The sequence below is a fragment of the Mesoplodon densirostris genome, chromosome 2, assembly GCF_025265405.1.
Source record: "Mesoplodon densirostris isolate mMesDen1 chromosome 2, mMesDen1 primary haplotype, whole genome shotgun sequence".
Taxonomy (NCBI): Eukaryota; Metazoa; Chordata; class Mammalia; order Artiodactyla; family Ziphiidae; genus Mesoplodon; species Mesoplodon densirostris.
The window spans coordinates 124845176-124917264 of record NC_082662.1 but is presented as its reverse complement, the minus strand read 5'-3'; the positions used below and the strand labels follow the sequence as shown (position 1 = coordinate 124917264).

At 39.3% G+C, this 72089-nt stretch overlaps 1 protein-coding gene across 1 annotated transcript; it reads left to right on the top strand.

Moving 5' to 3' along the window:
• The first annotated feature begins 28565 nt into the window (after positions 1–28565).
• Positions 28566–67476, top strand: SCCPDH (saccharopine dehydrogenase (putative)). The gene is given in 13 exon segments (XM_060090870.1): positions 28566–29022; positions 29024–29246; positions 31166–31278; positions 37085–37165; positions 39294–39423; positions 41516–41565; positions 47712–47842; positions 48500–48617; positions 50634–50753; positions 50843–50899; positions 64320–64431; positions 65697–65778; positions 66844–67476. Coding segments are annotated over 13 exon segments (1632 nt in total). The 5' UTR covers positions 28566–28713; the 3' UTR covers positions 66950–67476.
• The last annotated feature ends 4613 nt before the right edge of the window (positions 67477–72089 follow it).

Genomic DNA, 72089 nt, shown 5'->3' with positions numbered 1-72089 from the left:
TCATGTGTGCCTGAATAATGTGCCCTTTGAAGGCAAGGCTTAGCTAGAGAGATGAACTGGCTGTTACAGAAGAAACAGTATGAAGGATTAGTCACTATAAGACTTGATGGTGGACTGGTTGATTTTGTCAATATGCAATAGCCTGTGAGTGGGAAATTACTAGTTTGGGACTTTAAATTTTCAGCCCAAATGTGATTAAAAAAGGCTTTTATGTGTTTTTCAGATCACTCTTAAGTGTTTTTTTTAATTTTTTTATAGTAGCAGAACATAGCTGTCTCTAAAAACCAGACCCATCTAATACTTTTGGCTCCAGAATTAAGAGGTGAGTGAATTAAGAGCACAGCTAAGTCTTACATGAAATTTAGAGCATTAATTAGGAAAAAGTGTCACCTTTAAATTTCAGCTGAATATATATGGAAGCATTTAGATTGATCTGAGCATTGAGACTGCATACTGGATAGTTTGGGCTTCATGGCTCTGAAACCAGCAGGCAATGGTGTGGGTTATTACCCTGGTGGGAGTGATTGATCCTGCTACATAATGGTTATAAAGGGATGTGTATCTGGAATCCAGAAGATTTCCAAGGGATACTTCATTGTACTTCCTTGTCTAATTAGTTAAGACCCCTGAATCTAATGTAGTTGCAGCTACCAAGAGATTTCCACCAAGTAAATAATCATAAATAACTAAAATGATTTGAGGACAAGAAAGAGATGGACTAGGTAGTGGAAAAATGAAATTAAAGGCACCAACATCTCATGACTAGTTTTAAGCATTTAGAAATAGTTAGGCACACTCTTCCCTTTCATTTTAAGTGGCATATATTAGCCACTATTTCCTTTCTTCCTAAATATTACATGTAAGATGTGTTGGTGCACCTTTACCTTATAATTTTTTCTCTGATTATCATAGAACAGTATATTTTCATTAGAAAAAAAAAACATAACCATCACCCAGAGATGGATATAGTGATTGATTCAACTGTGGATCTCTACCTTGAAAAGAGAGTTTCAGGACATCTTCATGTAAATGAGGAATGGGTTGTGTTATTATAGATCAACGCATGCTATTGTTGATTTTGCCATTGTTCAAAAGTTAAAATATAAGTCATTGGGTTGAACTGTGGGAAATAATGGAATTTTGGCAATGACATCAGTTCCAAAATCCTTCTGTGCTCTCCCTTCTGGTGGAAGGACTGTAAGCCTGGGAATTACATATCTCAATTCCCTTGCCTCCAGATTTCTGGATGGGATTTTAAGTTCTACCAATGAGATAAACTTGCATGACGAACAGAAGGTAGAAAAGAAGTGGATGTCCTATTAATCTTCCTGTACTAGTGGTGATCAGAAGTGCATGTTTTTGTTTGTTTGTTTTACAGTCCAGGTCTTTTATTTTCTTTACACCAGCCATGCCATGAATTCACGGGGAATGGATTCCAACAGCTCAGGCTCCTTTCTGTTGGTTCTCACGAAGTGTGCCTCTCTGGGTGGAGCAGGCCGGTGCTTCAGGTGAACCCCGAATCTTTCTCTTTTGCTTCCTCCTTTTTCTGATCACTTTCTTTCACATGTTTCAGGAAGGTATCTCGGCTCTCAGAGTGCTTAATATGCTTTATCACACATTAATTCTCTTGGCAAGAATCTTGCCCTTAACTTGTTTGTTTTTCAACAATGGCAACAGCATTCCAGGTAACATCGTAGACTCTTCCAGATTTGCCATGGTGACATTTGTGGGGCATTGCTTTTTGAACAGTGCCTATTTCCTTGATGTCTACAATATCACCTTTCTTGTAGATTTGCAAGTATGTGGCCAAAGGAACAAATCCATGTTTTCTAAAGGCCTAGAGAACATATAACAGGTGCCTCTCCTCTTTCCCTTTGTTTTGGTCATTCTGGTGAATTACTGGAAGATGGCAGTTCCCACCAAAAGACCAGAAGTGTATGCTTTTCTAAAAGTGAGGTTTTGGGGTTTTTTTCCCCAGCGACTTTAGGTCATTTTTCATGCACTTGCCTTGGCTCTGCAAGCCAGGAGTAGTAACGGTGACAGTGTCTTGATGAAGCAGGGAAATGAGAAGCAGCATCTTACCGATTCTCTGGCTAAAAACTCATGAGTAAAACTGAAACTTACAAATTCTCCCTTTGGCTTTTATTTCCTTAGTACCTAAACAATTTTATAAATGCCTGATTCCCTGTATTTGATACCTGTTGCTGAAAAACTGTTAATATGTCTTTTTTCTACAGTAAATACTGACTGATTCAGGTAGCCAATCTACCGGTAACTCAGCCAGTGTCTCCTTCACTACAGATTGATACAGTTTTGAAATTTGGAATATTGGATGGTATTTCTAAAATCTATACCACTCTCATGAATATATTACTGAATTACATAGGAAAATACAACATATCTCTATCTGAATATTTAATGTTACCAATTATTTTTGTTCCATGGGAAAAAATTTAGTTTCTAGAAAATATACATTAACATAATCTTTAAAATATCAAATGAGGATTTATTCTAGCTTACAATCTTTCTGTGAGCATTGATCTCAATGGAACAGTTAGCTTTGCATCTGCCAAGTTAAGTTTTTTAATTGGCCAATTCCTGATTAATTTGCATCAGACAAACAAAATAAATAAGAGGTTTCATTAGACATAGCAATATAAAATGAATAATCAAGTAAAACAATTGAATTAAAAATTAAAATAAAACAGGTTTACAGGTAGGCAAGTAAATGCATAGCTACATGGATATATAGATCTTTGTATAGATTTATATACTAAATAACTTCTTAACATCTCCATGTGGCTCTCTGAGAAACTTCTCAAACTTAACATGTCTAAAACTGAACTTCTGACCTCTTTCTCTCACTTCAACCTAAAATCAGCTATGACTTTCCCCATGCCTATCTTTTTGGTTGCTCAGGACAAAAAACTTTGTTTCGTCCTGAGGTAGGAGGTAGATGGGTCCCTCGGTTGAAAAGCTGGAGTTTGTCAAGTGGAGTGAATTGGAGCTTTGTTTGCCCTGACACAAAGGAGCTCTGTCCTTTTCAAGGACAAAGTTAGTGGCAGAAGCTGAGCTCTGCTGGAGTAAAGAGATAAGGTGACCACATCTATCACTCCTGAGGTCAGGGAGACCTCCCTCACTGCACATGCACAGAAAGACTCCTCAGTGGTCAAAAAGGGAGAGGACGGGGCTTCCCTGGTGGCGCAATGGTTGAGAGTCCGCCTGCCGATGCAGGGGACACGGGTTTGTGCCCCGGTCCGGGAAGATACCACATGCCACGGAGCGGCTGGGCCCGTGAGCCATGGCCGCTGAGCCTGCGCGTCTGGATCCTGTGCTCCACAACGGGAGAGGCCACAACGGTGAGAGGCCCGCGTACCGCAAAAAAAAAAAAAAAAAGTGAGAGGCCCGCGTACCGCAAAAAAAAAAAAAAAAAAAAAAGGGAGAGGGCCTTACTCCATAGTAGGTGCTATCAATCTCCCATAGGCCCTCGAGCTGGAATCCATCTTGGCTAAAAGATGTGCACACGTGTCGGGCAGGGCACTGGGACAGGTCATATGTGGGAAAAGAAGCGAGGTAATTGGCCAGAGGAAAACAAAGACTGGGAAGAACCACCCTATATAAGTGATTTAAATCACTTCTCTGGCACTCTCCTCATTAGGTAAGATGCCCATACTCTTCTCTGGGTGTGTATTTCTGCTTTGCTTCTGCTCTAAATTAACTGAATCTTTGTTCTATTTGCACTCACTGTGCTTCCAATAAACTCTGTGCCTGCTATACCGTGTTTCTTTGTGGAATTCTTTCTTCAAAGAGGACAAGGGCCAAGGTCCTCTCACCTGCCAATGTCAGTCCTTGATGATTTATTCAAATACACACATCAATCCTCCAATAAATCCTCTCAGCTACCATCATTGATTGCCTGGAATATGCAAAAACTTCCTTATAGATTTCACCTGATTTTGTCCTTGTCCTTATAAATCTGCCCTTTAAAAATTCCACCCAGGGTTGATCTGGTTAAATAGAATCAAATTATATCAGCTCCCTGCTCAAGAAGTCAGCTTCCCCCTGGCTCACAGTAAATGCAATAGCTGATAATATAGCTTTATGGAGAATCTAACACCTATGCCTCCCTAACAATATCTTCCCAGTAGCCTCTGTGTATTGGGAATCCTTCAGACTGCCCTATTGTTTCTCAAACACTAGAGCATTTGCACTGGCTGCTTCCTCTGTTTAGACACTTTCCCCTGAACTATTTGTATGGTTAGTAACCTCATCTACTTTACATCTATTTTTTTTTTTTTGCCTGAGTTGGGTCTTTGTTGTTGCGCGTGGGCTTTCTCTAGTTGTGGCGAGTGGGGGCTACTCTTCGTTGTGATGCACAGGCTTCTCATTGCGGTGGCTTCTCTTGTTGTGGAGCATGGGCTCTAGGCACGCAGGCTTCAGTAGTTGTGGCATGCAGGCTCAGTAGTTGTGGCTCATGGGGCTCAGTAGTTGTGGCTCATGGGCTCTAGAGCACAGGCTCAGTAGTTGTGGTGCACGGGCTTAGTTGCTCCACGGCATGTGGAATCTTCCCAGACCAGGGCTTGAACCAGTGTCCCCTGCATTGGCAGGTGGATTCTTAAGCACTGCGCCACCAGCGAAGCCCTACATCTATTTTTAAATGTGATGTTTTTACTGATTCAACCCAGACTTTACTTTTTAATGTCTCAATTTTCTAGTAATAATGAATTCAATTTCCCTATTTATTCTTCACTATCACACTTATTCCTCACTAATGTAGTTTGCTTTATTTACTTATTAGCCATCTACTTCCTCTCTACTCCCATTAGAATGTAAATACCAGGAAGACAGGAATTCCTGTTTATTTTTTACTTTTCTCTTTGTGTCTTGAGGCAGTGACTGTTCCACAGTAAACACTCAGGGATGTGAATGAGTGCTTCCATCACAGGCTTGGGGCTACACCAAGGGCATCCCAGTGCTCTTCTCAGACCACCGTTCTCATCTTACATGGGTCTTGGCCGTCTCCGTCCTTCAACTCAAGCTGTCACATAAAGTTCTACTTCTGGGAACACATTCTTGCCAGATTACTGTGCCACTTGGACTCAGGGAACATGGTCTGCTAAGTGGAAAGAAAACAGACCTTAAAAAAATAATAATAATCAAGAAAGAAACTTCACCTAACCCAGAATTCACTTAAGAATTCTTGCTAAATCTTACAGGATGAGGTTACTCTAGTGGTGCCCACCAGCCATGAAATCAGGAGTCTTAAGGAAGCAATGCAAAAGAAGAAGAGAGTCCAAGGCCAAAGTGAGTTTAACACTTTGCAAGGTCTTGACATTTACTCATCTCAGCGTCACCAAAGTGCCAACCCTCCTATGGGGCTGCACAGTTTCTCTGCCCTTAAATAAAACACAATGAAATAAAATTATACAAAAAGAGTAAATACTTATTCTAAAAGCCACCTTAAAATTTTAACATAGGAGATGAATTCTCTATTTGACCATGAAAAAAGTGAAAGCCAGTTCATCCCTAAGAAAAATATTTGCTTGTTTTTTGTAATATTAATCATAAGATAGAAGAGTGATCACAGACAGCATTATCATTTTATAACAGTAACCTAATTGTTGATGGCATAGTTATTTTATTAAAAAATTTCTATTAGAAGACAAGTAACTTTTGTTCTACATTTTAAATTTCATTTTATTTTATATTTGGGTAATAATATTTTGTCATAGCTTCAAATTTTACAAGGAAATAAAATTTAAAAATCAGTATTTAGAAAAATGTGTTACAGCCATTTCAGTATCATATCTAATTACTGATGTGATAATCTTATGTTGTCAGTTAATGCTTAAATTTTAATAAATAATTATGAACATAAAATGTTAGTAACTGTGTGATTGTACTTGTATAACAACCAAAACAATATAAATAATGGTAAGAATTTCTTAATGCATGTCTACTAAATTAAAGAAATATTGAGCCAATATGACTAAAAAAATCTTATTTTAGTTCCAGCTATAAATGTGTGTTAACAATTACATCAAATGCATTGAGTAACATTAGTATATTTTCGGAATTGGAACATTATTTTCAGCCACAGAACTAGAAGTCTGTTTCCTTAAATTTTCCTACAATAAAATTATAGTAGTTTTTGCAGCAAAAAAAACCCCATTAATTCACGGTATCATTTTAAAAATCTGTTTATTTCAGTAGAATTAAATAAAAAATCAGCAAATACTGTGAAAGGATTAGATGTAAGTGGATGTTGGGCAAAGTATAGATGATTTTTAAAAAATTAATTAGATCCCAACTGGATAGGACATGGCCTAGAAGTTACCCCTTGCTCCTGGGAGACCCTGGTGGGGTCCAAATGCTGGGTGAGCCCAGCATGTCCTCTGTAGGTTCCCTAGGACCGAGACCCAGGCCTGGAGATAGCATGAGAGGTGCCACCCACAGCATCGCCATCTGGGAGAATGGGAAGGGAGAGAAGCCTCTAACAGTCTGTCATTACCCCAAAGAGGCCTCGCTTAGCCAGAAGTTACTATTCTACCCTGGAATAGTGTCTTACAACCGGAAGAAAAGGAGTAACGTTAATGGACTGTTTTACTTCCCAATTCTACTGAGAGTGTTCTCAACTGGGGTGATCTTTGCCTCCACAGCCACCCCAAAATATCTGGAAATATTTTTGGTTGTTGGAACCTGGGGGCTGCAATTTGCATCTAGTGGATAGAGGCCAAGGATGCTGCTAAACACCTTACAATGCACAGGATATGCTTCCACAACAAAAGAATTCTCTGGCCCTACATGTCAATAGTGTCAAGATTGAGAAACCCTGATATAGACTGAAAGGAATAATAAAAGCCCAATAAACAAACTAAATTTACTTCCCTGAATGATGTCCTTTTCATCTCTCTTTCCTGCTAAAGAGCTGGAGCCCAGCATCCTTAATTATTTTACTGGCATATACATCTCTTTATCCAAATCCATTATATCAACATGTGCCCATTTAAGGGTTACTTTGAATTTAAGTAAATTTTGGTGTTTTTCCAGATTCCCAAATGAACAGGAATAAAATCTCTCTGTACCTACTATTTGGAGCAACAGGCACATGAAGAGGCAGTAGAAGGGGAGAGGTAAAAAACAAAAAATGAATTCCACGTGTGTTAAGCAGAAGACAAGCACATGCTTGTGATCAGAACCCTGAGACATCGCTCTTGCTTTATCATGTCGCTTGGCTTAAGCCATGATCCTGTTTGACTCCAACTCTCTGCTTACTCAGTACCTCACCTGTGCAGCTGAACGTGGCTGAGTAAACAGCCACAGCTGATCAGTCTCTCTTTAAATTTATGATCTCAGGAGGGTGGCCACATTGTCAGTCCCTGGACCATTATTAGCTCTCCCATCCTTCCAGACGATCCATTCATTCTTGATTCTATTTCCTCAAGTCTCACTCTTGTATGGAGACTTGGTTTCCTACTTCTCTGCAAAAAGTCAAGTAATCAGAAGGGAATTTGCACAAGCTCTCACCATTACACCTGCCCATCTACCTGCATTTATGCCCCAATACTATAATTCCTCCCCTAATATCACTAACACACTATCTGGGATTCCTGTGTGCACTAGGTTCCATCCTGTCTTTTATTCAAGGACATCCCTCCAGCCCTTTTCCATTTTTTCTCCTGTATCATCAGTTTTTCTTGCTCTACTGGGTCATTTGCATCATTGACAAACAAGCAAACCAAAAAATCTCTCTTGATCCCCTTTCTTCCTCTGGCTATTATCCTTTATCTCTTTTTTCCTGTTTACAATAAAACTGCTTGAATTCACCCTGTAAGATGTTCACTCCCTTCATTCTCCAGAAACTGCCCTTGTCAAGATCCCGCCACGCTGCTAAGCTAGTGGGCATTTGCTCAGTCCTCAGCATCATTTGGCTCAGTGAACCAGTGTCTTCTCCTAGGAATGGTTTTCTCAGTTGGCTTCCAAGATGCCACACTCTCCCGGTTGAATCCGTACGGTTCTAGTTCTTTCTCATTCTCCTTTGCTGATTACTTTTCACCTTCCTCCCCTCTAAATCAACACTGTCCATTTGAACTTTCTGCAATTACGGAAACGTCCTCTATCTGGACTTGCAAATATGGTAGACACGTGTGGCTATTTACGACTTAAAATGTGGCTGGGGGTGTTCCCTGGTGGCCTAGTGGTTAGGATTTGGTGCTTTCACTGTGGAGGCCAGGGTTCAATCGCTTGTCAGGGAACCATCCCACATCCTGCATGCTGCTGCAGGAATCTCAGCTTCTGTACGGTGTCAAATATAAATACAGAGACAGAATTTAGAAGGAAAGAGAAAAATGTGGCTTTATTTCTTTGCTAAGCATAGTGGAGCCACAGTGGGCTAGCGCCTCCCAAAACTGCGCACCCTACCCTGGGGAATCGGAGAAGATTTTACATGTGGGGCTGGAAGTCTGGGGTATATGATAAGGATCAAAGTAGTGAAGGTCTGGCATTCTTTTTCTCCTTGCATTATTTCAAAACAGTCATAGCTGGCTTCAGGCAGCCGGGTAATTGGGGCCCGCAGCCTGCAAATTGGATCTATTTGTCCCTGGTTTATCCGCCTGCAACCTTCTTTCTGAAATGCAAAAGCTACAGGGAGTGATTTGTTACAAGGGAGCATGGGGAATTTACATGAAGTTAGGGAGTGACAGGGGCAGGATGTAACTCATCCAGAGTTAGGGGTGACAGGTGCAGGATGTAATTTACATAGTGTCAAAGAATGATAGGTTAGCTTTGTGAAGTACAAATCTAATTACAGACATTAACTATTAGTAACAGTTAAAATAAAACAAGGTGTGATTAACTCCTTCAGGCCAGGTTATGTTTCTTCTCTAGCCTGTTGACTGTCCCCCTTACTTTCCTTGTTCTCAGGAGAGGAAAAGCTTCATTTCTATTTTTGCTGCAATAATGCCCTGTGGCCAAAATATATAAAAAAAAAATGTGGCTAGTGTGATGGCAGAATGGAATTTTAGATTTAATTTAAAATTTAACTGTAATAGCCACAAGTGGGTAGAGATTATTGTATTGAACAGGACAGCTCTAGAGAATGGAGTGTCCCAGGGCTCAGTTCTTAGACCCTTTCCTTTTCCTTTTTCTGCCTATACTCACACTGTAGGTAATATTATCCAGTCACATAGCTTTACATACCATCCATATACCAATAACCCCAAACATATATCTCCAGGCAGATCCTACCCCTGAGCTCCAACAGAGAATATCAAATTGCCTACTTGACAACCCTCACCTGGATGTTGTATAGACATCCCAAACTTAACATACCAAAACTGATTCCCTAATGTCCACCACTACCCCACGCCAACACATACATTGAGCCCTTTTCAGTCCTTCTCATTTTAGCTCATGGTAACTCCAAACTCGCAGCTGCTCAGGCCAAATATCTTAGTCATCTTCAATCTCTCTATCAGTGCTCCCCTTCTGCATCCAATCCATCAGAAAATCCCATTTACTCTACCTGCATTTTGACCACTTCTCAGGAATTTCACTGTCAATATCCTAATCCAAACCACCATCACCTCTCACCTAGATTATTGCAAAAACCTTGTAGCAGTTCCCTAAGTCTGTACTTAGTGGATTCCCAACAAAGTAGAATAATTGGTTAAAGACAGGCATAGAATACCTCTTCTGCTCAAAAGTGACTCTTGTCTCACTCAAAGTAAAAGTCAGATCCTTACTTTGCCCTAAAAGCCCCTACGTGATATGACCTCCTATTGTCTCTCTGACCTCAGATCCTTCTACTGTCTCCTCATCAATCTGCTCAAACTACCCAGTCTTCTCACCGTTCCTGTAATGCACCAGGCAGGTTCTCACCTTAGAGCCTCGTTGTGTTCCTTTGTCTGTAATGTTCTCCCAGATACTGCATAGCCAGCTCCCTCTTCCTCTTCAGGGTTTCCCTCAAAGCCTCCTCTGGGTGAGGCCTTCCCTGATCACTCCATCTAAAATTTCACACAGAACCCCACCCTGACTGTTCACATCTCTCTTCCCTGCTTTATTTTCCTCCTTGGTATTCATCACCAACTATCTAACATTCTGTATATTTTATTTATTATCTTATTTATGTCTTCCTTACTAGAATGTGAGTTTCATAAGGGCAGAGAATTTCATCTGGTTTTTTTTTTTCATACTGCTGTATCCCTCATGCCTAGAGCGGTGTCTGGCAGATAGTAGGCTCTCAGTGAATAAGGGTAAAGTAAATGAAGGCAGGGAGGCAGGAAGAAGGACATCCGGGGTTGGGTCAAACTAGTAGTGCTTGTGTCATCAGATGAGTTTTGGATGCTGCATCAGTAACAACGCTGTGGTTAACCATATTGGAGTCTGAAGCCAAAGCAAAAGTCAGATACACTGTCTTTATTTTAAATTTTCATATTTTGGTCATCATGGATTTATTTGCATTAATTTTTATTTAAAAAAAATAAAAATAAAAAATGGAATAAAGACCTAAATGTAAGACCGGATACTCTAAAACTCCTAGGGGAAAACATAGGCAGAACACACTTCGACATAAACTGCAGCATTATCTTTTTGGATCTGTCTTCTAGAGTAATGAAAACAAAAGCAAAAATAAACAAATGGGACCTAATTAAACTTAAAAGCTTTTGCACAGCAAAGGATACCATCAACAAAACAAAAAGACAACTTACAGAATGGGAGAAAATATTTGCAGACAATCTGACTGACAAGGGATTAATTTCCAAAATATACTAACAGCTCATACAACTCAACAACAAAAAAAACCCAAACAACCCTATCCAAAAATGGGCAGAAGACCTAAATGGAAATTTATTCAAAGAAAACATACAGATGACCAACAGGCACATGAAAAGATGCTCAACATCACTAATTAGAGATATGCAAATCAAAACTACAATGAGGTATCGTCGTCCCTCCTTTCTTTTTTTTTTTTTTTTTTTTTTTTTTTGCGGTACATGGGCCTCTCACTGTTGTGGCCTCTCCCGTTGCGGAGCACAGGCTCCGGATGCACAGCCTCAGCAGCCATGGCTCATGGGTCTAGCTGCTCCACAGCATGTGGGATCTTCCCGGCCCGGGGCATGAACCCGTGTCCCCTGAATTGGCAGGCGGACTCTCAACCACTCCGCCACCAGGGAAGCCCCCTCCTTTCTTGTTTGTAGAAAAATGTCTTTAGTCTCCTAGGCCTTGCCTGAGTTCCAAAGTAAGAGAACAGAGAAAAAAAGGAAAAGCAGTCCAGCAAGAAAAGTAATCATAGCTTAAACAATTCTTCAGGGATAAAACAAAGTCCTAGTTCTTCCTCAAGGGATATATGTATATAACAATCTGATGTATACTTTGAGTCATTCTGCAGAAATTAAGACCCTCACCCCAGTGGAGGATGGTGACTACATGCTGAACACAAGTGTGAAGACCCCATACTTCTGGTTGGAACCAGAAGCTGATGATTAAGATTTCCAATACATCACCCTGTTACTTCAACACCAACCAATCAGAAGAAAGTCCATGGCTTGCAACTCTCACCCCAAATGTTGCCTTTCAAAACCCTGCCCTGAAAGCCATTGGGGAATTTGGATCTTTTGAGCATTAGCTGCCCATTCATGCTTGGCACCCTGCAATAAACACTGTACGTTCCTTCACTAATAATACAGTGTGAATAGATGGGCTTTGCTGCACACAGGCAAGCAGACCCAAGTTCAGTTCAGTAACGATATGAGAGTTAAATGTGTAACTTGCAGAGCTGTAAATATTTGTAAAGTGTCTGGCATATAACTGGTGAATAATAGGTTGCTATTATTACTATGAGCCCACTGGAAATGCAGAATGAATATTGTGTCTAACTGCCCATCCTACCAGGAACCTGGCACTGTGATGTGTAGGGTTTCCTAAGAGGCCAGTGTTTCAAATTTTAGTCTTTGTAATACAAGGCTCAAAAGTTGATTGGAGAGCTTGTGTTCATAACAGCTTAATAAAATAAGTCTCTACCTCCTGGCAGCAATAGCAGTGTCTAAAATGGACTTGCATAGTTCCTAACATGTAGTAGGCACTCAGTTTCACACAAGGTTAATCTTGGGGAGTGTGTTTTTTTTTAAGTATCATATGCACTAAATATTACAGATAGCAGTACAAAAATATCAACACAGTACTCTTTACAGATGGTGTGCTGGTTTCCCGTGGGCCTCAGCAGGAATGTCACATTGTTTGCTGAAGATGAGAAGAGTCTGTGAGACTTCTGTGCTGGTACCTGATCTCTTGGAAGGCTCAAAGTTTTCTTTTCTTTTTTATGTCTTTATTGAATTTGTTACAATATTGCTTCTGTTTTATGTTTTGGTTTTTTGGCTGCAGGCATGTGGGATCTTAGCTCCCCGACCAGGAATTAAACCTGCACCCCCTGCATTGGAAGGTAAAGTCTTAACCAATGGACTGCTAGGGAAATCCCGGCCTCAGTGTTTTCAGTGTTCAAGGGTGGAAAGCTGTTGGACTTGTCAGTTGGCAGGTAGATATGAATAAAATGTTTCTGAAGGATTATCAAGTTTTTGTGCATATTGGAAGATTAAGATACTGTGTATTGCTCCATAGGATGTTGTCTTTACAGTCTTTGGTTTTTAATTTAGAAATAGGTAAATTGAAAAAGACTATTCATGATTCATCAAGTCATTAACTGAGGACAGCATTGCCTAACCAAATTATACCACTTATAAGATGATGCACATTCATTTCACAAGTGAAAATGATCACTGCTTAAATACATATGTGCTTTGTTACATTTTTATCAAATAGGGCCTTGTCATCAGGCCCTATTACCTTTTTAGCCAAAAGGAAACCCAGAAAACAGGGGTTAAATAATTTGCCTATAACAAAGTGAATCATTCACAGGGTCAGGAAAATTAGATTCCTCTCTCTATTAAACTGATTTTTAATTTTATCAAAGAGCTTCTTCCAGACTTCTCTTGCTTTCTACAATATTCTTGATTCTTTCTCTTATTTTTTACAATACCTCTAGTGGTATGCTGGTAAATATTAACAATCTCTAGGGGAAAAGTCCTGATTTCTAGCGTTTGCCAATTTCCATGATATGAATACTCCCACCATGGCTGATTTCAAATTACCAATATGACTTCAACTGGCTCAAAAATTTTCTGAAAATTTAAAAACTGACCTCATTGCACCACTGGCTACTTTGTTTGTTAAAAATAATAAAGCACAGATTTCTGAGGATTTGTACAAATAACTTTTCATTAACAAACATTTTTAGTTTAAATGTAGAAAAAAGGAGGAAATTATACATAAAAGGGAAAAAAGAAGAAATAGCTACTTTAATTGGCAAAAAAAAAGACTTTGTTTCTTTTGGTTTCCTATAAGATCAACCTAAACTAATTTGTTTTTACTGAGTCATGCCAGCATGATGGGCAGAGATTGGTAGAAAGACTGGGTATCAGGAGATGGGCCTGTGTGGTATCATTTTGCAGTTTTCGGTATGCTCAGACCACAATGGTTCTAATTTGGTAGCCTGTGAGGGAATTTCTGAGTTGGATTAGTTGCTTTCCTTGTTTTTTTTTCTTTTTATATTTAAAGGCATGGCATTATCCACCAGAGCTCAGCAAATAATTCTGGCAATCAAAAACACTTGTAAGTGACTCCCCACCCTTTCCCCCTTCACATTTTTTTAAAACATTTTATTGGAGTATAACTGCTTTACAATGGTGTGTTAGTTGGTGCTGTATAACAAAGTGAATCATCTATACAAATACATATATCCCCATATCTCTTCCCTGCTGCGTGTCCCTCCCACCCTCCCTATCCCACCCCTTTAGGTGGACACAAATCACCGAGCTGATCTCCCTGTGCTATGCAGCTGCTTCCGCTAGCTATCTATTTTACATTTGGTAGTGTATATATGTCCATGCCACTCTCCCACTTCATCCCAGCTTACCCTTCCCCCTCCCCGTGTCCTCAAGTCCATTCTCTATGCCTGCATCTTTATTCCTGTCCTGCCCTTAGGTTCTTCAGAAGCATTTTTTTTTTTAGATTCTATACATATGTGTTAGCATACAGTATTTGTTTTTTCCTTTCTAACTTACTTCACTCCGTATGACAGTCTCTAGATCCATCCACCTCAGTACAAATAAAGCAATTTCATTTCTTTTTATGGCTGAGTAATATTCCATTGTATATATGTGCCACATCTTCTTTAGCCATTCATCTGTTGATGGACACTTAGGTTGCTTCCATGTCCTGGCTATTGTAAATAGAGCTGCATTGAATACTGTGGTACATGACTCTTTTTGAATTATGGTTTTCTCAGGGTATATGCCCAGTAGTGGGATTGCTGGGTCATATGGTAGTTCTATTTTTAGTTTTTTAAGGAACCTCCATACTGTTCTCCATAGTGGCTGTATCAATTTACATTCCTACCAACAGTGTATGAGAGTTCACTTTTCTCCACACCTTACCTAAAATTTATTGTTTGTAGATTTTTTGATGATGGCCATTCTGACCAGTGTAAGATGATATCACATTGTAGTTTTGATTTGCATTTCTCTAATGATTAGTGACCTTGAGCATCCTTTCATGTGTTTGTTGGCAGTCTGTATATCTTCTTTGGAGAAATGTCTATTTAGTTCTTCTGCCCACTTTTGGATTGGGCTGTTTGTTTTTTTGATATTGAGCTGCATGAGCTGCTTGTATATTTTGGAGATTAATCCTTTGTCAGTTGCTTTCTTTGCAAATATATTCTCCCATTTTGAAGGTTGTCTTTTCATATTGTTTATGGTTTCCTTTGCTCTGCAAAGCTTTTAAGTTTAATTAGGTCCCATTTGTTTATTTTTATTTTTATTTCCATTTCTCTAGGAGGTGGGTCAAAAGGATCTTGCTGTGATTTATGTCATAGAGTGTTCTGCCTATGTTTTCCTCTAAGAGTTTTATAGTGTCTGGCCTTTCATTTAGGTCTTTAATCCATTTTGAGCTTATTTTTGTGTATGGTGTTAGGGAGTGTTCTAATTTCATTCTTTTACATGTAACTGTCCAGTATTCCCAGCACCACTGATTGAAGAGGTTGTCTTTTCTCCATTGTATATTCTTCCCTCCTTTATCAAAGATAAGGTGACCATATGTGCGTGGGTTTATTTCTGGGCTTTCTACCCTGTTCCATTGATCTATATTTTGGTCTTTGTGCCAGTACCATACTGGCTTGATGACTGTAGCTTTGTAGTATAGTCTGAAGTCCCAGAGTCTGATTTCTCCATCTCCATTTTCCTTTCTCAAGATTGCTTTGGCTATTCAGGGTCTTTTGTGTTTCCACACAAATTGTGAAATTTTTTCTTCTAGTTCTGTGAAAAATGCCATTGGTAATTTGATAGGGATTACATTGAATCTGTAGATTGCTTTGGGTAGTATAGTCATTTTCACAATGTTGATTTTTCCAAGCCAAGAACATGGTATATCTCTCCATCTGTTTATATTATCTTTAATTTCTTTCATCAGTGTCTATCGTTTTCTGCATACATGTCTTTTGTCTCTGTAGGTAGGTTTATTCCTAGGTATTTTATTCTTTTTGTTGCAATGGTAAATGGGAATGTTTCCTTAATTTCTCTTTCAGATTTTTCATCATTAGTGTTCAGGAATGCAAGAGAGTTATGTGCATTAATTTTGTATCCTGATACTTTACCAAATTCATTGATTAGCTCTAGTAGTTTTCTGGTAGCATCTTTAGGATTCTCTATGTATAGTATCATGTCATGTGCAAACAGTGACAGTTTTACTTCTTCTTTTCTGATTTGTATTCCTTGAATTTTTCTTCTCTGATTGCTGTGGCTAAAACTTCCAAAACTATTTTGAATAATAGTGGTGAGAGTGGGCAACCTTGTCTTGTCCCTGATCTCAGTGGAAATGGTTTCAGTTTTTCACCATTGAGAACGATGTTGGCTGTGGGTTTGTCATATACGGCCTTTATTATGTTGAGGTAAGTTCCCTCTATGCCTACTCTCTGGAGGGTTTTTGTCATAAATGGGTGTTGAATTTTGTCAAAAGCTTTCCCTGCATCTATTAAGATGATCATATGGTTTTTCTCCTTCAATTTGTTAATGTGGTTTCTCACACTGATTGATTTGCATACATTGAAGAATCCTTGCATTCCTGGAATAAACCCCACTTGATCATGGTGTATGATGATTTTAATGTGCTGTTGGATTTTGTTTGCTAGTATTTTGCTGAGGATTTTTGCATCTATGTTCATCAGTGATGTTGGCCTGTAGTTTTCTGTTTTGTGACATCCTTGTCTGGTTTTGGTATCAAGGTGATGGTGGCCTCGTAGAATGAGTTTGGGAGTGTTCCTCCCTCTGCTATATTTTGAAAGAGTTTGAGAAGGATAGGTGTTAGCTCTTCTGTAAACGTTTGATAGAATTCACCTGTGAATCCATCTGGTCCTGAGCTTTTATTTGTTAGAAGATTTTTAATCACAGTTTCAATTTCAGTGCTTGTGATTGGTCAGTTTAAATTTTCTATTTCTTCCTGGTTCAGTCTCGAAAGGTTGTGCTTTTGTAAGAACGTGTCCATTTCTCCCAGGTTGTCCATTTTATTGGCATATTGTTGTTTGTAGTAATCTCTCATGATCCTTTCTATTCTGCAGTGTCAGTTGTTACTTCTCCTTTTTCATTTCTAATTCTATTGATTTGAGTCTGCTCCCTTTTTTTCTTGATTAGTCTGGCTAATGGCTTATCTATTTTGTTTATCTTCTCAAAGAACCAGCTTTTTCTTTTACTGATCTTTGCTATTGTTTCCTTCATTTCTTTTTTATTTCTAATTTGATCTTTAAGATTTCTTCTGTTAACTTTGGGGGTTTTTTATTTTTTAAATTTTATTTATTATTATTATTATTTTCTTTGCGGTACGCGGGCCTCTCACTGTTGTGGCCTCTCCCGTTGCAGAGCACAGGCTCTGGATGCGCAGGCTCAGCAGCCATGGCTCACGGGCCCAGCCGCTCCGTGGCATGTGGGATCTTCCTGTACCGGGGCACTAACCCGTGTCCCTTGCATTAGCAGGTGGACTCTCAACCACTGCGCCACCAGGGAAGCCCTGGGGTTTTTTTTGTTCTACTTTCTCTAATTGCTTTAGGTGTAAAGTTCAGTTGTTTATTTGAGATTTTTCTTGTTTCTTGAACTAGGATTGTATTGCTGTAAACTTCCCTCTTAGAACTGTTTTTGCTGCATGCCATAGGTTTTTGGTCATTGTGTTTTCATTGTCATTTGTTTCTAGGTGTTTTTTGGTTTCCTCTTTGATTTCTTCAGTGATCTCTTGGTTATTTTGTAGTGTATTGTTTAGCCTCCATGTGTTTGTATTTTTTACAGATTTTTTCCTGTAATTGATATCTAGTCTCATAGCGTGGTGGTCAGAAAAGATACTTGATATGATTTCAATTTTCTTAAATTTACCAAGGCTTGATTTGTGACCCAAGATATGATCTCTCCTGGAGAATGTTCTGTGAGCACTTGAGAAGAATGTGTATTCTGTTGTTTTTGGATGGAATGTCCTATAAATATCAATTAAGTCTATCCTTTTTAATGTATCATTTAAGGCTTGTGTTTCTATATTTATTTTCATTTTGGACGATCTGTCCATTGGTGAAAGTAGGTTGTTAAAGTCCCCTACTATTATTGTGTTACTGTTGATTTCCCCTTTTTTGGCTGTTAGCATTTGCCTTATGTATTGAGGTGCTCCTATGTTGGGTGCATAAATATTTACAATTGTTATATCTTCTTCTTGGATTGATCCCTTGTTCACTATGTAGTGTCCTTCTTTGTCTCTTGTAATAGTCTTTATTTTAAAGTCTATTTTGTCTGATATGACAATTGCTACTCCAGCTTTCTTTGATTTCCATTTGCATGGAATATCTTTTTCCATCTCCTCCCTTTCAGTCTGTATGTGTCCCTAGGTCTGAAGTGGGTCTCTTGTAGACAGCACATATGCGGACCTGGTTTTTGTATCCATTCAGCCAGTCTGTCTTTTGGTTGGAGCATTTAATCCATATACATTTAGGGTAGTTATCGATATGTATGTTCCTATTACCATTTTCTTAATTGTTTTGGGTTTGTTATTGTAGGTCTTTTCCTTCTCTTGTGTTTCCCGCCTAGAGAAGTTCCTTTAGCATTTGTTGTAAAGTTGGTTTGGTGGTGCTGAATACTCTTAGCTTTTGCTTGTCTGTAAAGGTTTTGATTTCTCTGTTGAATCTGAATGCGATCCTTTCTGGGTAGAGTAATCTTGGTTGTAGGTTTTCCCCTTTCATCACTTTAACTATGTGTTGCCATTCCCTTCTGGCTTGCAGTTTCCACTGAAAGGTCAGCTGTTAATCTTATGGGGATTCACTTATATGTTATTTGTTGCTTTTCCCTTGTTGCTTTTAATACTTTTCCTTTGTATTTAATTTTTGATAGTTTGATTAATTTGTGTCTTGGAGTGTTTCTTCTTGGATTTATCCTGTATGGGACTCTCTGTGCTTCCTGGATTTCAATGACTATTTCCTTTCCCATATTAGGGAAGTTTTCAACTATAATCTCTTCAAATATTTTCTCAGTCTCCTTTTTTTTTTCTCTTCTTCTTCAGGGACCCCTAGAATTCAAATGTTTGTGTGTTTAATGTTTTCTCAGAGGTCTCTGAGACTGTCCTCAATTCTTTTTATTCTTTTTTCTTTATTCTTCTCTGCGGTAGTTATTTCCACCATTTTATCTTCCAGGTTACTTATCCATTTTTCTGCCTCGGTTATTCTGCTACTGATTCCATGTAGAGAATTTTAAATTTCATTTATTGTGTTGTTCATCATTGTTTTTTTGTTCTTTAGTTCTTCTAAGTCCTTGTTAAACATTTCTTGTATTTTCTCCATTCTATTTCCAAGATTTTGGATCACCTTTCTATCATTACTCTGTATTCTTTTTCAGGTAGACTCCCTATTTCCTCTTCATTTGTTTGGTTTGGTGGGTTTTTACCTTGCTCCTTCATCTGCTGCATATTTCTGTGTCTTCTCATTTTGCTTAACTTACTATGTTTGGGGTCTCCTTTTCACAGGTTGCAGGTTCATAGTTCCCTTTGTTTTTGGTGTCTGCCCCCAGTGGGTAAGGTTGGTTCAGTGGGTTGTGTAGATTTCCTTGTGGAAGGGACTGGTGCCTATGTTCTGTTGGATAAGGCGGGATCTTGTCTTTCTGGTGGGCAGGACCACATCCGGTGGTGTGTTTTGGGGTGTTTGTGAACCTAGGATGATTTTAGGTACCCTCTCTGCTAATGGGTGGGGTTGTGTTCCTGTCTTGCTAGTTGTTTGTCATAGGGTGTCTAGCACTGTAGCTTTCTGGTCGTTGAGTGGAGCTGGGTCTTAGTGTTGAGATGGAGATCTCTGGGAGAGCTTTTGCTGTTTGATATTACGTGGGGCTGGGAGGTCTTTGGTGGACACATGTCCTGAACTTGGCTCTCCCACCTCAGAGGCTCAGGCCTGACACTCGGCCGTAGCACCAAGACCCTGTCAGCCACACGGCTCAGAAGAAAAGGGGGGGAGAAAAAGAAGGAAAGAAAGAAAAATAATAAAATAAAGTTATCAAAATAAAAAAATTATTAAAAATAAAAGAGTAATAAAAAAAGAAAGAATGAAGGGAGCAAGGAAACCAAAAAACACATCCATCAATGATAACAAGTGCTAAAAACTATACTAAAAAAACATGACAAACAAACAAAAAAACGGACAGACAAAACCCTAGGACAAATGGTAAAAGCAAAGCTATACAGACAAAATCACACAAAGCAGCATACAGATACACACTCACAAAAAGAGAAAAGGGAAAAAATAATATATATTTTTAAAAAATGGAATAAAGCAACCAAATCAATAAACAAATATACCAATGATAATAAACTCTAAGTACTAAACTAAGAGAAACATAAAACTAGAAACAAATTAGATGCAGAAAGCAAACCCCAAGTCTACAGTTGCTCCCAAAGTCCACTGCCTCAATTTTGGGATGATTCATTGTCTATTCAGGTATTCCACAGATGCAGGGTACATCAAGTTGATTTTGGAGATTTAATCCACTGCTCCTGAGGCTGCACAGAGAAGTTCCCCTTTCTCTTCTTTGTTCACACAGCTCCTGGGGTTCAGCTTTGGTTTTGGGCCTGCCTCTGTGTGTACGTATCCTGAGGGTATCTTTTCCCCACCCAGACAGGATGGGGTTAAAGTAGCAGCTGATTAGGGGTTTCTGGCTCACTCAGGCCGGGGGGAGGGAGGGGTATGGAATGCAGGGCGAACCTGCAGCAGCAGAGGCCAGTATGAAATTGCAACAGCCTGAGGTGCGCCGTGTGTTCTCCCAGGGAGGTTGTCCCTGGATCACGGGACCCTGGCAGTGGTGGGCTGCACAGTCTCCCGGGAGGGGAGGTGTGGATAGTGACCTGTGCTTGCACACAGGCTTCTTGGTAGCTACTGCAGCAGCAGCCTTAGCGTTTCATGCCCATCTCTGGTGTCCATGCTGCTAGCTGTGCCGCCACAGCTCCCAACCATCTCTGGAGTTCATTTAGGTGGTGCTCTGAATCCCCTCTCCTCGTGCACCCCAAAACAATGGTCTCTTGCCTCTTAGGCAGTTCCAGACTTTTTCCTGGACTTCCTCCCAGCTTGCTGTGGTGCACTAGCCCCTTTCAGGCTGTGTTCAAGCAGCCAAACCCAGTCCTCTCCCTGGGATCTGAACTCCGAAGCCTAAGCCTCAGCTCCCATCCTCCACCCATCCCAGCGGGTGAGCAGACAAGCCTCTCCTGCTGGTGAGTGCTGGTCGGCAGCAATCCTCTGTGCGGGAATCTCTCCGCTTTGCCCTCTGCACCCCTGTTGCTGCACTCTCCTCTGTGGCTCTGAAGCTTCCCCCTGCCCACCCCCCGTCTCCACCAGTGAAGGGGCTTCCTAGTGTGTGGAAACTTTTCCTCCTTTATAGCTCCCTCCCAGAGGCACAGGTCCCATCCCTATTCTTTTGTCTCTGTTTTTTCTTTTTCTTTTGCCCTACCCAGGTACGTGGGGAGTTTCCTGCCTTTTGGGAATTCTGAGGTCTTCTGCCAGCATTCAGTAGGTGTTCTGTAGTTGTTCCACTTGTAGATGTATTTCTGTTGTGTTTGTGGGGAGGAAGGTGATCTCCATGTATTACTCCTCCGCCATCTTGAAGGTCTCTCTTCCCCCTTCATCTTTAGCCATAACTGCCACACCATGTCCTCAGGTGGGTCATGCCCACGTCTGCTTTCTGCTTGCTGGGCCCCAAAGTGCTGCAGCACAACCTGCGCAGTGAAAGTTGGTTTTCTTCTTTTTTCAGCATCAAATGGATGCTTAGAAATACTTGGATGTTTCTTTGTCTCTTTCTGGTTTACTTCATCAAAGATGAACAAAGCCAGATATGGGTTCATGTATAAGGATGGATTTTAATGAGTAATATATTATTGCAATAGTGAAAAGAGTCCAGTGTGAATTGAACTCAATAGAGTTGTCTGGATATTTTAAAGGGAGCAGGAGGGAATAGGGAGGGAGGTGAGCAGGGGCTCAGTAGAGTCAGGGAAGTGAAAAATTACAAAATGTGGTAAGCAGCTGGTCCATCTGTAACCAATCTGGGCTTGCTAATTGGTGCTTTCTGAAGTTAGGCTCCTACCCTCCCACAGAGGCTGGTAGACAGAGGTCCTATCCTCAGGTGTTGGCTGGAACAAACGGTAAATTATTTTGGCAGTCTTGATTTTTCTCATGCAGGCACTGTAAGGGAGTGTAGTGTCATCCTAGGGCTGCATCCTTGAGCTGTTATAAACTATGTTAGTGTTTGTTCAAGTCTTTATAGGCCAAGGTTGAGGCCTAGTTGTGAAGAGGGCTCAGAGGAGCTTGGCTAGTGTTTGCTCAAGAAAATCTTTGTTACCTAGCAACCACTCACAGCTGATGCTCCAGGAATTCTCCCTTCTCAATCCCCTCCCCCCACTTCCTACCCTTCACCTCTGAGCCTTTGAGGGCTGGGTCTCAGACTTTGTGAAGATGGTGGCTAGCAGCCTTGTCCACAAGTCAAACTGTCTTCTCTAGTAGAAGAGGTGTCTTCCCTTCTTCTTTGTACTAACCTTCGGGCTGAAATGAACCTCTATGCTGGTCCCTGGAAAGAAGGAATTCCTTGGAAGTCCTTCAGATGGAGGATTACTATAAGAAGAGCCTGAACCCTTCTACACTGTTGGTGGAATATAAATTGGTGCAGCCACTATGGAAAACAGCAGGGAGGTTCCTTAAAAAACTAAAAATAGAGTTGCCATATGATCCAACAATCCCACTCCTGGGCATATATCTGGACAGAACTATAATTTGAAAAGATACATGCACCACTATGTGCATAGCAGCACTATTTACAATAGCCAAGACATGGAAACAACCTAAATATCCATTGACAGATGAATGGATATGGCATATAGATACAATGGAATACTAGTCAGCCATAAAAAAGAATGAAATAATGCCATTTGCAGCAACATGGATGGACCTAGAGATTATTATGCTAAGTGAAGTAAGCCAGACAGAAAAAGATGAATACCATGATATCACTTATATGAGGGATCTCAAATAGGACACAAATGAACTTATTTACGAACAGACTTGTGGTTGCCAAGGGGGAGGGGGGTGAGGGAGGGATGGATAGGGAGTTTGGGATTAGTAGATGCAAACTATATAGAATGGATAAACAACAAGGTCCTACTACATAGCACAGGGAACTACATTCAGTATCCTGTAATAAACCATAATGGAAAGGAATATGACAAAGAATATTTATATATGTATAACTGAATTATCTTGCTGTACACCAGAAACTAACACAACACTGTAAATCAACTATAGTTCAATAAAGTAAATTTAAAAAAAAAAGAGCCTGATGTTCTGGGACTGCTCAACACAAGAGTAAATCCTTCCAAGACTCCTGTCACCATAGATTGGTTTTGCCTGGTTTGGAAATTCACATAAATAGAATCATACAGATGTGCTCTTTCTTTGCCTGACTTTCTTTGCTCAAGTTAATGTTTGTGAGATTCATTCGTATTATTGTGTGTTACATTGGACCAAAAAACCTGCCCTGGTAGCAACAGGAACCTGCCCTGGTAGCAACAGGAACCGGCCCTGGTGGCAACAGGAACCTGGCCTCAGTGGCAGGACTGAAAATGATCAGGGGTGATCCCCACAGCTGCTCCTCAACCCCTTCTGCAAAGCCAGCTCCTGCTCCTTTTTTTTTTTTTTTTAAACAACTGATGCCTGGCGTGGCATACTTTTTAAAAAATAATTAATTTATTTATTTATTTTTGGCTGCGTTGGGTCCTCGTTGCTGTGTGTGGGCTTTCTCTAGTTGTGGCGAGCGGGGGCTACTCTTTGTTGTGGTGTGCGGACTTCTCACTGAAGTTGCAGAGCATGGGTTCTAGGCGCGTGGGTTTCAGAGGTTGTGGCACATGGGCTCAGTAGTTGTGGCTCACAGGCCCTAGAGTGCAGGCTCAGTAGTTGTGGTGCATGGGCTTAGTTGCTCTAAGGCATGTGGGATCTTCCCGGACCAGGGCTCGAACCCGTGTCCTCTGCATTGGCAGGCAGATTCTTAACCACTGTGCCACCAGGGAAGTCCCTCCTGCTCCTTTTTAAAAAGTATGATCATAAAAGTAATATATACTTGCTGTTAAAAAACAAAAGTTTATACAGTATAAAAAGGTTAAAAAGTGGAAAGTATAAGTCCCTTTCCTCTTCTGTAATTCATACAAACCTACTTCTCAGTAATTATCACTATTACTATTAACAATAGCTAACAATTATTGACTAATATGTGTACGGTATGTTTTTAAGCATTTTACAGTTTTTTTTAACGTAAGGTTTTCTTTTATCATTCACAAAATACCGTATCCATAGATTTACTTTCTGTCATATAGCTGAATGTGTTGTGTTTGGAATTCCATCCTTACATTTAAAAGTCAACTGGATTGCCCAGAAGTTTAGATGATTTGTTTTGTTCTTAATCTTTCCCACAATGAAGATGTAAGTAGGTCATCTGAAAGCATCAGGTTTGATTACAACCACATAACGCATGTCTTTCTTAAGGTAAGTATTGGTGTTACACAAATGGTTCTTATTCAGAAGCAAAGATGACAGGTGGAAGGAAGGAAAGGAGGGAGAGTTCTGTAAATTGCTGAGACCTGGTGACAAAGAGAAAATAAGAGACGCCAAGGATGGCAGCTAGTGAGGAGCTGACCTTCTAAGCACACTGCATAGGCCAGCCTGCCCCCAGCCCTCCAGTCATGCTGGTGAGGGTCTGTCTTTTCTGGGGCTCTAGCTGACCCCAAACTGCTCCCAAGGGGATGAAGTGTGACTCGGGTGCTAAAGAATTTGTTCACACATAGGTGTTCAAGCTCAAAAGCTACTGCTTAGCTGCCTAGCCTGGGTGAGCGCTGAACACTGTATGTGGGAGTGAACGTCCTAAAGCTGAGACCTAGTGACCTCAAGCCACCTACCAGTTATCTGACAGCTCTGCATAGTCAAATTCTCAATTCATCAAGTGAAAGAGAGTGAAGTGCCAGATTCTAGGCCCATTTTTTCATTCTAATATTAAGGGATGGTGGGACGCACAGTATCTCATTATTACTTGTATAAGGGAACAGATAAACACAGGGAGTGATGCAGAACACGCGGACAACAGGGATTTGAGAGGAAGCACGGGCCGCACTAGGAAGTGAGCCCAGCACTGCGCTACCACCTGCAGTGCCCAAAGCACCTCTGCATCCAGCAGAAAGGAAACTAGACAGCAGTTTGCTACATCCAGCCACAGAGGAGCCTCTAAAATGGCCGGTGAAAGAAGGGAACCGGTTTGGACACAGTGTTGAAAAAGCAATAATAAAGCATGTGAACACAGCAGTGTATTCAGTTTATCTCCTATGTGCACACCCCACCAACAGTTCACATTATTCTTTTAGGTTTTGTTACAGCTATTTTTTTAAATTAAGATTTGTCATATATTCTTCCAACATTTTGTATGCATACTGCCAACTAAAAATTGTCATTCACCATCTGGTTCTACAAGAATGAAGTCACTAGCCTCAGTAGTCACTGATCTTCAACACACTCTGAAAGAATTTCAGGGCAGAGATCAGGAATGAGACACTGCTCTGGGAAAACCTGGCATAACAGGCCTTCAGATAGTCAGATACCTTTAGAAGAAGATTTTATGAGCCCAATTTCTTGCATCTTCTCATACCTAGAAAAGCACTAAAATCATTAACAGAGACATCTGTTCCTCACGACTAACAGTAACCTTCTGGTGACAAGCAGCAACCTTCTGCCAAAATGTGTGCTTGATTTGATCCCCCCTTCACTAAAATCACATATATACTGACCTCCCTCCGTCCTCTTCGGATCAGTTCCTCAGAGCTATCTGAGAGGCTGTGTCCTGGACTATAGTCCTTATTAGGCCCCAAATAAAATTTAACTCACAACTCTCAAGTTGTGCATTTTTTTTTCAGTCAACAATATACACATGTCATTTTCATCTTTTTAAAAAAATTATTTAAGTAATTTATTTTTTGGCTGTGTTAGGTCTTCGTTGCGGCGTGCAGGCTTCTCATTGCCGTGGCTTCTCTTGTTGCGGAGCCCAGGCTCTAAGCCCACCTGTGGGCTTCAGTAGTTGTGTCTCGCGGGCTTTAGAGCACAGGCTCAGTAGTCGTGGCGCACGGGCTTAGTTGCTCCGTGGCGTGTGGGATCTTCCTGGACCAGGGCTCGAACCCGTGTCCCCTGCATTGGCAGGCAGATTCTTAACGACTGTGCCACCAGGGAAGCCCCATTTTCATCTTTAACAAAGGATTTATGCTCTCAGATTGTTAGGAAACTTGTTCTTTTCACTTACAATATATCTTGAACAATTTTCCATGCCACTATACATGGACCTACCTCATTCATTTTACATGCATAGTTTCTATTAAGTGGATAGGATATTGTGCTTTATTTAACACATCATCTAATGAAGGACACTGCAGTTGTTTCAGTTTCTTCTTATTACAAACAATGCTGCAATGAGCACGCTTGGACAAATATTTTTGCAAACGTGCATATGTGTAGGATTATTTTTTATTTATAGTCTACTGCACTAGAATGTAAATTTCGTGAAGGCAGAGGCTTTGGTTTGTTTATTGCAGTATCCTCAGTATTTTATTCCTAGTGTCTAGCATGTAACAGATGTTCAATAAATTCTTGAACACATACCATTTTATAACCACCAGAGGGACAAAAATTCAAAGTCTGACAATTCCCAGTTTTGGCATAGATTAAACAACAGAGAATTCTCATATCCTGCTGAGAGTGTAAATCAGTACATTTGCTTTGGAGAGCAGTTTGATTACATCTCAAATGTGCATATTCTAGGACTATTTCGATTCCTAGATATGTATTAAAATATTCCCTTGCACATGTGCTCAAGGAGACATGTACAAGAATGATAAAACCAAATTGAGGCAAGTGGCCACCTAGGGGGTAGGGAAGGAAATGTGTTCAGGGATGGATACCCAGAAGCCTCACTCCATGGAATATTTTTCTTAAGTTGTGTGGTGGGAACATATTTGTTATTGGCTTTACCATTTTGTATGATTAATATATTTCATGGTTTAAAAAGCATCCATCTATTCATATTTTAATGAGGGTTATTAATATAACTTTACTTCAAAATCTGGCCCTGGCTTCTGGATCTGGTACATATGACACACACACTGAATGTTTTTTGGATGAATAAACAAACACCCGTCCCTCTCTCAATCCTTCTATATCTAAGCTCTACTAATTGAAATCAAAGTCAAGTTCCCTTGGAAGACTCCCTCTTCAGTGAACTGTACCCATGACTGCACACGCAGGGGTCCCTGGCATAGCTGGGGACCAACAGCATGTAACCTAGCACACGCTTCTCTTGTTTCTTCTGCCCTAGAGATAGTTCCTTCCTTCATTTGCCACGTGTACTGCAATTAAACTATTTATCCCCCAATTAGGGAATCACTGTATTCCCAGGATCTATTTCAGAGTTTGACAAACATAAGCTCTCTGGAAATGCTTGATGAATAGCATTAAATGAGATGACATATTTACACGCATCTGATACAAATACACAAAATTCTTTTTAAATTATATGTTGGGGCTTCCCTGGTGGCACAGTGGTTAAGAATCTGCCTGCCAATGCAGGGGACACGGGTTCGAGCCCTGGTTCGGGAAGATCCCACATGCCGTGGAGCAACTAAGCCCGTGCGCCCCATCTACTGAGCCTGCTCTCTAGAGCCAGGGAGCCACAACTACTGAAGCCCCTGCACCTAGAGCCCATGCAACAAAGAGAAGCCACTGCAATGAGAAGCCCGCGCACCGCAACGAAGAGTAGCCCCCACTCACTGCAACTAGAGAAAGCACCCATGCAGCAACGAAGACCCAACGCAGCCATAAATAAATAAAATAAAATAAAATAAAATAAACTGTCTTAAAATCACTATTGTTAAAAAAAATTACACGCGAAATTTGACAATCGTTTTAGATTTACAGAAAAGTTAAAGATAGTACAGAGCATTCTCTGTACCCCTCACCAGTCTTCCCTACTGTTAACATTTAACTCTACTTTGGCACCTTTGTCACAACAAAGAAACCAATATTGGTGCATTGTGATTAGCTAAACACACTTTATTTGGATTTCACTAGCATTTCTTTTATGTCCGTTTTCTGTTCCAGGGTCCCATCCAGGATACCACATTACATTTAGTCATCATGTCCCTTTAGGCTCCTTTAGTTACTGACAGTTTCTCCTACCACCCTTGTTTTTTCACGACTTTGACATTTTGGGGAGTATTGGGCAGGTATTTTCTAGAATATTCAACATGGTTAGAATGAGGTTATGGGTTTGGGGGAGGAACCCGACAGAGATGAAGTATCTATCATCTTTATCACATCATATTAAGGATATGTGCTATCAACATGATGTATTGATGATGTTAACCTTGATCATTTGGCCAGGTAATTTTTACCTGGTTTCTCTTTCCCACCCCTCCTCCCCCTTTCCACATTCTTCTCTTTAAAGTATGTCACTAAGCAAAGCCTATATTCAAAGGGGAAGGAGTTAAACTCTTCTCCTGGAGAAGGTCGTAATGACAAATTATTTGGAATGCCTCTGTACTGGGAGATGTGTCTCTTCTCCCCCATTTATTTATGTATTCACTTATTCATTTATTTATATTAAAACGTTTTTGACTATATAAATAACGACTGCTCAAGAAACTTGATTTCTTCTGCATTTCGAGGACGTCCTGACCACCATTCACCTTTACCTCACAGCTCAAAAGGCACGACAACTCTGGGAGTTTCTTTCCGGCGGAGGTTCACCATTAACTGTATGCCGCATCACCAAGGGGGTCCCGGAGGTGACGGGCACCGAGGCGGTGGAGGCGGGGCCTACGACAGAGGGCGGACCCCAGACTCCGTGTCCACCCTCCACCTCCATATGGCTCTGCAGACACCCCCTTGGACAACGTGCTTCGAAAACGAAAAAAAGGGGGCGGTTTCGGCGCGGGAACTGCTCTCAGCCGTCAGAAGGTTTTCGTGAGCTCTCTTTGCGAAGCTCCCTACAACCTTCGGGAGAGCGAAAAGATGCGACGCCTGGGGCAGTCAGAACTATGCAGGACCAACAACGGGGCGGAGGATGGGCCGCCGCCTGCTGCCGCCAGCCCCGCAAGCACACAGGTCTCGCGAGCCAAGGCCGCCAGCAGCAGCGCGGCGTACACCCCAGAGGAGGAGGAGGAGGAGGAGGAGGAATAGTGGCGCCGCCCACAAAAGGCGGTGTGGGCGGGGCCTTGGCGCAGCGGCGCGCGCGGGCCTTCGGGAAAGCGGCGCGCAAGCAGCGGAGACCGCAGTGGCCGCGGGGGAGGTGGTTGCTGCGTCGGGTCCTGGGTTCGCTGCTTGAGGCGCAGGCGCCGCGGACTCAGCCCGTCCTGGTCCTTGCATCGCCGTGGGCTCGTAATGGCGACCCAGCAGAGGCCTTTCCACCTGGTGGTGTTCGGCGCCTCTGGCTTTACCGGCCAGTTCGTGACCGAGGAGGTGGCCCGGGAGCAGGTGTCCCCGGAGCGGAGCTCCCGCCTGCCCTGGGCTGTGGCGGGCCGTTCTCGGGAGAAGCTGCAGCGAGTCCTGGAGAGGGCTGCCATGAAGCTGGGTAAAGGGGGCGACTGGGACGGGGCCCCGGGACCCCGGTCTCGGCCCCACCGCCGCGGCTCTCGTCCCCAAGCCCCCTTCTCCCGGCTGAGGGGTTTCAGTCGCCTGAAATGAGAGGTTCTCTCCCAGGGTGCCCCTCGAGCTCCCCAACCCTGTTAGCGGCCAGGAGGAGGAGCACGGGGCTGCTGATAGCGTCAGAGCTTCGTTCCGTTCCCTAAACAAAAGAGAGAGAGAGAGAGAGAGACATACCCCGCTTGAATTTCTCCCATAGTTAGGGAATCCCCACTGGCGAAATGGGAACTTTAGTTTTTCCTTTCTCTGCTCCGTCCCCTTCTAGAGCGGGGGAAACCTGGTGGGCCTGGAAGCCTCTTGATGTTTGATCGGGTACAAAAGTAGAGCACTGGTTTCTTCAGGATGGTTTGTGCTCTCCCTTTGCCTTGTGTTTTGGAGATGGGAGAGGAAGCTTAGGAGTTTTACGGAGAACGTTGCTGTGGCTTTACTTTTTAATTTAATTTTTACTTGTAAGCATTCTCCAGCAGTCGCACTCTTCATCCAAAAAAATTTTTTTGGTGTTTTTGTTTCGGCCGTTTACTTACTCTTTCGGCATTCATTCAGCCTGTTTTTATTGAGTGGTCTTTTTAATGTCAGGTGCTAGTCTAAACGCTGGGGATACAGATGTGGCGGAGAGAGAGAGAGACACACACACACACCCCTACCGAGAGAGACGCGTGCACACACACACACACACACACACACACACACACACACACACACCCATGTTCCCCGTGGTGGGAACATCTAATTAGGAGTCAGTCGCCTTTTAACTTTGACTCAGTTTTCCACCCTATTGCCCTGTCATAGCCCTGTTTTTGTTTTTGTTTTTTTTTTTCTTTGCGGTACGCGGGCCTGCCACTGCTGTGGCCTCTCCCTTGCGGAGCACAGGCTCCGGACGCGCAGGCTCAGTGGCCATGGCTCACGGGCCCAGCCGCTCCGTGGCGTGTGGGATCCTCCCGGACCGGGGCACGAACCCGTGTCCCCTGCATCGGCAGGCGGACTCTCAACCACTGCGCCACCAGGGAAGCCCTCAGAGCCCTGTTTTTGGAACCTGTTTTTGGAACCTGTTTTGTTTGTGGTTGGTACAGAAGATACCATGTAGGCTGGACTCTCCTACAGCTCTCCTGCTGCCACTCCCAAGTACAGAATCTTGACCAAAGAGCTTTTTGGTCTTTTTTTAATTTTCCAAGAGAACTACTTTCACGACTAAAATATATGCTTCCCTTCTTTTCTGTTCAACGAGACTGTACAGGTATAGCCTAGTTGCCTACCATTTGTAGTGCCCAGATCAGGTTATTGCAGGAAATACACCTTGAGCCATGAAACCTGCGTTACTCTATTGATTCAGTTTATTCCAGTTATTTCCTTATTATGAACTTGAGTGTTCTTCTCTAGACTGTTTTGTTTACCTCAGTCCTCTTTTGTTTCATTATGTTGATGTTAACTCCCCTCCTCATAATTTTACCGTATGTAGTTGTTTAATCGTTGATGAGAAACTGCTTTTATAGTATAATCGTATAATTCTTCCTGGAGAGAGGAGGTCAGGAAAATCGTCTTCTCAGTATCTGAAAACTTGTAAAATTGGCATTTTGCATAGAGTTGTCATTTACACGTTCCTTATCTTAGATTTTCTTTTAAAGGTTAGTAATGTGTTTTATTAACTCTTAGTTTTAACTCCATTTTCCTCATAGTCTTTTCCGTATTTTTAATTACCTGGTTAAAAACAGTTTTGTCCTTTGTTTGAGAGGGAGAATTAGCTTTTAGTATGTTTAGTAAATTTGCCGTCAGTGGTTATTATGAAAAGGAGGGCTGGGTGATCTAATACTGTATCGGGATTTGCTTAAAACAATTTATTTCTTATTTTAGGAAGGCCGACATTGTCATCTGAAGTTGGAATAATAATTTGTGATATCACTAATCCAGCCTCACTTGATGAAATGGCTAAACAGGCAACAGTTGTCCTCAACTGTGTAGGACCAGTAAGTAATCTGCCCTTCTTTGAATCAGAACAAACAATCTATTCATTTCTAGCAGAATCTGGTATTTTATATTCCAGAGAAACATAAGGGCAGGGGACAGAAGAATTGATTGAGGGCCTTAACCCCGTATGGGGAGTTTTTACTTCTCATGAGAAGCAAATGGATATGACCAAAGTCTCCTGAGAGAGAGAGTGACACTAGACTCCAGGAATGTGTGCTGGTTTATTTAGTGGTTACAGCTGTAATTGCCAAACTTTTTTTTGTGCTGCATGCCCCTTAACTAAAGAAGTTTGAGCATGTACCCATAATTTACTTTTTATTTGTTTTTAAATTACATTCTGTATTACTGTACCAAGTACATATATTAACGCATGTACAAAGAAAGATATTAAAAAAGGATTTGTTCATTTATTCAATAAATGTTTATTGAGTGTTTATTATATGTACACTGAACTAGTCTACGGACATAATGGTGAATAAAACAGAAAACCCCTCATGGAGCTTACAGTCCAGTGGGGAGACAGAAAAATAATGTTATAATAGTAAGTGACAGGTGCTTTGAAGAAAAATAAAACAGGGAAGGGAGATAAAAAGAGTGACACACCAGTCTCTATTAGATGGATGGTCGGGGAAGGTCTCTGTGAGGAACTGAAATTTGCATAGGGACCTGAATGCAGTGAGGGAGTAAATCCTGTGAGTATTTGAGGAGAGGGTGTTCCAGGAAAGAGCAAATAGAAAGGTCCTGAGATGAGCACGTGCTTGGCCTGACTGAGGGATGTGAGAGAGGCCAGCGTGGTTGGGCGTGAGCAGGGCAGAGAGGTGGGGAGTTAGATTGGAGAGGCACCTAGGAACTAGGTGGTTAGGTCTGCAAGGTCAAGATCAGGGTTTGAGTTTCCTTTTAAATATGAAAGAGCCATTGAATGGTTAAAAGCAAGGGCATGATTTGATTTACGTATTTGAAGTTCTTTGGCTTCTGAGAGGAAAAATAGATGGTAGGGAACTAACAGTGGAATGGGCCAAGCAAGCCAGTCACAGGGTAGGAGTGTTAGAGGTGGTGAGAAGTGGTTGAAAGTGGATATTTTGAAAGGAGATCCTCTAGCTGCTGCTCTTGGATTGGATGTGAAAGAGACACTTGTGGTCTGTGTAACAGGGTGAATGTTGGTGACATTTATGGATCTGAGGAAGCTTTCTCAATTGTCAAAACACTTGAAAACTAAGCATCTAGAAAATTGCTGATAATTTCATCAAATGAAACCAGAAAGGTTTTTGACTGTCATCAAATGAAATGTATTTCTATTGTTTATTTCAATTTATTTCATTAACTAGTTTAGAATGTGGTCTGTAGTTCGTTTCTTGAATCACTGTCTTATATACATCCTCAGCCAGCTTGTCCCTCCCTCCGAAGTACTCTGGAGAAACCCCAGCCCTGGTTATTCCAGCTTGCTGCTTACTCTACCTGAACATGTGTAACCCAGTCTGGCTGGAGAAAAATGCATCCCGATGCTGACTTGTCCCACTTCAAATGTGTGGTTACAAACCTCACATGCAGCCTCAGTACCTCCAGCAATTCTAATCTATTTTCCTAGGCTATTTTCTGTCCTACTCACTGAAGCAGCAGTTTTATAACTTCTTTTTTCTCATACTTTTAGCAACCCACCCCTTTCTTCCTTCTTCCTCACTCTTACCTCGTGATTTTCTTCCTTCCTTCCTTCTTTCTTTTCTCCCTCCCTCCCTTTCTTTCTTTCCTTTTTTTTTTTTTTTTGAACTATGAACATACAAGCTGTCCGAAGAGAATTTATACCACCGGATCTTCCTATCTGCATTGTATCCTGACTCTGCCTTATCTCCTTTTACAGGAAAAAACTACCCCTGCTTCTCATGGACACGGTATTCAAAGACTTTATATTTACAGGTTCACAGTTACACATATTCTTTTTTTTTTTTTTTTTTTTTTTGCTGTACGCGGGCCTCTCACTGCTGTGGCCTCTCCCGTTGCGGAGCACAGGCTCCGGACACACAGGCTCCGCGGCCATGGCTCGCGGGCCCAGCTGCTCCGCGGCATGTGGGATCTTCCGGGATCGGGGCACGAACCCGTGTCCCCTGCATCGGCAGGCGGACTCTCAACCACTGCGCCACCAGGGAAGCCCACACATATTCTTATTCTCATCAAATTTTGCCTCTTGATTGGATTATTTTCTCAACATACAAATATGGGATTATATCTCCCATTTAAAGAAAAACTTCTCTGAATTCTGCATGCTCCTCTAACTACTCCCATTTTTCTGTGCCCCTTTTTAGCAAAACTTGAAAGAGTTTGCCTTAGTTACTGTCTCCACTCCCTCACCTCCTCCTCTATCTAGTCTTGTCAGGCTTTTATCCATACTCCTTAAATGAAACTTCTCTGCCAGCATCCCCGTCCTGTCAAATCCAGTCGTCAGTTCTCAGTCCTCATCTTAATCAGACCTCTCAGCATTTGTGACAATTGATCATTTTTTCCTTTCTTCACTTGGTATCTGAATTCTTGCCCTCTCCTAGTTTTCTTTTTCTCTACCACCTTTGTCTCGGTCTCCTCTGTTCGATCTTTTTATCCTCCTGTGAATGCCAGAGGCATCAGAGCTTAAGCCTTAGAAACTCTTTTCTGTTTATATTCCCTGGACCATTTTTTAATATTATTATTATTGTGGTAAAATATACATAACATAAAATTTAGCATTTTAACCATTTTTAAGTATACACTTCAATGACATTAAGTACATTCACAATCTTATATAACTGTCACCTCTTTACTTCCAGAACGTTTTCACCATCCCAAACAGAAACTGTAACTGGGCCAGTAGTTTTTAAACTTTGTGAAATCAGTTCAGTAGGTTAAGACTAGGCATTGAAAAGAAAAATCAGATAGACTGAAATAGAAAATAGGGTGAATTACACGTAATACAGGTACGTACTGGTTCATGCAGCTTTTGTGTCAGATATATTTGTGTGTGGAGCTACTATGTGAAATGAATTTCTTAGGGTGGGTTGTAGTCAGAAAGAATTGAAAGCCATGGCTTTCAATACCATCTGTTTCCTGATGATGCCTATATTAATTTATTTCCACTGAGGAACTATGCCTTAAACTCCAGACTGGTGGATTGAATTACCTTCTGGATGTTTCCAGTTGGATGGTTTATAGGCATCTCTATCTTTTTGCCCCCAAAACATGCTCCTTCCTAAGCTCTACTTGGAAGGTCGTTTTCACTTTGTAATATGGATTATACTCCCAGGGGTAGACTCCAGTTTACCAGTTTTGGTGTCATAATTTGTTTCTTTGAAGGTATTTTTTTTTACCCATTTCTCTATTTTGTGAGGGTCTCTTTAGTGAGAGGTAAATGATAGCTGTAAAACTAGTCAGGCATATGTAAACAAATATTATGTCCAAATGTACAGAAAATGACTGAATGCTTTTTTTTTTTTTTTTTTTTTTTTTTTTTACGGTATGCGGGCCTCTCACTGTTGTGGCCTCTCTCGTTGCGGAGCACAGGCTCCGGACACGCAGGCTCAGCGGCCATGGCTCACGGGCCCAGCCGCTCCGCGGCATGTGGGATCTTCCCGGACTGGGGCATGAACCCGTGTCCCCTGCATCGGTAGGCGGACTCTCAACCACTGTGCCAACAGGGAAGCCCCCCTGAATGAATACTTTTAAACATTATTCTTTATTGTCTCCTTTGCTAGGAAGTGGAGGGGGAAAAACTGCTGTTGAGAGAAAGATGATGAATCTGATTTTGGATGCGTTGAAACTGAGGTGTCTGCTAGATATTTTTGAATTAAGACAGGAAATGCATACTATATAGTGGAATTATTTTTTTAAGCAAGTGAGGAAGTCAGGGTGAAGAGGAAATAGAGGAGAGAAAAAGAAGCCAAAGTGAAATTCGGTTTGCCCCATGTCCTGTGCTCTTGCGGGTCCTGAAGTTTATAACAGAAGCCACAGATGAGGCAGCCTCATCAGTGAGCAGCTCTGGAGATAGGAGTTGGACGTCATCAGCATACATGTTGTAGTTGAAATCCAGAAAGTTGGTGAGATTTTCCAGGGAGAGTGTCTAGGGAGGTGATTCTCCACCTCTAACGTATGTAAGAGTCACCAGTGAGGCTCATTTAAAATGCAGGTTACTGCAGTCTACCCCAGAAAACTTATTACTGGAGGGAGTTGGGGTGGGACTGAGTAACCAGCATGTTTAACGAGCGACCCAGCTGATTCTGACCCAGGTGAACTACGGGACAACTTGAGGTATTCGGGGGTAAAATAACCAGGAGGCCAAGGAAATTGCTAAGTGAGCTTCAAATGGATATGTGTAAAGATTACCCAAGATGATCCATTGGGTACAGAAAGTAAATAGAGCTTTGACTTGTACTTATTTTAATTTCAACTTTATGTCCATTTTATGTATGTTTAAAGTGTATATTTTATTAGTATAGTAGTCCATGTATGTCATTTGTAAATAAATTCATACAATTTAGTAGATGATGGATTTAGAATGTGAACTTGGGTCCTGCCGCCCTGAAAGCCCTTGTTTGTTCCGTTGTACTACGTTGCCTCAGAAGTTAAGTGCTTCAGTAATTTTGCATGGTTGATGAATAGCAGAGGATGAAGTAAAACTTAAACACACTTTTCTAGTCCTGTAATTCCAGTGTCATTTGCTGCTTTTAAGAAGGGGGAGGAGGATGTGGAGATGAGGCTGTGGAGTCAGGTAGAGAGGAGCCTAAGTGACCCACTTGAAAAGGTCAATCCCTGTAGTGCCCTGTCTTTTCTTTCAAGTGTCCCTTTACCTGTTTCTTGAAAGCTAGAAGAAGCAGACCATCTCCTTTCTCCATCTTTTGCTGTGAGCAATGAGAGGAGCAGAGTTTATGCTTCCGCTTACCCTTCCCTCACAAAGGGAAAAGTCGTCATGCTTCCTTTGAAATGGGACTGACTCTGATGTATGAACTCTTATATAAAAGATTTTAAATTTAATTCCTTGAGTTTGAGCAACAAATAGTTCGGGAGATCCAAAATCATACGGGCTCAGAATAGCTACTTTGTACAATATTAAACTTATCCCCTCCAAACCTCTTTGTCCTTTCTTTATTTTGCTAATACTGCCATTAGTTGTTGGTCCCCATGTCCAGTAATCAGGAAGTCCAGTCATTTCTGTCTTTTAAGTATATCTCACTCTTAGTATATCCTTCCGCTTCCTTAGTTTTGTCCTTCATTTCTTACCTGCCATCAGTTTTGTTTTCCAATACTACAGGCAGAGTGATATATCTGTGTTCTAAACGTTCCACCACTGTCCTGTTTAAAATACTCTAGGAGGGCTCAGCAATGCAGAAAAGATAAAGCTCAATCTTGATAACGTGGCACTCAGGGTCGTTCCTGATCTGGCCCAAGTGTTTCTTTCCAGACTCATCTCTTACCATTTCCCTCTCCACTACTCTGTGCTTCAGGTATCCTGAGCATCACCCTATTTTACACTTTTACATATAATTTTTCCTTTATTTGGATTTTCTTTTTCCTGGCAAATCCTTACCGTTCTTCAGAATTCAACTCAAATGTCACTTCTTTTATAAAACTTCCGACTTTGTCTTCAGTTAGAGGTAATTCCATCATGCTTTTATTTACACTGTGAGAGTCAGTAAATTGCAGTTACATTATTTTCTCATTTTTTCATTAGGCTACTTTATTAACATTTGATTTCTTAATAGTGAAGACTGTACTTCCAACACTCAGTGGTATTCCTTCATTTAAGCTTGCTAAGTAAGAGTAAACTGTTGATTTTCTTTATTCTCCCAGTACCGTTTTTATGGAGAACCTGTAGTAAAAGCATGTGTTGAAAATGGAACTAGCTGTATTGACATCTGTGGAGAACCTCAGGTATGTAAAGTGGAAAAGAAGGAACAAAATTAACAATACAACTTTCTGTTAAAGTGAAAAATATTTAGTGTAATTTTGCAGACAGATTTTAGAAGGTGATGACTCCGTAGCATTTAGAGATGGTATTTCATTGAAAGCGTGAAGGAGAGCATGATGGTAAGGTCTTAGCTTCAGTTTTCTTGAATTTTTCTTCCCTACATCCTGATTTCTTCCATGGCCTTTGTGTATAGGATGTGTTGATTTTTATTGCTGCTGCATGCTGTAAACAGAATTAATTAAAATAAAACTTGCTCAGAGTCATGCAACCATAAAGTAGAAAAACTAGAACTTGCATTAAGGTTTGCCTGAATTAACACTGCAGGAAGTGGAGTGTTAATAAGCACTGAGCTACACTAGCTCCTTTATAACTGTAACCTCATATGTCCCTGTAGTCTCTGCTGAGTAACATCATCAGTGTGCCAGTATATACGCACTTAGAGCTTATCAGTTGGTGATGTATATTGGAAAGTGTTAAGAAAGTATAAATTACCAAGACTGATAAAAGAAGAGGTAGGAAATATGAATGTAAAAGAAACATTCCTATCTTATTTAAAATATTCTAGAGCAAAGAAAATGGTGGAAAGCTTCTAAGTTATCTTATAAAGTACCATGAACGTGGCATCAAAACCTAGTAATGAGCCAGAATATATATAAGTCAAAAATACAAATTTAAATAACCCAATTTAAAATGGGCAGAGGGAAGAAAAGAGGCAAATCACCTGTGCAGAATTCCACATAATTCACATAACTACTGTGCCCTCAAGGAGGGGGAGCTTCACTCCTCCCTCTTTATGTGTGGGCTGCACAGTCACTGCCTTCCAGTGAGTACAGTATGGAAGGGGGGTGGGGAGAAGAACTTTACAGTGGAGACACCAGACAAACGTCGCCTCAGCCAGGTGTTCAGAGTCAACATCACCAGTGAGAATTTATGTTGATAGTATGTACTCTTTTTTGTTTTTTAATGATTTACAATATTGTGTTAGTTTCAGATGTACAGCAAAGTGTTTCAGCTATATATATATATATTTTTTTCAGATCTTTTTCCATTATAGGGTATTACAAGATACTGAATATAGTTCCCTGTGCTATATAGTAAATCCTTGTTGTTTATTTTATACATAGTGGTGTGTATCTTTTAATCCCATACTCCTAATTTATCCATCTCTCCCTCTCTCCCACTTTGGTAACCATAAGTTTATTTTCTATGTCTGTGAGATAGTATTTACTCTTGATATGACATCAGGAAATGGCACTTTACCCTGTCTTCCTCCCCCAAACCTGTAACTCTAGTGTATTCATGAGAAAATCATGCGAGGGGCATTCTACAAAGTACCTGACCACTACTGTAAAGGTCATCAAAACCCAGGAAAGTGAGAAACCATCACAGCCAGCGGAGCCTAAGGAGACATGACAACTAAATGTAGTATGGTATCCTGAATGGGATCCTGGACAGAAGAAGGACATTAGATAAAAACTGAGGAAACCTGAACAAAATAGGGACTTTAGTTAGTAATAATGTATCAATATTGGTTCATTAATTATAATAAATGTTAATGTAAAAGATGTAATGATAAGGTTAGCTGAGTGTGGAGTATCTAGGAACTCTCTAGTACTCAATCTTTTTCTGTAAATCTAAAACTTTTTTTAAAAAAACAGGCAAAGAATTTGAACAGAAATTATTCCCTTCTTGTGTTCCCTCCTTTCCTACCACTTTCTACTTACATATGTGCACAGATACATGTCTGTAATGATGTTCATCTGGAAGATGTGATTCGGGGTAACTTTTTTTTGTTTCTTTGTATTTTTCTATATTAATTTTTCATAATAGGTGTTGCTTTTGCATTTAAAAGTCATTCTAAAAAATGAATTAAGTCAGATCTACATACCTCTCACACCACCTGGAACATATGTTTTCTGAGTATGTTTGCTGAGTAAGTGCCAACTATTTGACACTTAATATTTTGCTGCAGAGCCATCTTGGTTAGCATTTTCGCAGTTTAATTGCTTTGTTTTTAAAGGTAAATCATTTAATTTTGGTCTAGATGTTTCTCTGTAGCTCTGATTCAGATCTCTTGTCTTGAATCTTTAGTTTCTGGAACTAATGTATTGGAAGTATCATGAGAAAGCTGCAGAAAAAGGGGCTTATATCATTGGAAGCAGTGGCTTTGACTCCATTCCAGCAGATCTGGGAGTAATATATACCAGAAATAAAATGAATGGTAATTATTGATCAAGAAGCAATAATGGAATTTAAAATAGAGGTGTTTCATGTTTGTAATTGTGGTGAACTAAAATCTTCTTGAGAAAAGAAACAGAACTATTAATGGGTACTATTAAAACACATACTTTGTTTTTAATATAGCTGTACTTGTTAGAAAATGATATTGACACTTGTTTTTTGAGGTATGGATAGTCCTATAAGTGTTCTAAAGGAAGGAATTCTCCATTAGAATTTAGTTGTAGTTATAGCTATAAAATTTCTGGAAAAAAATTTTTGGCAGGCATTATAAATTCAAACTTGCTTTGTTTAGGAATTAATACATCTTAAAGTATAATTTATACACATACTATAATTGGAAAGTTTTAATGTTTTTTAATGAACAAAGCTAGAAAGTATTGAACAAGGTTTTTGACATCTTTTTTAGCTCATTTATAAAATGGAGACAATAAGAACGGAAAAAGTCACTATTATAGTAAAACAGTGGGATGTTATACATATATAAAAAGTGTCCCTTTATAAAATGACCTGAAGCAAATAAGTCCTGTTCTATATAAACCATTCTAGAGCTTAAAACTATGGAAAGTGTTCCAGTTTATATTAGAAAGGTAACTCTGAAACCAAAGCTCAACAAAGGTAATACGCATGCCCGCCATTTATTGATTTTAGATTTTTAGAACTTGAGGAATAGAATACTTTCTTAACACAGTGAATATCAGAAAGTAGTAGCCAACATCATACTTAATGATGAAACGCTGGAACCATTCCCAATAAAGAGAAGGGCATGAATTGAACATCTTTAAAATATTTATTTAGTCTCCAACCCATGGATCTGGTATATTTCCAATTATTAAAAAACTTACTAAAAAAATCTCCATTTACTGAAAAAGTTTAGAGTATTTTTCATGGTGGTCCTACATGTTTCTTATTGAGGTTATTCTTAAATATTTAATAGTTGTTATTTTGAATAGGTCCTTTTTTATTTTTAAGGGAGAAATATTACTTTAAGATTTATTTTAGAACTTTTTTTCAGACACTGAAACCTAGGAGTCAGCATTTAACAAATACCCCAGCTAATTGTTGATTCAGGTGGCTCACATTTCATTACATACTACCTTAAGCGATACATGTTCTTTCTGTGCACAGGGTTAGATCAAAGAGCCATGTATCCAGACCACTTTCTCTTAACAACTCTCAGAATCCTCTCCAGTGAGTTAGAGTTTAATGATCTATTCTTGGTTTTTGACAGTGTTAGATAAGTGATATTTATGTGGCTTTAGTTCTTTTCTGCTGTAACATCATTGTAGATGGTGTGGTTATTTGTTACCTTGCGCAGTGTCAGCTTTCTAAGGCACCATGCTTTAATTTTCTCTTAGAATTAAAACTAGGAATACTGTCTCTTAACAAACTGGTATATTTTACCAGATTTTGAGAATTAGCTAGCCCACTATATTTTTCTTTTGTCTTACTGCTCTCGATAAGCTCAAAGATTAATTAAATACTTAACCACTATACATATGTATTAGTCCTCATGGTTAATATAATTGATTTCTCCCCCTTTTTTTCTGGCCTTGGTTTTCTACTTTGTTTTTCTCATTATATTTTTATTTCATTTAAATAGCCTTTAAGTATTTAATAAGCCATCACAAAGGCCCATTTTGGTAGGGTTTCTGTATATTCATTGTAAGTCACTACAAATGAGTTCTTGAAAGCTCTCATGTTGGAAAATAGAATAATTCCCATAGATGTAGTTTTGAGAACTGATGGCCTTCCAGAATCAGTGAGCTAAATTGTTGCCTTATTGGAAGAGATTTTTTGCAATGTCAGTTTGAATACTAGAAAAGATTTTGTGAGTACCAGCAGTTAATTTTTACTAGACTACTATTTTTCTGATAATTTATCTGACTTTAGCTGCTCCTTAAATCTGTTTACAATAACCTAATAATACTGTTATAGCACAGAGTTTCCTGATTATATCAGCTGTAGGCCTAATAAAAATGTTCCCTAAATGAATAGGAATAGCTTATTATTACTTATCCTGGGTTAATAGATTTTTATTTGATTTTACTTTTACCATTTTCCCTCTCTTTTAGGTACATTGACTGCTGTGGAAAGTTTCCTGACTATACATTCAGGACCTGAGGTTAGTTTTTGTTTGTCATGTGTTTTCTTTGTTAATATTAAAAACATTTTGGAAATGATACTTGCCTGTTAAAAAGGTTTCAATTAATTAAATTGTATATACAGTTGTAATTTTTAGTATATGAAAGTCACTGTTTAATTTTAAAAAGTAAAGATTGCTGTGAGTTATTTTGACTTAAAATAGAATTTGTTTAAAACTGCACAGTTCATTATTAGAATGAGTTACCATCATCCTAACACTAAAGATCTATCATTGTTATGTGATGAATGTTGTCAGCCTAGAAAATTATCACCTTAGTGCAAATCAGTGCATTTTTACTATGTGCCTAACTTGGAGTTAGGTGCTCTTGTGGCCATACAAGAAATGTGTAATGTAAATGTAATCTTACTGAATTTATGGTCTATTTGGGAGCATAAGATAGTTGCATTTCTGGGAAAGGACCATGTTTTGTGGTAGTAGTTTTACTGCCAGTGGTGTCTAACCCAATTCTCTGTCTATACTTGAGGTATAAGTATAAGTATTTGTTCTCTTTAAAAAATATTCAGGGGCTTCCCTGGTGGCGCAGTGGTTGAGAGTCCGCCTGTTGATGCAGGGGACACGTGTTCAAGCCCCGGTCTGGGAAGATCCCACATGCCATGGAGCGGCTGGGCCCGTGAGCCATGGACGCTGAGCCTGCGCGTCCGGAGCCTGTGCTCCACAATGGGAGAAGCCACAACAGTGAAAGACCTGCGTACCGCAAAAAAAAAAAAAAAAAAATTCAGTATTTCAAACATTGTGTAATGCAAGTATATATAATAGTGCAAGATAGTGTGACACATAAATGAACAACATGCAAACCCTTAAAGAGGGAATAATTTAGATGAGCAGGAGACAAAAATTGTTATTAAAGAGGTCATATGAAATACTACAGGATTCTGAGAATGGGGAGTTACATCTAGCTGGGAGGCCAGAGATCAAGGACTTTTTGGAGAAGCTGGGATTTGGAATTTTAAAGGTTGGTGCTGAGGAGATGTGGATAAGGGAGAGGAAATAGTTTAATAAAGATGTAACTGTGGGATGTAGTGGAGCATGTTTAAGTAATGGTTTTATTTGTCTGGATTGTAGGTTCAGATGAATAAACATGAAGAGCTATGTAAAACTTGCTAAAATTTGTGGTTACAGATAATATCCACTAGAGTATCAGAATAAAGGGAAGTGACAGTGGGCCTGAGTAATTTGGGAATGCCTCATAGAAGCCTTATTAAGTTGGACCTTGAAAAGTGAATAGCATTTGCAAGGTGAGAAGCAGCAACCTAGACAAAGGCTCAGAAATGAGAAAGAAGGACATGCTTGGAGCTCTGGGGAACATGGGTTAGAAAGCCAACTCAACCTGGTTTAAACCAACAAAACAGAAAGGAATTTATTGATCCATGTAACCAAACATCTGCAAGTAAACAGTATGGCTGGATCTGGATGTTCAAATGGTATTATTGGAACTCATTTTTTTCTCTTCCTCTTCCTGTCTCTGCATTACTTCTGTGCTCCTCAGTGTAGGCTCTCACAATTGGGGTGGGGGGAAGGTGCTGGCAGCCCCAGGTATGCATTGTCCATAAGGTTCATGATTTCTCAGGAACAGCTAGCAGAGTTTGAATATTCAAAGATGGGGAAGATTAGTCAAGTATTGGGTCATTTGGTCATTCTTGAGCCAAACAGTGTGACCTGGGGTAATGGAGTAGTTAGGTTGCCCAGGCCTGGGTCATGGGCCTCTGGAGAGGGAATCATAGGGCCAAGCCCTTCTCAACAACATGTAACAAACTCCCAATAGGAAAGAGAGTGTTGTGAGCAGAACATAGGGTAGGGGAATTAAGAATTCCCTGCAGGAAATTAGTGCAGGACTGACAAAAAAACAGATGTCCACTACAGGGAGATAGTGAGAAAACAGAGCTAGAAAAGAGGCTTCTTTTGAAAGAGGAGCAGGAGATGATCTGTAACAGAAGATGATAATAGTGTCTACTTCATATGGTTGCTATGAGGATTAAATTAGTCAATGAATATAAATCAGAACAGTGGTTGGCACTTTACAATCACTCAATAAATGTTATTAAGTCCTATTATTATAAGGACTCAAAGTTGGGCCTTAATCAGGACGAGACATTTGAAAACATCGAAATCAATGCAGCTCCTTCTTATTCCCCTTAAAGCAAAATACAGAGCCTTAATTTCACAGGGATGGACAGAGGTAGCTCCCTTGATTCTATGCATCCTTGGCACAAGATTGTTTTCCTTCTACTCCTTATCCTACTTTTCCCCTTAAGCTTTGTTACTTTACATAAAAAATTGAATCTTAGACTATGTATTAGACCATAAAGCAAGACTCAAAAGAATTTCAGAGAGTTGGAATCATATACTCAAGGACAGTGCTGTCCAGTAAATCTTCCCTCAGTCATGAAGGTGTTCCATATATGCTATATAATGGCTTCCATACCAGATAGTGCAGCTCCAGAGCAGGGTCAGCCCATGGCCTACTTTTATATGGCTGCAAGCTAAGAATAATTTTAACATATTTAAAGAGCTATAATAATAATAAAAAAAAAACAATACGCAGCAGAGACCAGATGTGGCCTGCACAGCCTAAAATATTTAGTTTGACCTTTTACAGAAATAGTTTGCCAACCCCCGTTCTAGAGTATGTTTTAGACTATAATGAAATTATATTAGAAATCAGTGAAGAGGTAATAAGAATTCAATGTCTTCACTTCTTATAGGTTGTTAGGATTGTCTGTATACTCTTAAGTCCATTTTGGTAGTTTGTGTCTGCAGTAGTTTCTTTGGACTCCCGTAATAAAGTATCACAAACTGGGTTGCTTAAACAAGGGAAACATTGTTCTCACAGTTCTGGAGGCTAGAAGTCCATGATTAAGACGTTGGCAGGGTTGGTTTCTTCTGAGGGCTGTGAGGGAGAATCTGTTCCATGTTTCTCTCCTAGCTTCTGGTGGTTTGCTTGCAATCTTTGGTGTTCCTTTGTTGTAGATGCATCACTCAGACCTCTCTTTCATCTTCATATGTGTGTGTGTCCAAATTTCTCCTTTTCATAAGGACACCAGTGGTTTGGGGTTGGGGGCCCACTTCCTCCAATATGTATGAACTCAACTTAACTAGTTACATCTACAACAACCCTGCTTACAATGTAAATAAGGTTACATTCTGAGGTACCGGGGGTTAGGCCTTCTACATATAAATTTGGGGCGGGTACAAAATTTAATCCATAACAGTGTCTTTCTAGGAATTTGTCCATTTCATCTAGGTTGTTTAATTTGTTGGCATACAGTGTTCATAGTATTCCCTTATACTCTTTTTTATTTCTGTAAGGTTGGTAATGCCCCTTCTTTCATTCCTGATTTTAGTAATTTGAGTTCTCTCTCTCTTTCTTTTTCTTTCTCTCTCTCTGTCAGTCTAGCTAAAGGTTTTTCAATTTGGTTGATTTCTTCAAAGAACCACCTTTTGGTTTCATTGATTTTCTCTATTGTTTTTCTATTCTCTGTTTCATTTATTTCCACTCTCGTCTTTATTGGTGCTGGATATAACAGTAATATAAAAACCAGTTGCATTTCTGTATACCAGCCACAGTTAGAAAAAGAATTTTTTAAAAAGAGACCATTTATAGTAGCATTAAAAAATCAAGTACTTAAGAATAAGGGATATAAAATGTACAAGATTTCTGTGAAGAAAACTATAAAATGTTATTGAGTGACCTTAAGGAAGACAAATAAATGGAAGAATCCACCATATTCATGGATTGGAAACCTCGATTTTGTTAAAATGTCAGTTTTCCTTAAATTAATTTATAATCCCATATAATTCCAATCAAAATCGCAAACAGGTTTTTTTTTGCTTGCTTGTTTTGTTTTAGTGTGCAATTTGACAAACTAATTCTAAAATGTACATGGAAATGCAGAGGGCCAAGAATAGCCAACACTTTCTTAAAGGAGAGTAAGGTAGAAGGATACTCTTGAATATCAAGACATTATTAAGTCAGAGTGTTACATTGGCAGGGAGATATCGATAGGCCAGCAGATTAGGATAAAGAACTCAGAGTAGTTTGTGCATATATGAGCACTTGATTTACGGTAAAGGGTCTTTTTCAGGAGACGATGGGTATGGGGAAACAATGAAATTGGACTCATACTTCGCACTGTGTACAAAAATCAAGTTTAGGTGGGTTATAGACCTAAATGCATAAGGCAAAACAGTAAGCTTTTAGAAGATGACATATTTCATGGCCTCAAGGTCAGGAATGGCTTCTTTTTTTCCAGAAATATATTTTATTTTGTTAATTTATTTTTATTGAGGTATAATTGACATATAACATTGTACTATTCAGGTGTACAACAGAATAATTCAATATTTGTTTATATTACAAAGTGATCACCACTAGTTAGCATCCATCACCATTCTTAAGTTTTTTTTCTTGTGATGAGAACCTGTATTTATTTTTTTTGAACTATCTTTTCTTTATTTGGAATCTGATTATCAGCAGCTCTTTATATGTTTATTTTTTAAGCATATAAACAGTTTTAAATTATTTATTTATTTATTTATTTATCTTTGGCTGTGTTGGGTCTTTGTTGCTGCATGCGGGCTTTCTCTAGTTGTGTCGAGCGGGGGCTACTCTTTGTTGGAGTGCGTGGGCTTCTCATTGTGGTGGCTTCTTCTGTTGAGGAGCATGGGCTCTAGGTGCATGGGCTTCAGTAGTGTGGCTCACGGGCTCAGTAGTTGTGGCTCACGGGCTCTAGAGCACAGGCTCAGTAGTTTTGGTGCACAGGCTTAAGTTGCTCCGCGGCATGTGGAATCTTCCTAGACCAGGGATTGAATCCATGTCCCCTGCATTGACAGGCAGATTCTTAATCACTGCACTACCAGGGAAGTCCTAAGAACTTTTAAAATCATCTTTCCTGGCAAATTTCTAATTTTCTATATAATATAAACTATAGTCACCATGTTGTACAGGGAATGACTGCTTGAAAAAGACACGGAAGGCATTAAATATAAAAAAAAAGTGGAATGCATTTAAAATTTTAAATTGAGTATGTCTTTTTATATCACAAGACACCATTAAGAAAATGGAAGGTCAACAGCAGAGTAGGAGGTCCTTCTAACACATGATGAATCCTAACATCACAATTTTGAGCAAAAGAAGCCAAACTCAAGGAATATACATTGTATGGTTCCATTTCTGTAAAATTTAGAAACAGGCAAAACTCACTGCATCGTTTAGAAATGAATACTTAGGTGGTAAAACTCTTAAAAAAGCAAGGAGTTTTCTTGATTACCACAAAGGCAGGACAGAAGGAGGGCCTTCTGGGTTTACATAGATGTTAGCTTCATAATTATATTAAATTATACTTTTGTGTCTTGTGCACTTTTCTTTCTATTTTTCAACAAATAAAAGGTTTTTAAAATGGAATGTAGTTTTTGCCTTTTTGATGGCTTACTTGTATGAGAAGATACTCTTAACGTTTTTAAAAAAACTATTTTCTCCTGATTTTTGGAAATCTTTGCAAGTAGGTCAAATTGGCTAGGTGCAGATTGAGGATAGTTTCACAAATCAAACTCTTAAGACTTTTAACTCTAATTTAGTTTTAACAAACAGAAGAAATTAATCTGTACCGAAATAGAAATTAGGTTGGTGTCTCTTTACCTTTCAGTTTCATCAAAGCTGTTATATGAAAACCTGAATCTTCTGATGGTTTTAGTGTTTCTTTTTTTTCTGCTTAAAGCAATCAGTGATAAATAGTTGAGTGAAAATGATGAAATGAGACTTATTAAAAAAGCATAAATAATGGTAGGAGGAAAGAAGAAAGGGCATATGTTTGTAAATATATAACATATAGAGTGTAAATAGTGAATGTGATCAAACTAATGAGTTTTACTGCTGCCTAGCCAGTTATAAAAATTTATCGCAAGATTATTAAATAAGGGATTATGCCTTGCTCAAATAGAGGTGAAATGTTCTTTGTATCAATTATAAATTACTTGGTTTTACATTTTAATAATTATCCCTTAAGACATGTTTCTTCTAATATTTTAATTTTATTGGAGTATAGTTAATTTACAATATTGTGTCAGTTCTAAGACAAGTTGCTTTAACTCTTGAATTATTTTGTTAGGGGTCATGCATTCATGATGGTACCTGGAAGTCAGCAGTTTATGGTTTTGGAGATCAGAGTAATTTGAAAAAACTACGAAATGAGTCCAATTTGAAGCCTGTCCCAATTGTTGGTCCAAAATTGAAAAGAAGGTATATTATCTCAAAATCTATTCTTCAGTTTATCTAACCATATTGTTGTTTATCTGACTGTTAATAACATATACTACTAAGAAAAGCCTGGAGACTTTTATAGTGAGTTCAGGATTGTTTTCAAAGATAAATAAAATATAATTAATATGTTACCCTAAGTTTAATTACTTCATATATAATAATACATTTGGACTCTGAGAAAATTCTGGAAAAAGTCAGTTTTATGACTTCACTATCAATATCAGAATTAAACATCAATTAAATTTCATGCAGTAAAAATGTGATGATCTTATGTATATTAATCAACCTATTAATAGTATTTATATGTGAGAACTCTAAACTCAGCGTTTGTTGAAATGAGTGTTCTTTTTATCATTATCTAGGGAAATTGATGGGGTATAAAACATGGTTAAACTATATGTGTTAAGTGCCCACGGTGTGAAGAATACTACATTGTTCCAACTTGTCACTTGTTTGGGTGCAGGTGTAGAGAACAAAGGACAAATACTGAAGTAAATTTTAATTAAGAGCAGATCTGCCATCTTTACTGTTATTATTAATTGCCTCAAGAAGAGTTAAGGTTTTTATTCAGAAATTTACCAGTTAAAGTTGTGGTCACTGTAAATGGAGAAGATGCAACATACTTCTGTCTTGCAGGTGGCCAATTTCTTACTGCAGAGAACTCAACAGTTATTCCATTCCTTTCTTGGGAGCGGATGTATCTGTTGTGAAGCGGACTCAGCGTTACTTGCACGAAAATTTAGAGCAATCACCTGTAAGTGTATATGATTTATTTTTTACTAAAGAGTATTCTATGTTTGTTTCAGTTCCCCTATCATTTTAATGTAGGATTTTTATGTTTATAAAGCAAAAAAAGAAAGAGCTAAAATAGTGCATGTTTCAGTTTCTGGAAGCATAAAGAATTAGTAGTGTAGAACATTTTGCATTTTATGGGGGTGGTAATAGCCTTCTCCCATAATTCAAATCTGACCTTCTGAATACCTTTTTAATGTAACACAATAGCAGCAAGTTCAATATAGGAAATCCTGGTATTGTAAACACCCAACAGTCCTGTTGAGAGTTTCAGCTGCTAGGATACTCTTTCTGTTGCTTATACAGGTGTCTAGGTTCTTCTCTCTTATCTCCTTGCTACCTCTAGAGAACTATCCTACTCCATTTGGTGAGGGAAGTAATTATTCCCACTGCTGAGACTTGAAGAGGAAACTATCTCAAGTTTAAAAAAAAAAATGTATTTTCTTATAGAAGAGATTGTAAGTAGAGTCTACACTCTATAATGTATAATTGTTAAACTCAGGTATATTGTTATGGACTTTTTCTATATAGATTATGTGGACTTGTGTGTTCAAGTAGGGGGAGCTGATTACATTTTGCAACAGTTTTTTTTTTTTAACATCTTTATTGGAGTATAATTGCTTTACCATGGTGTGTTAGTTTCTGCTGTATAACAAAGTGAATCAGCTACACATATACATATATCCCCATATCTCCTCCCTCTTGCTTTTCCCTCCCACCCTCCCTATCCCACCCTTCTAGGTGGACACAAAGCACCGAGCTGATCTCCCTGTGCTATGCGGCTGCTTCCTACTAGCTATCTGTTTTACATTTGGTAGTGTGTATAGCTCCATGCCACTCTCTCACTTTGTCTCAGCTTACCCTTCCCCCTCCCCGTGTCCTCATGTCCATTCTCTACATCTGCGTCTTTATTCCTGTCCTGCCCCTAGGTTCTTCAGAACCCTTTTTTTTTTTTTTGGATTCCATATATATGTGTTAGCATACAGTATTTTTTTTCTCTTTCTGACTTACTTCATTCTGTATGACAGACTCTAGGTCCATCCACCTCACTACAAATAACTCAATTTCGTTTCTTTTTATGGCTGAGTAATATTCCATTGTATATATGTGCCACATTTTCTTTATCCATTCATCTGTTGATGGACATTTTGGTTGATTCCATGTCCTGGCTATTGTAAATAGAGCTGCAATGAACATTGTGGTACATGACTACTTTTGAATTATGGTTTTCTCAGGGTATATGCCCAGTTGGGTCATATGGTAGTTCTATTTTTAGTTTTTTAAGGGACCTCCATACTGTTCTCTATAGTGGCTGTATCAATTTACATTCCCACCAACAGTGCAAGAGGGTTCTCTTTTCTCCACACCCTCTCCAGCATTTATTGTTTGTAGATTTTTATTTTATTTTATTTTTTTTGCGGTACACGGGCCTCTCACTGTTGTGGCCTCTCCTGTTGCAGAGCACATGCTCCGGACGCGCAGGCTCAGCGGCCATGGTTCACGGGCCTAGCCGCTCTGCGGCATGTAGGATCTTCCCGGACCGGGGCACGAACCCGTGTCCCCTGCATCGGCAGGTGGACTCTCAACCACTGCGCCACCAGGGAAGCCCATGTTTGTAGATTTTTTGATGATGGCCATTCTGACCGGTGTGAGGTGATACCTCATTGTAGTTTTGATTTGCGTTTCTCTAATGATTAGTGATGTTGAGCATCCTTTCATGTGTTTGTTGGCAGTCTGTATATCTTCTTTGGAAAATGTCTATTTAGGCCTTCTGCCCATTTTAATAATTTCTTTTTAAAAATGTCCTCCCAGTGTCTGATTTCTGGACAAGCTTTTGGAACATAACACATTCATAAAATGGAAACTGCTTTTGTTCAATATTTATGACTATAGAGTAAGTTATTAGTAGCTATCGTGCTTGTATTACCTGGTCTAAGAAAGTAGGGAGTAATATCCTGACTTTATGTTCTTCATCTAGGTTCAGTATGCTGCTTATATAACTGTGGGAGGTGTCACCTCTGTTCTTAAGCTGATGTTTGCTGGACTTTTCTTTTTATTCTTTGTGAAGTTTGGCATTGGAAGGCAACTCCTCATAAAAGTAAGTAATATTTCTATGAAATTAGACCTTTAGAAGTATTTTCCATGAATTTTTGAAAATATCACTAAAGGTTTTTTTATTTCCTTTAGTTCCCATGGCTCTTCTCCTTTGGTCATTTTTCAAAACAAGGTCCAACACAAAAACAGGTAACCCTTTCCTTTGTATTCAGGTCTCTAAAATAATACTTTTCTTTATTTCATTTTTACTTTTCCTCAGTATAGTGAAAATAACAGCTAAGACCTGATGAAGCACTTACTGTGTTTCACACACTCTTTTATGTTCTTTACATAAATTAGATTACTCAGTCTTTTTGAACACTCCTTGAGGTGTTATCTCCATTTTACAAAGGAAAATGAGGAAAATGAGTCACAGAGAGGCTAAGAAATTTGCCAAAGTCCTATAGTGAGTAAATGGCCAAGTTAGGATGAGAACCCAGCTATCTGGCTCCAGAAATTATATTTTACTTCATAGAGATTTCAAATATTTTTACTCTTCAATTTTTCTCCTTCATTATCTCCTCCTTTTTTACGTCCTCTCTCCCCCTCCCCCAAGCTTCCCTTCCCTTTCCTCTTTCACACATCCTGGATCCCCATGGTAGATAAGTTGAATTACCATCTGTCTGGTATCCTCAATATAACTGCTTCAGGCACTTCAGATTTCATGTGTAAAATTTAAACTTCTTTCCACCGAACCCTCTCCTTCCTTCTGTATTTCCCATCTCAGTTGGTGGCACTGTCATCTGCCCAGTCCTGAACGTAGGCATCATTCTAGATTTTTCTCCAAATCCATCACAGCTACCTTAGTTCAGGCTCTTATCCCTCTTCCCTTCTCTTCTCTCTCTCTCTCTCTTCCTTCTAATTGTGGTAAAATACACATGACATAAAATTCCCCATCTTAACCATTTTTAAGTGTTCAGTGGTATCAAGTACTTTCATATTATTATACAACCATCACCACCATCCATTTCCAGAATTGTTTATCTTGCAAAACTGAAACTCTATACCCATTAAAAAATAACTCTCCTTTCCCCTTTTTCCCCAGTTCCTGGCAAACACAGTTCTACTTTGTGTCTATGAGTTTGACCACACTAGAACATAATGAGTGGAATCATGCAGAATTTGTCCTTCTGTGATCAGCTTATTTTACATAGGATAATGTCCTCAGAGTTCATCCATGTTGTAGCATGTGTCAGAATTTCCTTTCTTTTGAGGCCAAATAATATTCCATTGTATATAGGGTTGTTTCTCAATATCTTCAGAGGATTGGTTCCAGGATGCCCCACAGGTACCAAAATCCATGATGCTCAAGTCCCTTATATAAAATAGCATAGTATTTGCATATAACTTATAGACATTGTCCTGTATTCTTTAAATCATCTATAGATTACTTTATAATACATATGTAAATACTGTGTAAATAATTGTAAATGGTTTGTTAATAGTTGGTGGCATGAGACAAATTCAAGTTTTGCTCTTTGGAAATTTCTGGAAGTTTTTTCCCAAATAATTTGGATTTGACATTGGATGAGTCTGTGGACACAGAAATCATGAATATGGAGGGCTGATTGTATATCCCATATTTTGCTTATCCATTCATCTGTCCGTAGACACTTGGGTTACTTCTATTTTTGTCTATTTTGAATAATGCCTTTATGAAATTGGGTGTGCAGATATCTCTTCAAGACACTTCTTTCAGTTCTTTTGGGTATATTCCCAGAAATTCAATTGTTGGATCCTGTGGTAATTCTATTTTTAAATTTTTTAGGAACCAACAAACTATTTTCCACTGTAGCTGCACCATTTTACATTCCCACCAACTGTGCACAAAGGTTCCAATTTCTCCACATCCTTACCAATGCTTGCTATTTCCTTTTTTTTTTTTAATAGTAGCCATCCTAATAGTTGTGAGGTGATCTCTCATTATGGTTTTGATTTGCAGTTCCCTAAATGATTAGTGATGTTGAACTTCTTTCCATGTGCTGCTTATTGGCTTATTTGTATATCTTCTTTAGAGAAATGTCTATTCATGTTGTTTGCCCATTTTTGTACTGTATTGTTGAGTTCGAGGGGCTCTATATATATTCTGTATGTCAATCTCTTATCAGATATGTGATTTGCAAATATTTTCTCCCAGTCTGTGGGGTTGTCTTTTCACTCTGTTAATAGTGCAGGCCCTTATCTTTCAGCTGAACTATTCATAGCCTTCCTATGATTCCTTTCTAATTCATCTTCCCACTGCTGTATAAGAAATCTATGATGCAAACCTGACCCTGTTCCCAAGGATGGTTCGACATATGCAAATCAATCGGTGTGATACACCACATTAACAAAAGAGAAGACAAAAATCATAGGATCATCTCAATAGATGTAGAAAAAGCATTTGATAAAATTCAACATCCATTCATGATAAAATCTCTCACCAAAGTGGGTATAGAGGGAACTTATCTCAACATAATAAAAGCCATTTACCACAAACGCATAGGCAACATAAAACTAAACAGTGGGTCTTCCCTGGAGGCGCAGTGGTTTAGAGTCCACCTGCCGGTGCAGGGGACACGGGTTCGTGCCCCGGTCTGGGGGGATCCCACATGCCGCGGAGCGGCTGGGCCTGTGAGCCATGGCCGCTGAGCCTGTGCGTCCGGAGCCTGTGCTTCGCAATGGGAGAGGCCACAACAGTGAGAGGCCCGCGTACCACCAAAAAAAAAAAAAAAAAAAAAAACTAAACAGTGAAAAGCTGAAAGCCTTCCCACTAAATTCAGGAACAAGACAGATGATGCCCACTCTCATCACTTCTGTTCAACATTGTATTGGAAGTCCTAGCCACTGCAGTCAGACAAGAAAAAGAAATAAAAGATATCCAAATTGGAAGGGAAGAGGTAAAATTGCAGATGACATGATACCCTATATAGGGAACCCTAAAGACTGCACACAAAAACTATTGGAACTAATAAATGAATTCAGCAAGGTAACAGGATACAAGATTAATATACAGAAATCTGTTGCAGTCCATTACACTAACAATGAAATATCAGAAAGAAAAAGTAAAAAAAAAAATCCTGTTTAAAATCTCATCAAAAAAAAAACTAGGAATAAACTTAACCAAAGTGGTGAAAGACCTATATGATGAAAACTGTAAAACATTGATAAAGGAAATTGAAGATGATTCAAAGAAATGGAAAGCTAGCCCATGCTCTTGGACTGGAAGAAGTAATATTGTTAAAATGGCCATACTATCCAAAGAAATCTACAGATTTAACGTCATACCTATCAAATTACCCATGACATTTTTAACAGAACTGGAACGAATAATCCTAAAATTAATATGGAACCACAAAAGATGCAGAACTGCCAAAGCAGTCCTGAGGAAAAAGAACAAAGCTGGAGGCATAACCCTTCTAGACTTCAGACAATACTACAAAGCTATCATAATCAAAACAGCGTGGTATTGGCACAAAAACAGACAGTTAGGTCAATGGAACAGAATAGAGAGCCCAGAAATAAAACCACACACCTATAGGCAATTAATCTTTGACAAAAGAGGCAAGAATATACAATGGAGAAAAGACAGTCTCTTCAGCAGGTGGTATTGGGAAAGCTGGACAACTTCATGTGTCAGTGGAATCAGAACACTCCCTCACACCATATACAAAAATAAACTCAAAATGGTTTAAAGACCTAAATGTAAGACACGATACCATAAAACTTCTACAGGAGAACCTGGGCAAAACATTCTTGGACATAAATCATAGCAATATTTTCTTAGATCTGTATTCCAAGGCAAAAGAAATAAAAGCAAAAGTAAACAAATGGGACCTAATTAAACTTAAAACTTTATGCACAGCAAAACGAAAAGACAACCTATGGACTGGGAGAAAACATTTGCAAACAATGCAGCCAAATGGGTTAATGTCCAAAATATACAAACAGTTCATACAACTCAATATTTTTAAAAATCCAATTAAAAAATGGTCAGAAGATCTAAATAGACATTTCTCCAAAGAAGACATGCATGTGGCCAAGAAGCACATGAAAAGATGCTCAACATCACTAACTATTAGAGAAATGACAAAACCACAATGAGCTGTCACCTCACACCAGTCAGAATGGCTATCATCAAAAAGTCTACAAATAATAAATGCTGGAGAAGGTGTGGAGGAAAGAGAAGCCTTCTACACTGTTGGTGGGAATGTAAATTGGTACAGCCACTATGGAAAACAGTATGGAGATTCCTTAAAAAACTAAAAATAGAGCTACCATATGATCCAGCAATCCCACTCCTGGGCATATATCCAGAAAAGAGGAAAACTCTAATTCAGAAAGATAAATGCACCCCAGTGTTCATAGCAGCACTATTTACAATAGCCAAGACATGGAAACAACCCAAGTGCCCGTCAACAGACAATTGGTTTGAGGAGATGTGGTGTATATTACTCAGACATAAAAAAAGAATGAAATATTGCCGTTTGCATCAACGTGGATGGACCTAGAGAATACCATACTAAGTGAAGTAAGTCAGCCAGAGAAAGACAAATATTATATGATATCACTTATATGTGGAGTCTAAAAATTGATACAAATGAATCTATATACAAAACAGAAACAGACTCAGAGATAGAGGACAAATTTATGGTTACCAAAGGGGAAAGGGCGAATAAATTAGGAGAAGGGGATTAACAGCTACAAACGACTATACATAAAATAGATAAGCAACATGGATTTACTGTATAACACAAGGAACTATGTTCAATATCTTGTAATAACCTATAATGGAAAAAATGTGAAAATATATATATATATATATATATATATATATATATATATATATATATATATATATATACATGTATAACTAAATCACTTTTCTGTACACCTGAAACTAACAATACTGTAAATTAACTACAATAAACAATAAAATCTGACCCTGTTATCACCTTTAAAATACTTCCCTGGCTTGTTGCTTTGGCAATGACTCTTACAGCTGGGACTTTATATATCAGAATCACCCAGGGAGGTTTTTTCAAATACATGTTTTGACCCTGGCATCTGGACATTCTGATTCAGTAGGTGTGGAGTGGGGCCTTGAAGGATAGTTCAGTGGTTCTCAGCTTTGGGAGAGAGCCCAAAACAGATGACCAGAGATGGGGGTTTGATTGGTGTGGAATGTGGCCTGGGCACTGGGCTTTTTGAAAACTCCCCAGTAATGTTAATGCACTGCCAAGGTTGTGAATCACTGATGTGGAGGTAGGAAGGTTCTTGGTGAGGTTTGGGTTATTTTGGTTCACACTCCTAGAGCACCAGTGACTGAAGTCCATCTCTGCAGATGTGAGGCCCTTCGTGAGCTAGACCTGGATAGCAGATAGGCTTTTTTTTTTTTATGCCAACTCTGATTAATTGGTAGTAGCATCCTAGAGACTGTTGAAAATTGTCTCACACTGAATATGTCAAGCCTGAGAGAGTTACGATCAGATAGCATGTGTGCCTCAGGCAGGGGAGGAGACAAGTACAGCCTGTGTGTATGACTTTCTTCACACCACTGACACGTTAATGCCACCCTGTTCCTCTTCAGTTTTATGTTCTAGCCATGTTAGACTGCGATCCACCATGCTACTGCATCCCTTCTCGACTTTTTCTCCTGAAAGGGGTTCTTGAGTTAAAAATTAGGAACCACTGGTGTAGGAGCAGTGCAAGTGTGAAAAGAAGGAAGAGCTTACAATGGTCCTGATTCCAGTGCTGAAACTTACTAATCATTATATGGGTTCTTAACACTGTTCAGTTTTATCACGACCAGAAGAATTGGTTACTCACTGTAACTAATTCACAAGAGCCTGAGGTATATAAACCACAGTGCAATTAATTAACTTAGCCAGAAATATATCTATTAGGTAGGTAAGATAATTTCAGGACAAGGCATTGTCCTGCTTACTTATTCTCTCCATTTAAGCAAATTACAGAATACAATTCACTTTTTTTTTTTTTTGGTGGAATCAGTCTTCACAAGAGATGGACTACAGTTCAGGTAGCCTGGAAAAGTTATCCTCTCACTTAGACATGTTTGGACAGAAAAAATAAATAACTTCTCTCCCTTTTTGTTTCCTCTTTTCCTTTCTTCTCTACTTGCCAACACTAATTCTGGGAGATTTAGTGTATAGTGAACAATGAATGAGGCCTTGAAAGGCCTGGATGCCATCTTATTATTTTATTTTTTTCATCCTATTAAGATAATCTCTGCTTGGATCTCATGAACTCACTTACAATTTATAATGTAATGCTCAGGCATTTATAAGGCTACATGTTGTAGGATGAAGTGAGGGAAATGGTAAGGAAAAGTGGTCATGCCTGAGAAAGCTGCCAAATATCTTTGCACCAAGGAAGTCCACTTGGTTTCTTTTGTGAAACTTATCCAACTTGGCTTTCTCCTATTTTTATTTGGAATTCATCTTCTTTGGTATTGGCCTTTGACAGCATATGACCTTGGGCATACATGAGTAGATGAATCTATTGCTACTTTTAAATAATAGTTACCTAATTTTGATAAATGTACTGAAAAGCTCCTATCTTTTTCTTTATTTTTTATTCAATTTATTTAATCTAAAAAAAATATCCAGTTCATTGATTTCTTCCACCCCTACCCCTTGCCTGACTTTGGAAGCATTTCTTCCTCTGCATTTTTTTGGGATAGTTTGAGAAGGTTAGGCATTAACTCTTCTTTAAATGTTTGGTAGGCTTCACCTGTGAAGCCTTCTGGTACTGGACTTCTGTTTATTGGGAGTTGAGGGGTTTTTAAATTACTGATTCAGTTTCATTCCTGGTAACCAGTCTGTTTATATTTTCTATTTCTTCTTGATTCCATCTTGGGAGATTGTACATTTCTAGGAATTCATCCATTTCTTCTATATTGTTCATTTTATTCACATGCAGTTGTTTCAGAAATCTTTTATGATCCCTTGTGTTTCTGTGATGTCAATTGTAACTTCTACTTTTTCAGTTCTGATTTTATTTATTTGAGCTCTCTTTCTTTCTTGATGAGTCTGGCTAAAAGTTTATCGATTTTGTTTATCTATCCAAAGAATCAGCTCTTAGTTTCATTGATCTTTTCTACTGTTGTTGTAACCTCTCTTTCACTTATTTCTGCCCTGATCTTTATGATTTCTTTCCTTCTACTAACTTTAAGTCTTGTTTGTTCTTATTTTTCTAGTTCCTTTAGGTGTAAAGTTAGGTTATTTACTTGAATTTTGTTTGTTTGTTTCCTGAGGTTGGCTTGTAATGCTGTAAGCTTCCCCCTTAGAACTGCTTTTCCTTTGTCCTATAGATTTTGGATTGTTGTGTTTCCATTTTCATGTGTCTCCAGGTATTTTTTTGATATCCTCTTTCTTCATTAAGCCATTTGTTGTTTAGTAGCATGTTGTTTATCCTCCACATGTTTGATTTTTGCAGTTTTTCCTTATAGTTGATTTCTGGTTTCATAGTGTTGTGGCTGGAAAAGATGCTTGATATGATTTCAATTTTCTTAAATTTACCAAGGCTTATTCTGTGGCCTAGCATGTGATCTATACTGGAGAGTGTCCGTGTGCACTTGGAAAGAATGTGTATTCTGCTGCTTTTGGATGGATTGCTTTGTATATATCTATTAAGTTCATCTAGTCTAATATGTCATTTAAGGCCAGCATTTCCTTATTGATTTTCTGTGTGTGTGATCTGTTCATTGATGTTAGTGAGGTGTTAAAGTCCCCTACTATGATTGTTACTGTCAATTTCTCCTTGTATGTTTGTTAAGATTTGCTTTATGTATTTAGGTACTCCTATGTTGGGTTGTTGTTATATCCTCCTGTTGGATTGGTCCCTTTCTACTTAGTAATATCCATCTTTATCTCTTGTTATAGTCTTGGTTTTAAAGTCTATTTTCTCTAATATAAGTATTGCTACTCTGGCTTTCTTTTCATTTTATTTCACATGGAGTACCGTTTTCCATTCCCTCACTTTCACTCTATGTGTGTCTTTATATCTGAAGTGAGTCTCTTGTAGGTAGCATATATATGGGTCTTGTTTATGTATCCATTCAGTCACTCTGCATCTTTTGAGTAGAGCATTTAGTCCATTTACATTTACTGTAATTATTGATAGGTATGTACTTACTACCATTTTGTTAATTGTTTTCTGGTTGTTTTTGTAGTTTTTTTATTCTTTCTTCTTTTTATCTCTTCCCATGTAATTTGATGACTATCTTTAGTGTTATGTTTGTATCTCTTTCTTTTTTGTGTGTGTGTATCTATTATAGATTTTTGGTTTGGGGTTACCATAAGGTTTATATATAGCAATCTGTATATATTTGTGATTATTATAAGTTACTGATCTCTTTAAGTTCGAACACATTTCTAACAACCCTGCATTTTTACTCCCCCCCACCCCATGTTAATGTTTTTTGTTTTTTTGTTTGTTTGTTTGTTTTTGTGGTACATGGGCCTCTCACTGCTGTGGCCTCTCCTGTTGCAGAGCACAGGCTCCGGACGCACAGGCTCAGCGGCCATGGCTCATGGGCCTAGCCGCTCCGTGGCATGTGGGATCTTCCTGGACTGGGGCACGAACCCGTGTCCCCTGCATTGGCAGGCAGACTCTCAACCACTGCACCACCAGGGAAGCCCCACGTTAATGTTTTTGAAATCATATTTTATATCTTTTTATTTTGTGTATCCCTTAACTACGTACTGTAAAAATAGGTGATTTTACTACTTTTGTCCTTTAACTTTTCTGCTAGCTTTACAAGTAGTTGGTCTACTACCTTTACTATATATTTGCCTTTACCAATGAGATTTTTCCTTTCATAATTTTTATATTTCTTGTTGTAGTCTTTTCTTTTCCACTTAGAAAGGTCCCTTTAATGTTTCTTGTAAAGCCTGTTTAGTGGTGCTGAACTCTTTTAGCTTTTTTGCTTGTCTGTAAAACTTCTCTTTAAATCTGAATGATAGCCTTGCTGGGTAGAGTATTCTTGGTTGTAGGTTTTTTCCTTTCATTACTTTAAAATATGTCATGCCACTCCCTTCTTCCTGGCAAAGTTTATGCTGAAAAGTCAGCTGATAGCCTCACAGGAGTTACCTTGTACATAACTGGTTGCTTTTCTCTTTCTGCTTTTAGGAGTCTCTCTTCATCTTTAATTTTTACCATCTTAATCACAGTATGTCTTGGTGTAGATATCTTTGGGTTCATCTTGTTTGGAACTCTCTGTGTTTTCTGGGCTTGGATGTCTGTTTCCTCTAAGTTAGAGAGGTTTTCAGCTATTTTTTCTTCAGATAAGTTCTCCCCCTTTCTCTCTCTTCTCCTTCTGGTACCCCTGTAATGCAAATATTAGTAAATTAGTACATTAGGACTTAGAGGTATCTTTAACTGTTCTCATTTTTAAACGTTGTCTTTTCTGTTCAGCTTGGATGATTTCCACTACTCTCAGTTTACTGATCTGTTCTGTATCTTTAATCTGTTGATTTCTTCTCATGTATTTTTTATTTCAGTTATTACATTCTTCAGCTATGTTTGGTTCTTATTTATATTTTCAAACTCTTTGTTAGACTTCTCACTGTGTGCATCCGTTCTTCTCCCAAGCATCTTTGAGTACCTTTATGACCATTATCTTGAACTCTTTATCAAGTAGATTGCTCATCTCCACTTATCTTAGTTCTTCTGGTGTTTTATTTTGTTCTTTTTGGGAACACATTCCTCTGTTGCCTCCTTTTGCCTCTGTCTCTGTTTTTTATTTCTGTGTATGATATTAAGTAAGTCAGTTACATTTTGCAATCCTGGAGAATGGCCTCCTGTAGGAGACTTTCAGTGGGGCCTAGCAGCATACTCCCCCCTGGTCACTGGAGCTATATGCTGTAGAGGTGCCCCCTATGTGGGCTGTATGGGCATTTCTGACTACTGTGGGCACACTAGTAGGCAGAGCTGGCCCCCAGATGGCTGCCAGGCCCTGCCTCATGCCGAGGCTACTGCCCCTCTGGTGGGCATGGCCTGGTCCTGGAGAGGCTGGCTGCAGGGCCCTGGAGGTTCTGGGCTGGTACCAGCCTGATAGGAGGTGTAGCCAAGTCATGGCATGCTGCGCCAGGTATCCAGGGGGCTCAGGCTGGTGCCACCCCCCTGGGATGAGCAGTACTGGGTCCCAACATATCTGGCTGCAGGACCCAGGGAGTCCCAAGGCTGTTATTGATCTGCTACTGGGCAGGGAAGCACCTGGTGCTAATGAGATAGAGGGAGGACCCCAAAATGGTGCTTGCCAGCACCAGTGTCCTCATGGCAGAACAGGTGCCCCCAAATGGCTCCCATTAGCATCTCTGTCCCCAGAGGGAGTCCCAGTTCCCTTCTGCCTCCCTGGAAGGCTCTCCAAGACCAGCAAGTGGGTTGACCTGGGCTCCTTTCATATTACTACCTCTGCATTGGATTTCAGAGCATGTGAGATTTTGTGTGAGTCCTTTAAGAGTGGAATCTGTTTCCTATGGCCCTCCAGCTCTCTGTATGCAAGCCCTGCTAGCCTTCAAAGCCAGATGTTCTGGGGGCTTGTTTTCCTGGTACAGGACCCCCGGGCTGGGGAGAGCCCAGTGTGAGGCTCAGACCCCTCGCTCCCTGGGGGGAATGCCTGTAATTGTGATTATCCTCCCATTTGGGGGTTGCCTACCTAGGAGTTTGGGTCTTGCCTACACTGCATCTCTGCTTCTCCTACCCATCTTGTTGTGGTTTCTTCTTTATATCTTTAGTTGTTGAAAATCTTTTCTGCTAGTCTTCAGGTTGTTCTCATTGATAGTTGCTCTGTACATAGTTATAATTTTGGTGTGTCCAGGGACTTCCTAAACTCCACCATCTTGGTCATTCCTCTATTTCTAGTTTTTTGATGGTAGCCATTCTGACAGGTGTGAGGTGATATCTCATTGTGGTTTGATGTGCATTTCCCTCATGATTAATGATGCAGAGTATCTTTTCATGCACCTATTGGCCATCTGTATGTCTTCTTTGGAAAAATGTCTTCCGATCTTCTGCCCATTTTTCAGTTCGAGTGTTTGGTTTTTGCTAGTGAGTTGTATGAGTTCTTTATATTTTGGGGGTAATAGCCACTTATCAGATATGTGATTTGTAATATTTTCTCCCATTTAGTGGGTTGCCTTTTCATTTTGTTCATGGTTGCCTTTGCTGCACAGAAGCGTTTTACTTTGATATAATCTTACTTGTTTATTTTTGCTTTTGTTTCTGGTGTCAAGTTCAGAAAAAGCATCTTTAATACCTATGTCAAGGAACTTACTGCCTATGTTTTCTTCTAGGAGATGTATGGTTTCAGGTCTTATATTCGTCTCTAATCCATTGTGAGTTAATTTTTGTGTATGGTGTAAGAAGCAGTCCAGTTACATTTTTTCAACACCATCTGTTGAAGAGACTGTCCTTTCCCCATTGAATATTCTTGGCTCCTTTGTCATAAATTAATTGACCACATATGTGTGGGTTTATGTCTGGGTTCTCTGTGCTGTTATGTTGTTCTATGTGCCTGTTTTTATGCCAATACCATACTGTTTTAATTACTATAGCATTGTAATATTGTTTGAAATCAGGGAGCATGGTACCTCCAGCTTCATTCTTCTTGCAAATATTTCTTTGCCTATTTGGAGTCTTTTCTGGTTTTATGTAGACTTTAGGATTTATTGTTCTAGTTCTGTGAAATATGCCATTGGTATTTTGATAGGGATTGCATTGAATCTGTAGATTGCTTTGGGTAGTGTGCACATTATAATGATATTCTTTCAATCCATGATCATGGACTGTCTTTCCATTTATTTGGGTCTTCTTCAATTTCTTTTGTTAATGTCTTGTAGTTTTCAGCATGTAGGTCTTTCACCTCCTTGGCTGTATTTATTCCTGGATGTTTTATTCTTTTTGATGCCTTTGTAAACGGGATTGCTTTCTTAATATTTCTTTCTGATAGTTCATTAATGTATAGAAATGAAACAGAGTTTGGGGTGTTGATTTTGTATCCCATGACTTTACTGAATTCATTTTAGTTCTGATTTTTTGATGGAATCTTTAGGGTTTTCTATACATAACATCATGTCAGCTGCAAATAATGATGGTATTACTTCTTCCTTTCCAATTTGGATACCTTTTATTTCATTTTCTTGCCTAACTGCTCTGGATAGAACTTCCAATACCATGTTGAATACTGTCGACAAGAGTGGGCACTCTTGTCTTGTTCCTGACCATAGAAGAAAAGCTTTCAGCTTTTCACCATTGAGTATGATGTTAGCAATGGGTTGTCATATATGGCCTTTATTATGTTGAAGTATATCCCCTCTATATACCCACTTTGCTGAGACTTTTTATCATAAATGGATGTTGAATTTTGTCAAATGCTTTTTCTGCATTTGAGATGATCATAGATTTTTATCCTTTATTTTGTTAATGTGGTATATCACATTGACTCATTCATGGATGTTGAACCATCCTTGCATCCCTAAACTAAATCCCACTTGATCATGGTATACAGTCCTTTTAATACATTGTTGAATTCAGTTTGCTAATATTTTGTTGAGGATTCTTGCACTTAACGTTCATCAGTGATATTGGCTGTCATTTTCTTTTCTTGTGGCATCCTTGTCTGGTTTTGCCTTTAAATAATGGTTTCTCCTTTCTGGTACTCACCTTACTTTTCTATGTAATAAACTTCTCTATTAGAATGTGTGTGTGTGTGTGCATGCGCACGCGCGCACATGCGCGTACACACACACAATTCAAAACCCTCACCTCTTCTTCAGTAAACTTAATAATGCTCTCTGCTAAACTAGTCCTGCACTTCTAATTCATGTCTCATATTGTTATTAGATCTCTTATGTGTGTATGTGTGTGTGTGTGTATATATGTATATATTTCCACACACACTAAACTGTAAGCTCCAGGAATGCCTTTTCTTTTTCTTTTAATTTTATTAATACTTTATTTATGTCTCAGGACCTAACATAGTGTCTGACCCTTGGTTGATACTTAATAAAAATTTATTCACCATGGCTTTGTTATTTTATTTCTAAATTTAATGATTGTGACAGATGCTTGGATAGATCTTCTATAATTTAATTTTTGAATCAAATTTTTACACTTCTAAGTGGAGCAATTTTATATCTATACCCTAGGCCCATACTGCCATTACTTGTTGACTGTTTTTGTCTTGTCACCTCAAACAGATATCTAAAGCCAGAGTACCATATTCTATCCTAAAGTAAAAACTACCTCCAGCTTTTCCTCTGAAACTGCCTATTCTGGTGGTGCTGTTCTTCTTTCAGCCACAACCTAAGACTCATCTTTATATCAGCTTTATTCCTCACTACCTCCCTCCTCTCAACATCACTCCAGTCAGCAAAACTTGTTGTTCTTCAAATAATTATTTTTTGCTCCATGCTTAAGTAAAGGATGACAGGATATTCTGGCAGATAGAATATTGATTTTTTTATTTATTGAAAATGTCTTATATGAAGTATATTAGTAGGTTTTATTGTGTTCAAGGAGGAAATGACATATTTATTTAATAAACCCTTTACTTTCTTTTCCTCAGATTGATGCCTCATCATTTACGTTGACATTTTTTGGTCAAGGATACAGCCAAGGCTTTGGTCCTGATAAGAACAAACCAAATATCAGAATTTGTACTCAGGTGAAAGGACCAGGTATTTCATATGTGACTTAAGAATGCTTGGGAGTTTTACATTGTCTTAAGCTATAAAGTGGTGTGCTATTACAACAGTTTCTTTTTAAAGTTTATTTGTTTTAGAAATAAATTTGCACAAATTATTTAAGTAATAATGATAAATAATTCTGTTAAAAGAAGGATTGGAATTATTGGTATCATTCAATTTTATTGTTGTGTCCCTCTATCTGTTTTTTTTTTCTTTCAGTATGATTCAGTAATTCTGAATGGAATTTTTAATATTAAGAAGACAAGGGGCTGATTGATATTTATCTGTTCTATTCTTATAGTCAAGGGTCACTTTAAAGCAGTGTAGTTATAACATAATCAAAGCTGTGATCCAAGCTTTCTTTGGAGTCTGGACCACCCCTGACATTGTTTGTAAAGTGTGTGCACATGTGCATTTTTCTGGGCAAGGTAAAAGTTTTGATAGATTGTTAAAAAGAACTATCACTCCAAAACATTCAATAACTTATGCTGTAGATTTTAGAGAACTGTACAGAGACAATCCCACTTGTGAATTATAGTATAAGTTTAATTACCATCATTCCTAATAGATCACAGGGGGTCTATTGTGCAGTTTTAATCAAGCCCAATAGCAAAGATATCTTTGCATCTTGCCTTTTTTTCAAATTTCCACTTGGGTTTTTAAGAAAAGCTATGTTCTTATTTAACATGAATATAAACACTAATGTTCTCCTTGTTTATAGACTTCTTTTAAAGTTACTTCTTAAAGTTAGACTTCTTTGAGAGTTAGTTGTTCTTTAAGAAATGGAGTCTTTTTTTACAAGTGAAGTTTGGTGTATTTGATTGATAAAGATCAGTGTAGTGTATGAATAGAGAAACAAGAAACCTAGGATTATTGGTAAGAGTGTGGACTTGAGCCGGCTACCTGCATGTGATTCTGTCTCAACCACTACCTAACTTTGTGAATTTGAATGAGTCTCTTAACCTCTCTATGCCTCAGTTTCCTCATCTGTAAAATCAGTATAAAATAATACTAGCCTAGATTGTTAGGAGAATTAAATGAGTTTAATGGATTTAAAGCACTTATTAATACAGTTCCTAACACTTAATAAGTACTATATAAATGTTGTTATTTTTGTTATTACATGAACAGAGTATTTATTGAGGAAATTCTGTACACTGATACTTAGATATAAAATCTACCATTTGATTTTTGGGTGTTGTTGAATGCATATTTTATGAATACGTTCTTTTTCTTTCATCACCTGTTATCTGCAGAAGCTGGCTATGTGGCTACCCCCATAGCCATGGTCCAGGCAGCCATAACTCTACTAACTGACGCCTCTGATCTTCCTAAGGCGTAAGTCTGGTTTTCTTCAAATTTGAAGATATCTTTTTCATTTATGTTGTATTTTAGCTTATCTTGGTTCAGTTTTCAGGCATTGGGTTTGTACATAAGCATTTACAGTACCTTTGATCCAAAGACAGAGGTAAACTTAATATTGTGAGAAGGACAGTTCCTTATTGGCCTCTAGGAACAGTGCAGAAGTAAATGAGAGGAGACAGAAAAGTTTGAGAGCCATGCTTCAGTTCCTCCTGAAAATAACTCAGATCCAAAGTCAGCTACTCAAAAAAAGGTCCCTGTAGTTAAATGTTATTGGCAGGAGCTCCTAATCCATGCTGAATGATACCCAGCTGGCAGTGGGAGCCTTGACCCCAAGCATGAGTTGATTCATGGCATCCTGGCTAGAAAAGTATCAAGTGAACTATCTTTCTGAAGCATATAGCTGTTACCCTAAAAGTAGGCCAACTTTACAAATGAGCATAGGCCTGCAGGCTTAGAAACAAATAAATTTAGGTCTGACCTGAAACAGTAGTAAGTAATAAACCTAAAAATTATATAAAGTGAAACTTAATTAAATTTTCTTCAAATATTTGTATACTCTTTGAAAATATTTAGCATTTTCTAAATGTTACCCATTACATTTAAAGAAACTTCTTTTTCACCCAAATTGTCTTGTTTTTGCTTTAGTAATAATTGATTACCTAAATTTATTTTGCCCATGTGCATATTTAGTCCTCCTGAGTCTAAGGGCTGACTTAATAAACAGCAGCTGTTACTTGGGTTAATAACCCTCAGTGTGCCCCTTCCAACACACACACCAGTATTATGGAAACAGTCTCATTAGTCACTGAACCAACCTCGACGGGTTTGCTGGGTACTAATTTACTCTTGAATAATAGCTACTTGCTCATTTGGCTGATTTTAGGAATGGAACCAAAAGCAGTCCATGATGGAATCAAGAATCAGGTTTTCATAAGCTCTGCATTGATTCGATAGCTAGTCCTCCAGTAAATCACACTAGCAGAGGAAAGGGCTGGAGCTGGGCTTTGTGCACTGTTTCATCTTGTTATTGTCTTACAGGGGTGGGGTCTTCACTCCTGGAGCAGCTTTCTCCAGAACAAAGTTGATTGAGAGACTCAACCAACGTGGCATTGAATTTAGTGTCGTTAGCAGCTCTGAAGTCTAAACATTTGAATAATTAACCGAAGTCATAAAATGCATGAATTAACAGCTTTTTAATTTGATATTTGAAATTCTTCTATAAGCCTGTCTGACTATATGAGGAAAAGATTGTCAAATCTAAAATATGTATACAGTAAAAGCAGGGAATTGTACTAGCTTACCCTAAATTTCAAATCTTAGCTGATTTTTGTGATTTTATTGCTTGTGAGAAAAAATTAATATTTGACTGACGTTTTCATTGAAGAATTCAAGGTCAGTTTTTTAAGTGAGCTGGAAGATCAGAGGGTGGGATGGGTGGCTCTCTCTGTGTGGCTGACACGCCCAGGCTGGTGGTCATGTAAGACGGCAACTGCTCGTTTCCTTGCCATGATATTGAATGGGATGTCACTTCCCCATGAATTTCTCTGCATAGTGTAGGCCTTTGCCAAATGAAACTGCAGTTTTTGCTATTTTAGCCTACTTTTTCACCCATCCACACTGACTGATTTTGGACTCTTACCTAAGTTTAATAATAAAGGATTGTCAATTGAACAGTGGTTCTGTGTTTGGACGTGCCTGTGTATTTGAGTAGTGGTAGAAATGTGCTTCATAAGTGGTCTGTGTACTGCTAACAATTGGGCTTATCATTCATTTTCCCTGGTTCTGTACCTGTGTGCCTTAGGTTTAAGGATATAGCTGGTACGTTTCTATTGATTTTCACTGCCTAAGCAAAATTTTTCTCTAATTTACTTTTTATATTTTAACCAGGTTTCCACTGAAGCCCAAAAATAAGGCAAAGGACTTTTCCTTTTGTAATAAGCATATAATAAACACACATAAGTATTCTGTTTCATTCATTATGTAAAGAGGACAGCCATTGCCTTCATGGAATTTCTACTCTACAGTGAGAGGCATGACATTGATAGGAATCTTATTCATGTTGGGAGGTCCGTCTGTGCTGCCTGTACAGAAGAGAGGGTCTGTTTAACTTGAAGAGGGAGATCCTTGGTCATAGTACTGTCCATCCTAACTTTGCTTCCTCTGCCCAGGGCTGGTCGAATCGGGTCTCAGCTGTGCACTAATTTGTGAGGCCTTAGAAGAGGTTTTATCATCTCTAAAATCAGGAAGATGGACAGGAGCAAGAGATCTCATGACTAGCTGCATATCCGAACCACAAACAATATAGGTTCCCCAGCGGACCCCAGCAGTTTGCATTCGGGAGGTGTGACAGTTGGGCCCTAGGAATCCGTGGCTTAGATCTGCACTTGGGAGCTACTGGGTGAGACTCCATGTGCATCTTTCCGCTTTTGCAACGTGTACTGTGTTGTGCTCTAGTGTTGATGCTGATATATGACCACCTGTGTGACCCTGTCCTCCAGCTTGAGTTACAAGTGTCTCATCCTGATATTCTTTCTAACCCTCCAAGGCTCCACCTGCTCACTTGCAGAAAGTATATTTACTTGCCTCAAGCAAATTGTCCAAGAACTTTAAGTCTCAGTCCAAGAGGTAGAAGTCGTTCCTGCTTCCCATGGCCTCACTGCTATCCTGCCTCAAGGACAAAGGCTTTCCTGGATTCTGTGATGCTTTGCTGACTCTTGTCCCTGCCATCACCAACATGGAGCTCCACACTTGGGCTCCAAGGTTACAGGTTATTTTTTAGTTCATGTGCATACATTCAGCCAGGACCTGAGCTACAGGCAAAACCCAAGCCCCTCCCATAAGACCTTGGGTCCTGGTAGTAAGCTGAAGTCACCAGCCCAGATGCCTCTGCCTTCCCAGGGAGACTCCTCTTGGAGCCCTTGATAGCGTCTCCTGCCAGTAGAGTTTCAGTGCCCCTAACTTTATATTTTAGGGAGCAAGTATTGGAGTTGTCACCTCTATTGCCTCCTTCCTGTTCTTATGCAAATCAGTCAAACTGCTCCTTGGGACAGTCCTGCATATTAAGACCCCAGGCCTTTGGTTAGGAATGCAGTCCCAGAGTCAGCCCACTGCTTAGAGTGGCCTGGACAAGCCTCGTTTTTTTAACCTTAAAGCCTCAAAATGGGGAAAGTAATAGGGCCAAATTCATAGAATTATGGTGAAAATTAAATGAGCTCACAGATGTTTAGCACTTAAATTAGTGCCTGGCACACAGTAAGCAGTGGACAAGTCTCTGTTATTGCTGCTATTGTTAGTCTGTCTGAGGCCGCAAAAGTTTTCTTTACAAGCCTTTCCCCAGAGCACTCAGTGCCCGTGGGTCCTTAACTAAGACTCATCAATCAGTTCTTTGTGGAATCAAGATCTCTTCGAGATTGACTAATTCCCAGCAGATGTCATAGTAAATCTTAATCTCTGCCACCCCAGGCCCTTGCACTGAATGGGTCCCACAGTACAGGCACTAACGATGCTTAATGAATTGAACCTATTTCAAATAAACCTATGAAGACAGAAAATAAGTGGAGGTAGAATATCAAATTTGTTCAGAACAATGATACAAAATGAGGGGCATGAAATAACCATTCTCTAGGTGAGACAGCAAGAAACTTATCAAAAGAGCTTTTATTTGAAGTTTGGAGCTGTTGATCTTGAAAATATTAACAGCAGTTGTTTATCAATTCCTTCTGTGTGCCAAGCACATTCTAAGTTCTTTATATTCTTTTATATTTGTTAACCATCTGCAGTAAGTACTGTTACCATTCCCCTGTAACAGATAAGGAAAGAGACTTAGAGAGGGGAAGTCGTTTTCCCCAAACCACACAATTGATTAGTGATGGATTCAGCCCCAGGCATTCAATCCCAGAGCTCAGAGGGCTGACCATTCACCTTTCATATTTCCCACCTCACCTTCACCCTGGTTATGGATTCATTTTTACATGATTTTAAATCAAATTGAAGAAGAGTTTTGCTTAAAAGTGGTATAATAGGTTGAGTGAGTGGGAAATGGGTTGACTAGGTTGAGTCCACAATTCAGCTCTGAGAGCCAAGTTAATTAAGCTTACTAGCTGCACAGATAATCTTTACAACTCAAAGCTCAAATGTTTTCAGTTGGTGTATCCTCACTATTCCATATGCAATAAACATTCTCTCTTCTTTTTCACTATAAGAGCAACATCATTTTTCAGTTTCTACAAGCTGGATTCAAGTAGGTCCCCAAAGTCCTTTAACATTTGTGACTGCTGGTGTACAAATGGTCGAAGCATTTGATCGTCTTCCTAAAAATAAAGAAAAGAACAATATTGTTGTCAAACCCAAGTTCGTTTGCCCGACGCACAGTGAGGCCAAACTGAAATGGTGGAGTTTGGAGCAGAGAAACTTGTATTAGTCAAGGAGGCACCAACCCCAAAGATGGGAGACCTAGACTCGTCTCAAATCCATCTTGCTGGCTGGCCAGGGGTGCAGGGTTTTTAAAAAAACAAGTAAAGGGGAGGGCGTCTTTATGATTTCAGCTTTCCTGTAAGACTTCAATTGCAGACTTCCCAGCACTGTCTTGGGACTCGTTGTGTCTGTCATTGGTGAATGTGATTGATCTGTGTGTTCCTGCAAAGCAAACTAGTAAATCATGGTCTTGTGATCCCTTAACTTCTTTTTAGGAGAAAGCAAAAGCAATGGTTGAGGCATTTTGTTATTTACTTCGTGATGGTTCAGGAGTTTCAGTTCTTAATTGACCTTCCCAGTGTCACCAGTTTTAAGTCCACTTGGGGCCAGCCAGTTGAAATCACAGGACATTATCTCCACAGTTTGGGGTCATAAGTCAAGGCATTACTTTAAGCTAACAATCATGGAAAAGATTATGTTGGGCTTGCTTTTCCGTTGTTTCTGCATTCCCTCACTCGCCTAGTTAATAACGGCTTGAATCTGCTCTTTGGAACTCAGGGAAGGTCTAGGAGATGAAAGACTTTCTATAAACAAGAAATGGGGGACACAGAGGGGATTTTGTACCCAGGAGGGCCCCGCAGCATCCTGCTCGGTTTCAATATTAGTGGACTCACTTCATTACAGTAAAAGTACTGTGTGTGTACATGAGTGGGGTGCCCAGCGAGTTCTCCCTTTGGGCCAGAAAGCTGCATTTGAAAGCTGCTACCAGAGACGACAAATCACCTAGGAGCATGTCCTGTTTCAGGAAGGCTGCCTAAATGACCCTTTACTTACTGCCAACAGGGAACATTGGTGAGATAATCCAAATATTTGAGATTGGTATGGTATATATTCTTTTAATACTGTAGAAGTTCTGAGGTTTGCACAGGGCCATGTTGGGTGGGGATTCTCCCACTGAGAGTTGGCTGATGTGTCCCCTGCCCCATAGGAGCAGGTATCCCTGAGCAGGGATTGCAGGGGCCCACTGTGGGCCAGAGCGCCAGTGAGCAACGGTGGAGGAGGTGACGGTGCTCACAGAGATGCGAGCAGGCAGGGGGCCGATAGTGTGTTGTGGCATCTCGTTTTAGTTTCTGTTTCCCTGATTATTAGTGAAATGCCTGCTCAGATACTTTGGCCATTTTTTCCAGTGTGTTTTCCTACAAAGAGAAAGAGTTGTCTTTCTCTTATTTTAAAAGTATGTAGGGACTTCCCTGATGGCGCAGTGGTTAAGAATCCGCCTGCCGATGCAGGGGATACGGGTTCGAGCCCTGGTGCGGGAAGATCCCACATGCTGCGGAGCAACTAAGCCCGTGCGCCACAACTACTGAGCCTGCGCTCTAGAGCCGGTGCTCTGCAGCAAGAGAAGCCACTGCAATGAGAAGCCCGCGCACGGCAACAAAGAGTAGCTCCCACTTGTGGCAACTAGAGAAAGCCTGCGTGCAGCAACGAAGACCCAACGCAGCCAAAAATAAATAAATTTATTTTAAAAAAAGTATGTAGTTGTTTGTATTTTCTGGATACTAATCTTTGATGATAAATAATACACATAGATTCTCCCAGGTTGTGGCTTATAACTTTATTTTTAGTGTGTTTATCACACTGGTTTTTCCTTCTTTTTTATTGTGAGGTGTACAGACAAAAGACTACCCAAAGTGTATGCATAGGTACAGTTAAAGTGAACATACCTGCTCAAGAAAACACACTGCGTCTCGAGTGCCTCCTGATCACACCCATTTCTCTACCCCCAGCAGCAACCACTAACCTAAATTGTGTGATAATCATTTTCTCGCCACCTAGAATGCAGCCCTAAACAGTATATTTTGCCTGTCTTT